This window comes from Cupressus sempervirens, chromosome 1, assembly GCF_028749045.1.
Source record: "Cupressus sempervirens isolate cs-2001-9-10 chromosome 1, ASM2874904v1, whole genome shotgun sequence".
NCBI lineage: Eukaryota > Viridiplantae > Streptophyta > Pinopsida > Cupressales > Cupressaceae > Cupressus > Cupressus sempervirens.
Window position 1 is genome coordinate 209,281,337 of NC_143118.1, and position 72,089 is coordinate 209,353,425.

General features: G+C 34.7%; 1 protein-coding gene and 1 pseudogene across 1 annotated transcript; both read left to right on the forward strand.

Moving 5' to 3' along the window:
• Positions 1 to 6,564: 6,564 nt before the first annotated feature.
• On the forward strand, positions 6,565 to 12,070 carry LOC149576883 (subtilisin-like protease SBT1.7 pseudogene; annotated as a pseudogene).
• Positions 12,071 to 65,118: 53,048 nt separating this feature from the next.
• LOC149576884 (putative anthocyanidin reductase) lies at positions 65,119 to 67,464 on the forward strand. The gene is made up of 6 exons (XM_089823457.1): positions 65,119 to 65,428; positions 65,521 to 65,687; positions 65,792 to 66,007; positions 66,511 to 66,670; positions 66,758 to 66,974; positions 67,098 to 67,464. The coding sequence occupies exons 1-6, from the start codon at positions 65,317 to 65,319 to the stop codon at positions 67,249 to 67,251; spliced, it is 1,026 nt and encodes a 341-aa protein (XP_089679583.1). The 5' UTR covers positions 65,119 to 65,316; the 3' UTR covers positions 67,252 to 67,464.
• The last annotated feature ends 4,625 nt before the right edge of the window (positions 67,465 to 72,089 follow it).

Here is a 72,089-nt window from a genome sequence, read left to right on the forward strand (position 1 = left end):
TTGAGACCGTTAAAGGCAATATGAGGGAGGGATGGGCTATTTAAAGTATTATTGATGATATCAAGTACCTATTAGCCACCCTCAATAGGTTTGATTAGAATCACATTTTTTGGGAGGGAAATAGCATGGTTGATGCTATGGTGATGATTGGCTTAAAGCTAGAAGGGCTAAGAGGTTGGAGGAACTTGAGTGCTTTGAAAAATTTGGTGAGGGAGTTAGTGAATAAAGAATAAATAATGATGAATCCTAGCTGGTTACTATGTATAATGTTGTTGAGATGGCGGGGATGAAATGTACTTGATGCTTATGTGGTAAGGAGAAAAGGCTTGGGTACAAGCAATAATTATAACTCATCGCCCAAAAATTGGAAGTTTGAAATGGGGGATTTTTTTATTCATTTCCCTTTATGGAGTATCTTACACCATGCAGAAAAAAGATTTTCTTTTATAGATTTGTGGTGTATTAGGAATGATGGAAATGATTGGGAAAAATATCATGGTGGCTGACTCATGATATTTCTCACCAATTTGGTAGGTCCCATTATTACTATTAATTGTAATTATCATCCCCGTTTAAGGGTTTATCTTTCTAAGAGTGAAGTATTTTTTAGGGACTGGGATTTGAATAAAGAGACAGGAGAGAAAAAATTATAGAGATGGGAGGTGCCTTGATGCATATTAAACCAGCTATGATAGATGATAGTGTGAGAAAGCCCTTGGTCTAGTACATTCTGAGGGAGGGTAGTTTTGTCCCCTTCATGGAGACTCCCAATGGTCACGACAAGAATTTTTCTATGCAGTTTGTTAACTCATGGGAGTATCGCAAAGTGACAATTGATGGTATCTTGTTTCACATTTTGGAGGAGGTCATTGCTGTGGCGACGAACATGGTGATGACGGGAAGAAAATGGTAGAAGGCAACACAGATGACTGATGAAACAAGTCTGCAATGTTTCTTTGTGGAAGGAGATTAATAGGTTCGACACAAAGGGGGTTTCATGAGGGAAAAATTTCCTAACCCATGGAATGAGGTTTGTTAATTCTGATGAAATATCTTACCTTGGAAGGAAGGTATGGAGTTTTCTACTACTACCATTTTTCTCTTCTTAATCATTTCTGACACCATGATTTTCTTTCACTTCCCTTCTTCCTGCTACATTATCTTGAGGATACTATTGTTGATATGAAAGATAAAATGAGAAGGGGGGTTAATTTTACTAGTCTACACCAAGGTTTAATTTTTAGGTTGTACCAATTTCACCTTGCCCTGGTCCTCCTAGGATTGTGGAAGTTGATATTCCTATTCACCCAAACCCCAGGCCCTAAATGGCCCCACTTAAGATTATGGGTCCTAGAGCCCCTACCCCTCAACCCTTTCCTAGTGGGTCCCTAGTGAATCCCTCCCCTAGGGGAATGAAAATGAAAATCTAAGGAAAAAATGTACACAGAATCAGAGGATGAGGGGTGAGGGGGAGGGAGGAGGTCAAGGAGGTTTTTAAAGTCTTAGGCTAAGAGAAAGTTAAGGGAGGGAGCCTCATAGGAGGAGGAATCAGATTCTAAGGATTCGGGCTGCCACAAAAGAAGAATGAAGGAGAAAACTAAAAACTTTGGAGTTGGAGGTATGGAGGAGGTTGAAGAGGAGATTTCTGATTCCTCTAGGTTGATCTCAAGTAATGGCAAGGAGAATAAGGAGGTGTTGCATGTCTCAGCGAAGGTTGTGCTTGAGTGTGTGGACCTTAAAAAAGATCAATTCTTTGAAATGGTGGATAGGATTCCTTCCCCTGTTACGATCTATTAAGGCAAGTTCTAAAAAGGCCACTAACCCCATTGATGTGCAGGACACTCAGGCTGATAGAGACAGACATATGGGCAATTTGGATAAGGCTAGTAATGGGTTATAGGAGAGAATCCAAACACTGGAGGAAAGAATGGGACTATTAACCAAGTTTATGGTTAAAGTCACTCATGTGAGGACTACCACTCTATGCCTATTGAAGGATGCCGAAAGGGACCTGCCCAAGGAGGACTCCAAGTTTCTTTTTGACTTCCTGGTGGGAGACTAGGAAAATGTCCTTCTGGGGAGGAAGGAGGTCCAGAAATCTTAAGGGTTCTCCCCTTCATTTATTTTTGCATGTTGTTAATCAGCTAGTTTACAAACTTTTTCGGTTTTAAGGGTATCATGCCTTTGCTTTTGTTAAGTGACTTCAATTTATTAACGTGCATTTTGTTTAAAGCTTGTAGTTACTTTTATAATTATAGTATAAACTTTTGTTTCTTGTTAATGAGAATTTTGTTTAAAGCCTTTAGTTACTATAATAATTATAGTATAAACTTATGTTTTTGTTTGAAAAAATATTAGGGGTTAGTTATGTTCTGATGGTTATCTATTGGTAGTCATCTAGTTTGTTTGTAATGGGAAAGCCCCCTCGTTTTGACTACTTTTATTTAAAATAAAAAAACAAAAACAAGTGCTAAACATATGACGCAATAGAATTTGAAGTGGGTTATTAGCCAGTATAGGAGCAAAGGCATACGGAATCCCTGATATGACTAGTGATTGGCATGTGATAGGAGGATGTTGTGGGAGCATGAATGCGAACATCTATCCATGGCAACAAGCACTAGCTAGCCAGTGCAATTGAAATGTTAAGTTCTACCACAAATGTTATCTCATATTAAAAATAATAGTGAGGAGGAATGATCTCTATTTTTGTTAGAGTTAGACTGCATAGTACACACTCTCTTGACATTGTCTTTATTAGGATACTTTTGATAGATTCTATTGGTCTAATTTTTCACAAGTGTAGAGAAATTCTAAAATTTTGGTGAAAAATGATTTAAGTCATTGTATCATGCAGATTAGGGTTTTGTTCCTTATAATTTTTTCAAATTTTTAGGTTACCCTAGTCATGCCCTGGTTCATGTGTTGTTTGAATTCTTTTAAATTCTCAAGGTTTGTCTCTAAGATAGTCATTGAAATGCCATAAGTGTGTAAAAACCCTAGGTCTTTTTCAAAATTTTAAAAGGGTTTGTAAAGCACTTAAATTCTTCCCTTTACAATCTTATAGTGTAGGGTTTCCTGTAAGAATGAAGTACCTTCTTGTTCATGCTTCTATGGTCACGTTTCACCGAGCAGCGTAAAGGCGTAAAAGAGTTCATGTTTTATGGGGATACACTTATGCTTTCTGTAGTAGAAAAATAGTTCATCTTGAGGTTCCCTGATCATATGCTTGATCCTTGGGCAAAGAGACATAAAGGGTTTCAATGATTGGGAAATGGTCTTATAGCTCTACGGTGATAAGTTGAGTAGGTGAACGAAAGGGGTTTGATAAGGTGTTTCCACTCATACATTATTCTATTGAGCAGGGGAGCATAAAAGGTTTAAGAGGAGCTATGTTAGACGGCTTTACAGGCATACGACTAAAGTGTTGAGCGAAGTGGCAGAAAGGTATTGTGGTTCAAGATCTATGCACCTATGTTCTATTGAATGGTGTGAAGGCGTAATATCCTAGTATGGGGTAAAGGATGATTTATAAGAAGGCATAAAGTGTCTTATAGTTTTACGTGTAAAAGGAACTTGTAAGAATGAAAGTGAAGTTCAATCTCGTTTACGTGCCTTCATTTCTTGAACCTGGGAACAACCATAAAGCCATATTATAACAGTGATCGTGTTAAGTGGGACATGTTGAGGTGTCAGATGGGCCCTGATGAGAACAAATCAAATGGTGACATGTCATGCATGTCAGATCGAACCAACTCATGTGGTAGATGATTTAAATTCTTCATTTTGCATGTGCCTAAAATCAATAGTGATGTTCTTTTCTAATTTTTTGAGACTCAATCCAAGTCATTAATAAGTGGAAAGAGAAATTCCTGATTATGCCTTTATGATTGCATGGTTAGCATAGGAGCGAAGAGTTGTTTCATCTTTGTCTCTTTGGTTATGAGCTAAGTCTAAGTGTATAAGTGTAAAAGAATAAACAAAGGAATGAAAAGAAGGCTTTGCGGTACTACGAGAAAGGAGAAACATAAGAGAGAGATGTCATTTGTAAAGGTTTTTCGATGTTATGAGGTTAAGGTAACTCATGCAGGCATAAAGGAGAAATAAAGAAAAGATAGACATATTATGACACCATGGGTAAAGCCTTAAATGTATGATCAGAGGATGGATATGTAAAGTGTTATGATGTCCTGAGTAATGAAGTGAGAGTAGTAGCGTAAAGAAGTTTTTTGAAGGTTTCAGTGATACGTGTCTATATCAACATAAAGGGTAAAGTGAAGATAGCAGTAAAGGCTTTATGCTCATATGAGAAAGGTTTGAAGTGTAAGAACATAGGTACCTATTGAGGAGGCTTGAGATTCTATGGTGTAAGGGGTTGCGTAAGAGTGTAAAAGATTTTTCAATATAGTGCTAAAAAAACCCTAACACTTCTATGCTTGGAGTATTCTAAAGTGTTACTAGATAGACATAAAGGATCACTAAAAGTGTTTCTGGGGTTACAAAGATTGAAAGGCTTTGACTCAGTGTATAAACGAAAGATCAAAATTTGAAAAGGGAGTGACTGAGGTGTTATGCTAGATAAAAAAATGGACAAATTCACCATAGCCAAGTAAAATAAAACACTAAAAAGTACATCAGGATCAATTTTCATGGTTGATATTGTATTAAAAACTCATGCATGTAGAATTTATTAAAAACTTGGTAGATTGTATGATTAAAACATAAATATTTGATTGAACATTCAAAATATTTCCATTTCGAAGAATTTGTGTTCTTGTTCTAAAAATTTCTCCAAGTATCCATAGCCTCATGATTTCTGTGTTACTATTGCAAGAGTTTAGAGTATAATTTGTAGAGAAAATGGCTGACAAGGAAGTCAAGGAGGTGCCTGTAGAAGAGGTAGAGGTCAAAGATGAGGGTGATGATGTTGTTAAAGTTACAACAAAAGGAAAAAGGAAGAAGGGCACTGTTAAAATACAAAAAAAGTCAAGTTAGGAAGCCAAACAAGCATGCTGAAGATTGGCTTAAAATTCTTCTAAGGTCATCGAACGCCATTTTGGAAAATGACAATATCTTCAAAGACCCTTACTTCCTAGTTAGGGATGCAAAATTCCCTAGGATTGATGGTCTTAATCAATTTTCATACTTCTACTAAAGCAAATCTAAAAATATACCAATCTACAACCCATGCATCAAGAACATGGCAAAGCTGATATTCCTAGAGGTATCTATTGATGTGGACCTATTAAAGGCATTGATAAATTCATACAATCTAGTCACCAAGACATTCCAAAGGGATAACAGGAGCTTTTTATGTACACTAGATAAAACTTCTTTCATAGAAGCTTTTGGATTAGAAGGGAAAATGGATGTGCCTATTGACATTGAAGACTTGCAAAGGAAACTTGGGAGCAATAAGACGTATTTTGTGAACGTGATGTTGCCCCACACTCCTTATAATGTAAAAAAGGTAGGGCTGATTCCAAAGAAGGTGGGGATCATTTTCCCTTGAGTAGATTCAAGAATTATTTCAAGAATACAGTATATGGGCTACACAAAGTTCTGGGAAGTGATGGTGTAGAGGATTGTGTCTATGGTTCCTTATTCTTGATGGCATGTGACATACATGACCCCTTCCACCACAAAGAATATGACTACGTGGCATTCATCATGGATAGCATGCACAATCAAATTGGCAATGCAAAGAAGGGGGAAATGAAGGATTTTAAGTTCCATCATTATTCACCATTGATGCATCTAATCTTATATTACAACATTGGTTACATCAACCAGGACTTCATTGATCAGACTTCTGATGAATTTGGTGAGTTACCTATGTAACTATGGACTCACATTTGGTATAAGAATTTCCATTATTCAAATGCACTTGTGTTCTTTAATTTGTTCAGTTCTATTATTATGAGGCAATTAGACCATACCTTCTTTAGGGCACCAAATGTTTTGAAAACTTTGCTGAGATCTTCATTTTTGGATGAGAAAACCAAATTAGATCACAACTCGGGGGATACATTTTTGTTTAAGGAGTGCACATTGATGAGAATATATGCATGCCCTCAGCCTTCTCACATTCTGCCCAAGTATTTACCCCCTAGATTGGCCATTATTGAATTCTTTTGGCAATTCCTACTGATGAACAAAGAAATGATCCCTCTTTCTCTGCACAAACCCACATTTGTTTGTAGAACTTTTAAGGTAGGCAATTTTGAAATAGGAAAAAATGCATATGAGGAGTTGAGTGAGTACCTAGGCTAGTACAAATTTGCTACTGGACCTTATAGGATGTATGACCTTGAGAACTACATTGCAAATGAGGTTAAAGTCATTAGGGGATACATCTTACCTCCAAGCAAGCCAATCCCTATGGAGGATTTGATTGCTAACATAGTAGCAATAGGGGAGGCTGATACGCTATTAGGAAAATATGCTGAAATAAGGAAGGTGGAGGAGGCCTTGAAAAGAACAAACTTTGATTTTAAAGGTTTCTATATAGAGATTCCCTACCCTGGTAACTTGAGGAAGATGGTAGAAAATTTTGAATACATCATGTCTCAGATGCCACATGAGCTAGACAAAGAAGAAGCAACTGTAAACAGAGAATCGCTTGAGCCAGATGTACAATTGGAGGTTGATGTGGAGGAGGAGCAACCATCATCTTCAACATGGGTGCCAAAGGGCAATAAGAGGTAGAAAATAATGCACATCCTAGAGAGGGTGGTAAGTAGGGCCTTGCAAGTGATGGCAAGGAATGATGAATTTTTTTTTACATTAGGCAAAATTATTTGCATCAAAGGGCTATAGATGTAGGGAAAGCCTCTAGTGATCTTCAAATTGTAGCATCAAGATTGGATGACAAGCTCATCCAATCTGAAAAATTTATGGAAGATGATGATTTCATTAAATCATCAAAATTTAAAAGTTTTCTTTATAAAATTAAATAGAATGAGCTCACATTGAGCCTCATGCTAGGAGAGGGTCCTAAGAAGAACAAATAATTAGTTGAAAAATTATTGTCCTATGACCTGTATAGTGAGGCAATGACCCTTGCAGAGGTCAGGGAGTTGGTACATAGGAGTGGTATGATTTTGATACCAAATTGGGATATTGAGAGAGATTTTGTTCTTGATCAAATGAGGAGACAAGAAAAAGCCATCAGCTATGAGACTAGTAGCAGTGAGGGATTGAAGAGGGGGTTAGGATTTAACATAGACAAAAAGACCTTAGCAGTATGGAGTGTTTCCCTAGAAACCAAAAAGCCTAAAATGATGGACATACAAGAAACTACACAAGGCAAGATGATTGTTTGGACATTAGATAATACTACTGGGAAAGAGATCACTAGCCTGGTCAAACACTTTGCACTCATGAATGAAGCAAAGGTAGATCAAATTGAGGATAGGTTAGCTGCTATATACAATGAATGTCTAAATCTCAGGAAGTTGTATGAGGAAGATCTCAAAATGAGCTTTGTGCAAAAATAGAGGATAGAGGAGTTGGAAGGGATAATTCAAAGCCTAGAAGCAGAGGTGGTATCCCTAAAAGAACAACTCAAGGCTGCAACAGAGATAGAACATACACCTAGACAAGTGGAAAAGGAAAAGCACACTGTAGAAGCAAAAGCCCAAACAAAAGAGATACTTATATGGGTAACAGTGCCAATGCCTATGGTCAATGTGGAAATAGAAGCTCCCCCATCTGATAGTGCAACAAGGAAGAATGTCATGATGAATGTACTAAGTCATAGAATATGTATCTTGAAGAGAATATCTCAAGATGCCTATTATGCATTCATCAATTTACAAGCTGTAGAACAGGTATGCAAAGAATCAATAGGGTGGCTTGATCCAATCTTCCAACAATGGGGATCATACATGAAATTCTTTGACAGGTTGATACCATTGCTAGCCAAAAAGCCAGACCTCCCTGAAAAAGTTATTGTTGTAAAAGAGGGCATGGACAAGGTGAAAGATCTACTACAATTCTTCCTAGGGAAACTAACAGCAATTCAAAATAAAATGAAAATATTGACAAATGGTTTTCATTCTTTAATTCTTTTTGTCCTTAATTCTGATAATAAAGTAAAGGACTTAAATGAATGGTTTAATTCTTTTGACCATATTTTAGACTTGCCATAGGTGGCATCTATTTTCCAAGGTGATATTGATGAATGTGTTTTTAATGAACTTATTGATACCCAATTCAAGATTGAAACTGAAATAAATAGGTTTACCATAGAAGGGAAAGTGATCATTGATGCCAGGTGGTAGAAATCTATTGGTGAATAGCAACAACCAAGACATGCGAGTGGCCTACCAAGAGAGAAGTCATTGTATGGGAAGCAATCGCAGAAATAAAGGCTTTACCAATAGGGGGCAGTTAGAGAAAAAGACAAAGTTAAAGATTTGATGCTCCAACTGTCATCTGCAACTATTTGTTGTTGTCTCTTTTTGAATTAAGGTGTCCATGATATTTTTAAAAGGGTTGTTGGACTTATTTTTGTAAAAGGACACCTACCAATCACAATTGTCCTTTGCTTGTTGCAACTCATGTCTATATAAATGAGTTTTCAAAGCATTGTGATGGTCCAAATTTTGTATGTTTTTCAATTTTCAAGAAAGTATAGTTGGTCTAATCATGTGTAGTTATTTTTTAGTTTACTTCCAATTATGTACTTTCTAATGACAGAATCAATATGAATTCTGGGTTTCTCACTATCTTTCTATTGGTTATTGTATTAGTCAGCAAAAAGGATAATGCAAAAGGGTATTTACACTAGATCTGTGTCACCATTTTCTGTCTCCATTTCATGAATTTGTTAATTTTGAGATCATTTGAATAACGTTCAATTGATTTAATGCAGTTTGGATGGGTTGTATATTGGTTATATTGTTGCGTTTAATCCAAGGGACTATGTAAATGCTTCAGTAAATCAGTAGGATTCATGAGTTTATGAAAAGGATATTTCATAAGAATAGAAATAGGTGATTACAGTTGATAAATTTAATTACAAGTTAATTGAACAAGATCACCTGCCAATAGTTGACTCTTTGCTCCCATGGATAAGGCACTGGTCATATAAGTCAGAAATGGTTGAGAGTAAATTCTGCTTCTACATGTTAAAACAATTATAATTTCAAAATCATTTTCATTCTATTTTGTTCAAGGTTATAATGTTGGTCACCACTCATTTACATTTAGTTTTTGAGTCTTATGTAGCTATAATTTCCAAAAATACTTGTAAACCCTAGGAGAATTATGCCCAGATCTGCCTATGAGGGATGCATATAAACTTGAAAGCATTAAATTTTTTGGTAAACTCTATATGTGCCTAAGGATAAAAGATGAGAATCGGAATGAAACTAAGATGAGACCTGCATGTGGCCTGTACATTTCTTATCACAGATTCCAGCTGTAATCTTAATAAGACATCATCTGATGCAGTTGGTCTTCTCGAAATTACAGTCCTAGTACTTAGATTATGACTTATCATTATTGTGGTCGTCCTACATGAAAGTCGTTTAGTAGTAAATTAGGGGAAAGGACCTAATAGTTGATCGTGAACCAATTGTTGTGACTGTTGTTATGATCTTTTGATCCAATTATTGTAATAATAAAACCTATTAGTTGAACAAAATTTTTATTGACTTTTATGTACTTATTTATAAATATTTAAGAGACATTAAATCATTACAAATTTATAAAGCATATATCATTGATTCACTAAATCTCATACAAGTTCTCCACAAGATGTATTCTTTATATACTTCACATCAAACAATATAAAATGTTAGTTTTCAAAATTAAAATTACTCTTTACACAATATAAAGAGACAAGTCCAAAATATTATATTTAAATGTGATCACTTTTACAAAACAAATGCTCAACTATTAGTCTTTCACAAGTAAACTTGGAGTACCTTCATTACAAATATGGAGTGGTGTGAGCTCATCAATCCACTTAAATCAAACAATTAATGCAACACATTTTAAAAGTTTCTCAGTCACATCAAACAATTAATGCAACAAATTCATATTTAACTCATTAAAACTACTACATCAATTGACAACCAATCAAAATGCATTCTGAGAATGCCATGGATCAACCAAATTTAACACATTGAAACCAATCAAAATATAGACTAAGAATGCCACAAATCAACCAATTTCCAAAATCCAAATCAAAATACAGATTTTTATAAAAACACTTCGCAAAATTCAAATTCTTGGAGGGTAAAAAAAACCTATTAATATTGCAGCTGATAAGGTATGTTAGGTCGGTGGGTGTTTTAGTACTGATGTCTTGATATCTTGAAGGCCATTGATAAGGTTGTTGCAGATGGCATTAATGTCCTCTCAATGTCTCTCGGCGGTGGGATTGCACCGTATTACAGAGACGGTATTTCTCTGGGTGCATTTGGAGCAATGCAGAGGGGAATTTTTGTGTCTTGCTCGGCTGGTAACTGTGGCCCGGATGCGGTCAGTTTGTCCAATGTTGCGCCATGGATTGCAACTGTAGGAGCTTCCACCATGGATCAAAACTTTCCTGCAGAGGTTGTGCTCGGATATGGAGTAACCTTTAGTGGAGTTTCCCTCTACCATGGCTGCCAAGTGCTTGGGAAAGTGGTTCCCCTAGTTTACCAAAGCTCAAACACGAATTCCACAAGAGGAAGCCCGATGAATCTGTGCCTCATCGGGACTCTGGATCCCAAAACTGTGGTGGGTAAGATTGGTGTCTGTGACAGAGGGATTAGGGCCCGGGTAGTGAAAGGATCAGTGGTGAAATCTGCTAGTGGAGCGGGAATGATCCTGGTGAACACAGAGGCAAACGATGAAGAACTCGTAGTAGATTGTCACATGTTGCCTGCATCTGCTGTCAGGCCGAAAGAGGGGGAATTGATCAAAAAGTACATAAAATCGACCCCAAATCCCATAGCAACGATACTCTTCAAGGGCACAGTATTGAGCGTCAAGACATCCCCTGTTGTTGCAGCTTTTTCATCCCGGGGACCCAATATTGTCAATTCGGATATCCTGAAGCCCGATTTCATAGCCTCGGGAGTAAACATTCTTGCAACATAGACTGAATCTGAGGCTTCCACTGGTCTAAGCAACGATCCTCGCCGTGTGAAGTTCAATAATAACCTCTGGAACTTCAATGTCCCGCCCTCATGTGAGCAACATAGTAGCAATCATCAAAGGTGCACATCCAGATTGGAGCCCGACGGCCATTAAATCTGCTCTTATGACCACAGCCTATGTTGTCAACAACACAAGCCAAATCCTCCAAGATGCGGCTACAGCCAATGCTTCAAACTCTTTCAACCATGGATCCAGGCATGTCGACACGAAGAAAGCCATGAATCCAGGGCTCGTCTATGACATCACAGCCGACAACAATGTCGAATTCTTGTGCTCACTAAAATACACACCGTCTCAAATCTACCTGATTTCCAAATCAAATGCAACCTGGAAGAACACATTGCATAGTCTGGGTGATCTGAATTACCCCTCTTTTTCCCCTGTTTTCTCTGTTCCAAGCAATTCGACCTTGGATATTGTTGTCAACTACACAAGGATTCTTACTAATGTCGGTCCCATCGGATCAAAGTATAATGTCACTGCTGTTCATCAATTGACTGAAGTTACAACCGTTGTTGAGCCCAAAACGCTGCATTTTGGTAAGACTGGTGATAAGCAGACATACAGTGTGACTTTAACTGGTAAACCTTTTCCAGTGGTGTCTGAGCTTTTGTTTGCAACCTTCGGGTTGATTACTTGGAGTGATGGTGTTCATGATGTTTGTAGCCCCGTTGCCTTCAGCTGGCAATTTGCAGATTCCAATTAAGTGAGCGTAAAATTTGTAAATGGGTATGTCTGATAAGTATAGGATTGTATCCTACAGTTTGTTGCTTTTATGTCTGAATTACTATTTTCAATTTTCGAAGTCTTCTGAGGCCTTACAAAAACAATGCCCCTCTTCACTGTAATAGTTTTTAATTGTGTTGGCTTTGTGTTCCTGTAAATCTACATAACATTTGGCAGGTTCAAGCAACGATTTTGTGATGATTTTTGTTTTAGCTCTGGCTTGATTTGTGAAAAAAGACTCGCAGTTGAATGAGTGATGAGATTTTTTCATGACATCCATAAGACTAGATTTAAGAGTACAAAAATAGTTAATCTGTGTCTGACAGATTAAAGGATACAACAGCGATTCATAGATCAAGGATTACAATTACGCATTTTCAAGATTTGTCTTTTGAAGCCTTGCTCCGCTGCTCTTTAATCTTTCAAATCACGTTTGCTTTCTCTTAATGTAATTTTTTTTTGTAACAGTGGGATTTTCAATCAAAGATTGAACGAGGCAATGTTGTGTTTCGAATTCTTTTGTGGTGAATCTTGTCTAGTTCTGTCTGGTCCAAAGGATCAAGGATCACAATATTAATGCATTTTCAAGCTTATCACAGATGTTGGCGGTAGTGGCATCCATTGTGGCGTGGATTTAGGAATTTTTGCGTCCATAGCAGCGGCGTCCACTGCGGCATCCATTTTGCTCCTAGACTAGTGGGCATGTGGCGGCGACAAGCGATGCAACGAAGCATCCTTAAGAAGCAAGGAAAGACAAATGCTTGTCTATTAGGTTTAGGTTTAGGGTTAAGGAAAAATGTGTTCGATGGTTTGGTTTTTATGATTTCTTATTAGATTTTTTTACATTGACGATAGAATACAATTTGTCTAATAAATAGGTACTTAGCAATTTAACATCTAGACACTTGCAATTCAATATAAATTATTTTCAATTAAATATCAATCTTATTTTGTGTAATTAATCACATACATTAAATTTTTATCATGATATAATGTTCAATTATTGGGACATGATAAACTAAATATGGGGGGTGGTAATTGACTATGATAGGTAGGACATTCGAAAAATGAGAATTTGAATAGTTTTTACTATGACGTATAGAATTGATATTAATTTTGATAATGACGAGTCCAAACCTTAGTTATAAGTAGTTAACAAGGCGAAGAACACATTAAAAGAAAAAAAATTAAAAATTATCATCATTATGATAGGTTTTGAGTGGTCCAAAGTTAGGGTGCACGACTACTAGGTCCTCTCCCCTATATGCTTCCATCTTTTATCTTCTCTCTTCAGTGGTTACTTAATCTAAACATGGATGGCACCTACTGTGCAACTTATATACATTGGTTTGGAATGAAAATATAAGGGCTTGTTTGTTTGTTGGAATAGGAATAGGAAAATTGAAATAGGAAATGTATTTCTATTTGCTATCTCAAATTGAAATAGGGAATAGGCAAACATATTCCAATTTCACTTCTAAAATAAGCATATGTCCATTATAAAAAATAGTTGTTATTGGAATGGGCCATTCCTATTTCCAATCTGTTTTTATTAAATTGTTAATTTTAAAAAAATATTATTATTTTTTTTTTTTTCAAGTTTTTTTTTCTTATTTTATGTTTTTTTTTTTTGAAATTTTTTGAAATTTTTTTTTACATTTGTTTAAATATTTTTAAAAATACAAAACTTAAGCTTATTCCTATTCTATTTTTGTACAATCAAGCAAGGGAGTAATGCATTCCCAATCAAATCCCAGTTAACCAAACAAGAATGAGATTAATGCAATCAAATTTTCACAATCCATAGTAGTTATTACTTAGTTTTTGGATTAGATTGTGTAACGATTTTTGCCATCAATGTTTTGAATCACACTACGTGATCCATCATCAAGATGAAAGAGCAAGAGATGTAAAATAGTGTGAGATTACTCTTTTTCCATTCCTATTCCACATTTCCATTCCTATTCTAATTTTCAATTCTAATTTTCTATTCCTATGCTGACAAACAAATGGGCCCTAAAGGAAAAATAAGAAACTTAGAATGGGTTTCGGCACCATTTGAGGTGTAATTCATATGGAATTGCTTGAAATGAAAATATAAAAGAAATATAAGAAACTTAGCCTCCATGTGTTGAACTTGATATCTATCAAGATTATTCGGGTTGTAATGCCCCACGCAAAGATCCTTGTTACAAGGATAAAATACAAGCCACTATATATATATAAAACAAGTATGAGTGTAGATGACAACATCATACACATATCACATAGATCGCAACGGAAGACTTAACCACCATCTTGGCAACCAACAAACCTCCTGATGCTACTACCCAAATTAACACAACACTACAAGAATAGAAACTCAAAAATGACAATAATATGAAGAATCCTAAATCTTCCCAATCAAGGAGAATTAAGGCAACCCAATGGGTACTATAAAACACTGAAAATTGATCCCTGAAAATTGATGGAGATACCTCCTATTTTCCATGTGAGGACCTACCTCAGGCAGATTTTTGTGTGAAGAAGTGCAACATGTCGTGCAAAGAAATACCTTTTTGCACGAAGATGTGCACAATAGCGTGAGGAAGTGTTTGGTCGTACAACCAAAACACCCAAACCTAGTGTAGGGTTTTGCTCAAGAAAGTGCCAAGCTCCGTGAAGAAATCCAATACACCATGTGAGAACTTGCAATCTTACGTGAAAATGTGCAATTTCGTGCGAGATCCCAACTCAGAATGCCAAAAAACAAAAACATAAAATAGAGAAGAAAGCTAAGAAAATGAAGTAACAAAGTTTCTCCACATTGGGGAGTACTAGATCCACATTTCGAGGAAAGGACAATTGAAGAATAATTGAGAGATGAAAAACACAATCTAACCATCTAACAATCAGTGAAGGGAAAGTACAGAAGGAAACATCACAGTGTACTGAAAGCAACATCCATTAAATAAAAATAACATTACAGTGAACCATACAAACAAACTAAGTACGTGGTTCCTCCCAACCATAATGGCATCATAAGACCATCATGGGCCCTAGCCATCCCCGGCATGTAACATCTCAAGCTACCGATCGGATTGTTGGTACTATCAAAAAGTGATGTCATTACTAAAACATACTACATCATAAGCATAAGGAAATATAACATGCTAGAAGTAAAGCATAAGATAATCCTGAAAAGTAGATAACATCATCTATTATATGCTAATCAGCATAATAAGGAAATATGACAGTACGTAACATCATCTAAACATGATATACAAGCATTCCAATGAAAACATAAATCACAAGAAAGTATACTCTGAAACCTGAAGTACCAAGTGAAAACATCAAGCAACAGTTGCACTAGGACAAAATAGTGTCTATGTACACCGGTCCCTAGTAGTGGTATAGGTACCTATGCCTCTCAACCACGTGGAGCCTGTAGGCCCACTCTCATCATGCTAGTGGAGATAATGATTCAACCAAAAATACACATAAAACACAATGTCCATTGCTAATGCTCACACCAGACAGTATGATGGCTAAAACCAAGACATAGATAATGCATAAACTATAGGTCTTGGTCAGGCACTCAATGGGCTATTAAGTAGGGACTGACATCATGGAGAGCCACTTGGCATTGACAAGCCCAACCTCGGATCGTGCAAATTCAACTCCCTCAATGGAAGGCTCAAGCACATAATATTTTTCATTGTCTTTACTTTTATTAACACCTAGTATTTTCTTTAGTTATCACTTAATTAAAGCTTCCTTTTCCAACCTATGGCACCATGATCGCCAGGCTACAAGATAGAAGCCTATTCCATATGCTACCCTACCCTACCCATGCTCATCCAACAATGAGTGCTCGTAGGAATACAAATTCTCAGGCCAACCCCAATGATCATAACTTCTAGAAGTACCATGGAAGATCGGGCCCCACAAGTCACCTGAAAAACATACACGCACGTACTCATGTGTGTCACACCATCGTCATGAAGATCAAACACAAGGACTGGATGAGAACACAAAGAAAAAAGTCACTCAACTGAAAATAGACCTAGGAGGATGGACGCAACATGCATCTCAATGCAACATAAAAGTACAACAATGGTCTAACTGACATCCAAACAGATCATCCAAGTCCGCAAAACTCATGCTAAGAAAACATGAGAAAATAGGGTGACACAAAAAATGAGGTAAAAACCCAAAAAAATGGAAAATTTTTGAAATTAAAACCCATTTGGCCTTTGGGTAAAAAATTCTCAAAACCAAAAATAGTTGAGTTCAGACACCATATGCTAAAATAGCAAGCATAACAGTACAAAACCCCAAACCCCATCTCAAAAATAGGGAAATTGTTCATGCCCAACCAACTGGGCAAAGCCAACAAATAGAAATGGAGGGGAACACTAGTTCTCAGCCTCCTAACAAACAACTACCAAAAATAGAAGTTGAAACATACTAGAAACAATAAAATGGGAAGGCCCTACCTGACAACAAAAGGGATAGAAACTAAAACCCACATAGTAAAATAAATAACCCACCAAAATTGTTGAAAGTGACGTCAAAGCAAGGTCTCGCTGAGCTAGATCCAATAAAACTAATCTCGCGAAAATATCACACTCAAACCTCCTAGAACAAACAAAAATCAAATCCTTCAGAAGAGGATTTTGAAAAAGCTCTCCAAATTTCTAAATTCCAAATTAGAAAAAGTGAGAAATTAAATTCCATTTTACATACTTATTCACTTTTTCAAATGAATAATCGATTAGGGCACATAGCCAGTTAGACTAGCCAGACTCTGAATTGACCCAAACAAAAACAAGTTATTCTCTACAATGAAAATTCACCCAATACAAAGCTCCCAAAAAGATTTAAAGCCCAAAAACCCAAAATCATAGAAAATCACTTAACACTTTCATGATAATGCAAACTTCAAAATGCACAGACACACTTACTGGTTTAATCACATAATGCAGATGAGTTTGGATTTATTAAATATTGAAAATTTTTAATTTAAACAATTAAAATAAGGATATATCAACCATATAGGGATGACATTAGTAAAATATAAATAACTGAATCAATAACTCCATGTGCCAGTGCTAGGGATATAAATCCTACACACTAAATCACATGATCAAGTGTAATTGCATAATAATATCATAGTCAAAGAAATTAATGCGTAATACCTAATTAATCCATTTACATCACTCACATTCACATATAGCATAAATAGACAAGAATGAAGTGAATAACCATAGCATAAAATCCATCACATAACATAATCAGAAAATGTGTTCAAGTACTAGATAATTAGATATCATCATAGATCTACTGTCATCTCAAAATGACATCAACATGCAAATATGATAAACTTAACAACATAGCAATAAAGCATCTATGGTATTGAGTCAAAGTATAACATTCAACCCTCAGGTCATCTTAAAGTACAAATAATAAGAGTATCAAGTATCTGTTGAATCAAAATAGACAAGATACAGACTACAAACACGAAAGGCACTACATGGATGGTCCTCTGATTATAACATGGGATTATTTACATAGTCCCACAGGTAAATATATGCAAACTATTATAGCTTCTCTTACAGTGTCACTCAATTCAAAGAGAGTAATTTCAATTGTCTTAATTCAAAAGGAAAAAATTGGGACAATTGATTTAATGTCATTTTGAGTGTTCAAAACTAAATTATATTTTAGTGATTTATACTTTTAATTGAATAAATAATTTTTTTTTGTATACTAATTTATATTCACGGTGAATGAGTAGTGGATAATATAATGAACAACTAATGATTCATATGTAAATTTCATACAAAGCAAGTTGCATAGAATAGGAAAATATTTGTAAAAAAATGAATCTTTATACTTAGCACTTAATACATGTGGCCTCAATTTAAAAATAAACTCAAATTACATCTATATGTTTATAATTACTGGTGGTGCCTGACATGATATAGAAGAAACAAGTATCAACTTTACAAACTATCAACTACATTTTTTCCCAAACTTGTACTTATGCATTGATTCCATTTGTTCTTAGTACTTGCATTTGCAAGAAATGTTGCAAGGCTCTCCCATAAAAAAACCAAAAGATATATAGTAAAATACTATTAAATGAGACCATAGTAGAAATCAAACAAATGCTACTATAGATGATGACTTATTTCCTACAAATGATCAAATTTAAAAATCAATTATTAGAAACAAATGCGTTCACTTGGCATATTCAAATGCATTTATAAGAGGCAATAGGACCATTTTGATACAAAATCATTTTTTTCCCTCTAAATATCCTTTGCAAATTTTAGAGGTCAACATAGTATTTTCTGTGAATTCCCAATTAAAGAGAGCTTGTTCAAATTGGTATATCAATAATAACTAGTTTCATTTGTTCATAAATGAATATGCGACTTTTAGTCAACACATTAAGTTAAAGTGACTCTTTAGTGTTTGGACCCTTTTTGTATCACTTTTGAGTCAACTATTTAATGGTAGAAAATTATTTGCTATTGTAACAATTCGCAAGGGAACTCGAAAGGAAGACTAAACATTAGTACATATTGTTAATATATATTTTGAATATATTCTTCTTTCTAAGTTTACTTAATTATAGATATAATAGTCCTAACAAGTTCCCTAGCATCATTCTTAAACAACTTTACTTATTTTCAAATTCAATAATTAGGTTTTTTCATCCAACCAAGTTAATAAGAGTCTCTTAATTATTGTTCGCTTATTTTAAAATAAAAAATCTAACAATTAATGTTTATTTATCCATTGCAATATTCATTTCTTTGTTATTTTAATTTTAATTTTAAATTATTTATTTTTATTCTTAGATCTTAAAGTTGGACCTAAGCACTTTTAATAAAGTTAATCCACATATGACCTTCTAGAAGTTGGGGTATGATAATAAAAACTTAGATAGTCTTTCCTAACCATTCATTTATTATTTCAAGTAATATTTATACAACTTGTATTGATAATATCATTTCCAAATTAGAAGCTAATGTCTTAAGATTTTATAAACCAATGCATCTACTTAACTTACATTCAATAGACTTAAACCATTAACTATACATATTTATCAAATCATGTTCTTATTCACTAATTACTTTGATGATTCATTTAATAACATTATGAAGAGTACATGATTTTTTTAATTTATCATACATGTTAACTTTATCATCATCTAAATATAAGGGAATATATAATGTCATGACATCATCATTACTTCATTGATTTTTTGAAATAATATAATTTGTTCATATATCCCTTCCTTTCTACTAGAGATTCCCTTTACCCTTTTACATAAATTTTCAATTCATGATACATATACATATGTACTTTACATTATAACATTACATAGATTATTCCAAAGGAAATGTAGCATAATGACTTCAACAAGTATTCTTTAACCACTACTCTGCAAGGATTCATCTAAAGTCATCCATGAAAACTTGAATAGCTCCTTAAAATTGTTTTACCCCCAACCACCTGGAGCCATAAATGGTCCACTCCCCCAAGCTAGGAAAAAAGATCATTACCCACGTAAGTTCTATAGAAATCTAATGATTTTACCCCAAATTCACAAGTAAAAGATAACATTTAAAGCTACATGAAATCATAATGCCAAAATAAAGTCATAAAGAAAATGGACAACCAAAGGAAAAATCATCTATGAAAGGTTTAACCACATCTTTGTAAGTGTCATTATACATTCATAAATGTTGGGATCAACCACTTTATCTAAGGACCATCTTCTCGCATACAATCCCCTTACACCAAGCCCTCCAACGAGGACATGTATGACGCACCATAGTAGATTTTTGTAATGTTGGGATCAACCTCCACATCCAGATACCATCCTTTTGCACATAATGTCTTCACCCCGTATACTATGACATACATGACATCTAATTATCTTGATTTATGTGAGTTATCAAATCCCCAGAACCCATAAATTTTATTAATTTTTCCACTATTGATAACAACTATTCAATTTTATATTGTCATTATTCTTAGCAAATGTTATACTCTTATCGAGCATTGTGAGTTGGAACCAAGTTTAGAAGAATATAAGTTCATGGATTCCTATGTAAATTGATTTAGGTTGGTTACCAAAGGAGCTCAAAGTAAACTGAGTCAGGTCGGTTACCAAGGAACTCAGTGGTAACTGAGTGACCCAGTTTTAGCTGACCTTTAATAGAATAGTTTTATCCATTTGTTGGTTTATGCAACCTAACTTAGTGGATGTTATTTGTTTGTTTGAAAGTGTGTTCAAGTTGATCTTGCATTGGGTTTCATATATATAAAAGGTCAAGATGTTGATTGAAATATGAGAAAGTGGTGAAGAAGATAAGATGCAAAAAGAGAAGGATATTTGATCAAGAGTATAGTATCAAAGGAGCTACAAAGAATATTCTGATGAAGGAGGATCTAGAGGATTAGCCAGAACAATGATTTGAATCTACAATCTAGTTTCTTTATAAACCAAGTCAATCATTGTTATTCTATAACAATTGTAGTAATGAAGAAATATTTTAACAGAGTTGACTTAACAGTCTTTTTGTAAATCCTCAAACTGGGCAAAAATTCTAGATTGAAGTGCTTTAAGACCTCTAACAAGACCACTCCTAATAGGGTGATTTAAATCCTTTAATAGGGTCACACCTAACAGTATGTTTTGTAACCTTTAACAAGGTTGGCTCCTAATGAGGCTCAATTCAAAAGAGTTAAAAGTTGTAACTATTTGCATTGGTAGAATTTTCTCAAATTGGGTTTCCACATTAAATCTTGGTGTCTCATGTGTTCATGTTATTTGCTTACTACTTTATCTTTCTACAAATAAGTTACTAAAGGATGATACACATTAATATATCAGATTACCTTGTTAACCAAGTTATAGTGAATATCTAGTTCTGACCAAGTTATGAGTTTAAAGGAAGTTTACATATTGACATGTAAGAGATTTAGAATTATTTTAGTGATAATTGATTCACCCCACTCCTCTTAGTTAGTCCTCTTATATTTTCAACAATTGGTGTTAGAGTTGTTGGTGCTTGCGAAAAAGGTTTCAAGGACCTAAGATAAAGATCAAGATGTCTTACAAAAGAGAGATTCCCAAGTTGAATAGAGAAAACTTCAAAGTGTGGGAGGAACACATGAGGCTACATTTGGGAACCATTTGAGACACAGGCCTAAAGTTCCTAGACAACTTTCATGTATCGCCTCCTAATCCTTTGACTATGGATTAGATAGTAGATAAAAAGAATCATAACGCAATGATGATTGACATTTTGATGCAAGAGCATCCTAGGTGTAAGATAAATCTTGCATCACCCAAAAATATTTTTGTTTTTAGGCTTCTCTATTTAAAAAGGACTAGCAGATACGGGGGTTGTTATTTCTGGGAACTTGCTATTTTTTGTAAGTTTTTCATACAAGTTTGGAATAATCTAATTTTATACACGAAGGTTCATTTTAGTATTATAAGTCTGCCATAAAAATGTCATTGCTCCAACTTAAGTATTAGAGAAGTTATTATGGATTTTTGGTGGAAACCCCAAATGAGGTTTGCAAATTCAACAGAAGGGCACTAACATAGTTTCAAGTCTATAGATCAAGAGTTGGTGTTTCCAAAAATTGGTTATAATATCCTATTGGAGCAATGGCTTGAGAGTTATGGCCTTCCAAAGTTGGGCTACCAAAAATTTCCAAAATAAATGTCAAAGATGTATTTGGCCGACTCTATATGTATTGTTAGAGTTTTTTGGCCCTAGGTATTAAGATTGAATGTCTAGAACATTCCTAGATAACATAAAATTGTCTATTAAAGAAACACCCGAACATTGTCTACAACAACTCTATGTGGTAGTTTGTAGCTTAGTCTTGTAGATTACTATAATGAAGGCACTGATGTGGGTTAGCATACTATAATTATAAATTCTATAATTCCTCATTTGTGGCAATAATAAAAATTCCATATTTTGTTCTTGCATTTTTTGTGGTTTGTTTGTTTCTGTTAAGTGTTTATATGGTATTAAGGGGAGCACCCTTCATCAAGTGGTATTAGAGATAGAGTTCTTGAGTGTGTGGATAGATTGTCGATTGTGAGGTAGTTCTCACCAGGACCATGGTTTGAGCTGAGCATGTAGATAGATCATCAATTGTGTGGTACTTTGCAATAAGGTTTCAACAAAACCATGACAAAATGCCTCCATGAAGAGAGCATGGTTGAAGAGTTGTAGGTGTTGCACCTAAGGGTTTTAGAGCCCTCCAAAAAAATGCAAGCATTGGAAGAAAAAATGCACAGAGGAATAAATCTTCCCATAAGAGATGTAAGTGAGAATGAGGATGAAGAAGAAGAATATGTCAAAGTACAGGCAGTTCTAAACCTAGAGGAGGAGAGGCTTTTTAAGGCCATCTACAAGATTGGGAAAAGACCTAAGTTTGAGGTCACCACATTTTTGGGAAATCTTAACCCAGAGGAGATGATCGATTAGATCAATGAATAGGATGAATACTTTAAGTATGAAGATATTAATGATCCTGATAGGGTAAAGTTTGCAAAGGAAAATTTGAAGGGACATACAAAGATCTGGTGGTAGGAGGTTTAGTTGCAGTGAAATAGAAAGGGAAAGGACAAAATCACTAGATGGGATTGGATGATAGATAAACTGAAATTCATTCCTTTGGATTATGAGTTTGATCTATTGAAGGAAATGCAAGGGTTAAAGAAAGTGGAAAAATCTATTCAAGAGTATGTCGAAGAGTTCTACCGTGTTCTCATTAGAACCGGCCATGTAGAAGCCAATAAGGGGAAAGTGGCCCATTATCTTAATGGGTTAAGGCTGAGCATTCATAATGAGCTAAGTCCAGTTCAAATAAATAGTATTGAGAAGGCTTACTAGCTTTCTGTAAGAGTTGAGGAGAAACTGAGCAAAAAGTTTGATAACAAGAATAGTAGAAGAGGTCATGGTGGACAATCTTATGAAGGCTATAATGATGATCAAAAGAACAAGGATGATCAAAAGGGCATAGAGAATTTGAATGTTCCCAGCACCAAGGAAGGATAGATCAAAGAACAAAAGGCTAGGCTAGAGTTGCACATGTTGACGAAGATGCCAGATCATCATATTCTAAAGATGCTTAAAGAGGAAAAGTCCTAGTTAATAGAAGAGTCTTGCTGAGTGGTGAGAATGAACCTGATCAAAGAAGGAGCTTATTTTGCACCAAGTTCAAATGTGAAGATAGTATTGTGATGTGATCATTGATGCTAGAAGTAATAAAAATCTATTGTCAAAAATGATAGTCACAAAGCTGAAGCTGAAGAGGTAGAAACACTGACATCCATATTGTATTGCCTAGGTGCAAAATGACCACAAGGCCATGGTCAATGAGCAGTACTTAGTGAAGTTCAAGATTGGATGCTACCAGGTTGAGGTGCTTTATGATATGATACCTATGGAAATATGTCATATGTTTCTAAGTAGGTTGTTGCAATTTTATAGGCATCTTGTACATGATGGGTGAGCAAATACCTACAATTTGACTAAGGATGAAGTGAAACATAAGTTGAATTCTTTGAAGGATAAAGAAGAAAAAGTATGTCCAAAATATGTTTTGTTGATGGAAAAGAATTTCTCAAAGGTATGAAGCATGAACATATGTGTTTTGTTATAACTCCAGGAGATGGTAAAGAAGAAGTAGAAGAGGTACCTACAGAAGTTAGAGATATTTTGGGAGAGTTTTTTGATATTGTATTAGATAATGTACCTAATGGATTATCCCTAGTGAGGAAGATCAGTCACCAGATGGATTTGGTTCTAGCAGCTAGTTTTCCAAATAAGGCAATGCACAGAATGACACCAGCTAAATATGAATAATTGAATAGATAAGATCATGAGTTGTTGTAGAGGGGATTGATTTAAGAGAGTCTAAGTCCAAGTGTTGTACCTGTCATATTAGAACCAAAGAAAAAAGGAGAATGGAGGATGTGCATAGATTCTTGCTCTGTGAACAAGATCACAAACAAGTACTAATTTCCATTACCAAGGATGGATGATATTATGGACAATTTGAGTGGGGCTAAGTATTTCACAAAGATAGATTTGAAGAGTGGATACCATATGATTCATATTAGAGAAGGTGATGAGCGGATGGTTTCTTTCAAAATAAGGGAAGGACTATATGAGTGGTTAGCCATGTCTTTTGTGCTAACCAATGCAGCAAGCAATTTCATTAGGCTCATGAATGAGGTACTGAAGGAGTTTCTGAGTAAGTTTATCATTTTTTACCTAGATGACATTTTGATCTTTAATAAGAAATTAGAGAAGCACTTGATTCATATTCAAAAGGTGTTTGATAAGTTGACAGAAGAAAAGTTGTTGGTAAACTTGAAGAAGTGCAGTTTTGTAAAGAAGTTGGTGTACTTGGGATTTGTAGTCTCACTAGAAGGTTTGAAAATGGACCCAAAGAAAGTGAAGGCTATCATTGAATGGCCTACTCCAAGGAGTGTGACAGAGGTAAGATCTTTCCATGGACTAGCTAGGTTTTAAAGAAAGTTCATAAGAGGTATTAGCAGTATTTGTGGACACTTGACTTAAACAATGAGAGGGGATATGAAAGAATTTAAGTAGATTGTAGGAGAAGATAAGAGTTTAATATGTTGAAATAGGAAATTACTAAACATCCTATTTTAGCACTTAACTGATTTTAACAAGGTGTTTCAAGTAGACTATGATGCTAGTGGTTCTGTAATAGGAGTTGTTTTGAGCCAAGAAGGTAGACCTCTTGCTTATTTTAGTGAGAAGTTGAATGATGTAAAAATAAAATATTCTATTTATGATTAGGAATTTTATGCTATAGTTCAAGCATTGAAGAAGTGGAGACATTTTATTCTTCCTAAGGAGTTTTTTTTGTATACTAATCATCAAGCTTTGCAATATTTTAATATTCAAGGTATATTAAACCAAAGGCATTTGAAGTAGGTTGAGCTTTTGTAAAGTTATACATTTTTTTTAAAACACAAGAGTGGGAAGTCTAACTAAGTTGAGGATTCTCTTAGTAGAAGATAAATTTTGCTAACTGAAATGAAGATAGAGGTGGTTGGGTTCAAGGAACTTAGTACTTTGTATCCAGATGATCGTGATTTTGGTGAAGCATGGATGGCTTGTACAAAACCTATTACACTTGACAAGACAAAATGGTTGGATTTCATGATCTAGGATAGTATGTTGATCAAAGGAAGCCAGTTGTGCATTCCCAGAAGTTCAGTGAGAGAGAATCTCATCAAGGAGAAGCATAGTGTAGCATTGGCTGGACATTTTGGCAAAGATAAAACCATAGCTTTGGTTGATGAGAATTATTATTGGCCATAGTTGCAGCAAGATGTGAAGAAGTTTGTATACAGTTGTAGAGTATGTTAGATGACATAAGGAGTGAAGCAGAATGCAAGGTTGCATTAGCCATTACCTATACTAGAGAAGTTGTGGGAGGATGTCAGCATGGATTTTGTTCTTGGATTAGTGAGGACATAGTGTGGGCATGATTCTATTTTTGTAGTGGTTGCTAGGTTTTCAAAGATGACACATTTCATTCCTTGCAATATGACTAGTGATGTTGTTCATGTGACAAAGTTGTTTTTCAGAGAAGTGGTGAGACTAAATGGCCTACCAAAGTGTATGGTTTTAGAGCAAGATACCAAATTTGTAGGGTATTTTTGACATACATTGTGGAAGAAGTTGAAGATAGATTTAAAGTTCAAAGTTCAACTCATCACATAATCCACAGACTGATGGACAAATAGAAGTGGTGAATAGGAGTTTAGAAAATTTACTGAGATGTTTGGTTGGAGACAAGCCAAAAGGATGGGATCTAATTTTCCCAGAAGCAAAATTTGCATATAATTATTCTATCAACTAGATTACTAATAAATCACCATTCCAGATTGCATACAGGAGTAGTCCTAGAAGTGCATTTGAATTGAGGTAGTTGGATAAGCAGAGATAAGTAGTGCTGAAGTAGAAGAAGTTGTTAAACATTTGAAGAATATCCATGAGGAGGTGAGGAAGCACATCATAAAGATGAATACATAGTACAAGGCTAAGGTAGATGTGAAAAGGAGGTATAGGGAATTTTAGATTGGAGATGAAGTCATGGTTCATTTGAGAAAGTGTTGAGATAATGGGTGTTGCACACATTGCATAATATTGTTATTTTATTATTTTATTATGTAATGTTGTACCTAGATGGGCGTGCAACATGTAAAGATTCCCATGAAATATTTTTGATGAGTTGTATTGTAACATTGTGATAATATTTCATGTAATTATTTAATATTGGGGAAAAGAATTAAATGCCCAATATTAAATGTGGGGTCAGTGGGTTAGGTAGCACATGGTTTTAGCACATGGTTTATGTAATACCACTTGGTGGTTTTGTGGGACTTGCTACTATATAAGCAACCACAAGGGTAGTTGTTGTAGAGAGAGAAAGAGTGACAAGGAGAAGAAAAAAGGCAAGAGTCGAGCGGGACAAGGCTTGACAGGTTAGCCAAGGGAGCATTTGTGAAGGTTGAAAGCATGGCATGGGATGTGTGGATTTATGCTTGTTCACATAGTTTGCTCGGTTGTGGCTATGGCCATGAAGACTTCCATGGTTGTATGGCAATGGTATTTTTGCTAAATAATACATGATGATGGATGCTTTTGGAGGCTGGGTTTTTCCCTCAATGAGGGTTTCCCAGGGTATATCTTGTGTCACATTTTGTGGGTATGTTTTCTATTCTCTTGCATGTGGATTTTAATTTCATGTTTATTTCGGATCTATTATGGTTTATGTGGAAACAGTTATATTCTTTATTGCCAAGTTTCCTTACAAGTGGTATCAGAGCCTGGTTTTGGCCTGGTCATGGGTTCAAATCTCCCCGGTGCCTTCCCGATCCACGTAAGCACCTAGTATGTGCGTCGAGGGGGAGATTGTTGGGTGATGCGATGCGCTCCCCTACCCATAGGTGGTTAATTATGTGGTGTTCCATGTTCACTAATAGTCATGGCTTTTGGTGCAACGATAAATGGGCCCAACAGAAAGGAGTGTTTTCTAGTGGATACATATAATAAGCTAAAGATGAAGAAGTTTGGACCATGCAAGATACTGAAAAGGCATGATTCTGGAAATGCTTATAAAGCGGAGTTCCCTACTGAATTGAATATTCACCAGTATTTAGTATTTTATATTTGATAGAGTATTATGAAGGAGGTGATGGAGATAAAGTTGCAAAATCACAGTGGAGTATTCTAGCAGCTAGTTCGGCTACCAAGGAGATTGAGGAGATACTGGAGAGTCATCTTGGCAAAAGCACAAGGAACATAACTTATGAGGAATACCTAGTAAAATGGAAAGGGAGGCCAATAGAGGATTCATTATGAATAGCAAGGGAGGAGATTAATTGTCTTGGTTTTCCTCTAAACACTTGAGATGTGATAGAGTCACTTCTCAAATTACCTCAGGTGTTTGATGCAGGAGCATTGTGGGTATAAGAGTAATCTTGCATCACCCAAAAATATTTTTTTTCAGCCCTTTCTATTTTAATAAGGACTAGTAGATAGGGGGTTGCTATTTTAGGAAACATGTTATTTTTAGTAAGTTTTTCATATGAGCTCAGTAGATTATAATTGTGTACATTAAGGTTCATTTTAGTATTATAAGTCTACCATAGAAAGCTCATTACTCCAACTTAAGTATAAGAGAAGTTATTGCAGATTTTTGGTTGAAAATTTTGGAGAAAAATCTTTGAGCTCAATTTTGAAGGCCTTAGACACCCCAGATGAGGTCCAAAAACTCAATAAAAGGGCATTGGCACGATTTTGAGCTGGTAGATCATCAACTAGCACTTCTAAAAAGTGGTTATAATAGCCAATTAGAGTAATGACTTGAGAGTTATCGCCTTCAAAAGTTGGGCTACCCAAAATTTCCAAAATAAATGTCAAAGATGTATTTGGCCAACTTTGTATGTATTGTTAGGGTCTATCAATCCTAGGTATTAAGATTGAATATCTAGAACCTTCCTAGTTGGTATAAAATTGCTTATTTAAGAAAGGCCTAAACATTATCTAGGACAATTCTGGGTTGTAATTCGCAGCTTAGTCTCATAGATTACTGTAATGAAGGTGCCCATGTGGGTTAGCATATTGTAATTATGGATTCTGTAATTCCACATTCATAGCAATAATAAGAAGTCCATATTTTGGTCTCACATTTGTTATTATTTCTTTATTTATGTTAAGTGTTTATGGTATTAAGGGGACCACCCTTCATCACCTTCCATCTACTCCGAATTATGTTGAATTTGATGAATTCAAAGATTATCCAACTGCTCATAAGATGTGGAACAAGCTACAAAAGATTTGTGGAGGAGATAACAATGTGAGTAGACCAAAATTAGAGAGTTTAAGAGGCTAATTTGAGATGAAAAAATTACAAAATATAGTGAGAGAATCAAATCAAGCGTGAGTGCAATTAGATCCTTAGGAGGAAAAATAAAATATGAAAAAGTAATTACCAAGGTATTAAGAGTACTTCTTCCTATTTATGCAACTAGAGTTTTAGATATTCAAGAGATGAGATTTGGTCCCAAAAGTGATATAACTTTGGATACACTAGTGGGAAGGTTAATAGCTTTTTAGTTGGACAAATTTAATAAGTATCTTCCTAGATCTCGCAACATAGAATCAACATTCAAAGCAATACTAACCCTTGTTTGAAAAGGAGGAAACTCAAAAGGAAAACAATCTGATAGTGAAGAGGATGAAGAATCTGATGATGATCTTGAAATTGTTGAAGCCCTACTTGTAGGAAGGTTAACAAAAGAAAAAGGTAAATATAAAGGCAAAATTCCATTGATTTCATTTTCTTGTGAAGAAGTTGGTCACATTGCTGCAAGGTGTCCAAACAAAGAAAGTAAAGATGACAGAAAATCCAACAAGTTCAAAGCCAAGAAAGATTTCAAAAGCTACAAAGACTAAAAAGACAAAGGTAAGGAATCTTGTGATATTGCTAAAGATTTTGAAAATGATACTGAAGATGAAATGGTATGTACTTCTATTAAAGATGATGAGGATGATGAGGATGATGAATTGATGACACTTATTTCTCATGTTAGCAAGACTAACACATGGATAATAGTGATGGAAATAAATAGGAGTAACTAAGAGGGAAGGGGTGAATAAGTTACGACAAAAATAAATTCCAAATCCCTTAGATGTCAATACAAATTAAAAATGATCTCAATTGTCACTTGGTATATACAAGAAAAATGTTGTAACCCGATAAACACTGAAATAACTTGGCAAATTCTTATCATGAAAATATTTAAGATATTATCTTTAATTGATCTTACTTTAACTTAGTTGAAAACATATAAAAGAAATAACATGAACACAATTGACACAGGGATTTTAACGTGGAAACCTAATTTGGGAAAAACCACCAATTGCAACTAGTTATTGATTTTCACTCTTCTTAAATGAGTCCTGTTAGGAGCCAACCCTATTAAAAATTACTAACTCTAAAAATCTAACTCTATCATCATAGTATTTCACATGAAAAAACATCACAATATCACACAATATAAGAAACTTTATTTTCCATTGAACCATAAAATATATAAGCCTCTGATGGTCAAAGCAAGATTCATTTTGAAATAAAAATAAATAAATCAAGAGGGAAAAATTAGTCTACGAAACATTTCTAGGGTCTCATATCCCTAGATCACTGCACTAAACCCTAAATAATCACATAGGCAATGACTTGCAACAAACACTTGTTGATAAATAGTAAATTGAGTAGAACAACTCAAGAAAGTAAAATATTTATAGTTTAGTACAAAGTCATAAAATATACAAAGTTGTATTCAATTCATGGTTCTTGAAATCTAACTTAGTGTGAATCTTCTTCAAAACTTCCAAAACCTAAAATCTTTATTTTAACAACTATGAGTCTGAAACATATAAAAAAGGTGTAGAATGTATTAAAAAATGTAATTTAAATTGTGTGACTTATAATTAATTTTTCATTATATGTCTACCCTAATGCTAAAATCAAGATCTAGACATCAAATAAAAAAAGTTTCACTACTACTACACATTCATTCATTACTCATGTATATTTGTTTAGTAGACCTTCACATACATAAAATAATTTTAATATTTCATTTGCTATAGTTTCACATCCATGCAATATAGTTGCACTTTTATGCAATCCTATAAAACTATGGATCTGTTCAATATTATGTTGGAAATATTGCTAGATAGATGTATGAGTGTTGTTATTTATGATAACATATTTCATTATGTATTCAGAGTTAGAAAATTGTTGAAGTGTTAGATAGTTTGCATCAGCATAGAGACACATATGGTATGTACGGATGAAAAACTTTGAGTTAGCTTTTGTGTAGTTGAGGATCGATGGTTGACAATTTCATGATAACGGATGTTAGTGCACAAATATGTATGGACTGTACAATCAAAATTATAGATGCAGTACCAATATAGGCAATTAATGGAGCAGAACAAAGCATATCAATTATTGAATTGTATAGCTTAAGGAATTATTTTGGTAACAAAATAATTACTTATTCATGATGAGTTGACATCTTAAGTTATAATTAGTCAAGCGTGTAAAAATAGAAAGGGTGACTAAGCATAGTTTTGAGAATCTGGAAGATATAAGTAATGATCATATCTTGTGCAATAAATGTGAAGTATGCAAGTGATGCAAACTATTGTGAATAAAATAAAAGTGATATGTGAGCCTTATGTGATATGAAATCTGATGTATGATCTAAGCAAGTACGAGATACAATAGTGAGACAAGTATTGTATGTATATCTATTATTGTGAAGAAACTTATTTGTGTATTATATATTAGGGCAGTGGGCTTTTCTTGCATTCATTTTCCTCTACAAACTTCTAATAGGGTTGAATCAAGTCCTAGCAGGTTTGAGGCTTTTAATATGGCCTAGTCCTCTAACAAGGACTTGAGCCACTATATGTAATTCATAGACTCTTAACAGTGTCAATATCCTTGACATGATTCTTTTGTTTAGTGGATAATCTTGTGGGTATCATCCCCACTGGGGTTTTCCCTTGGCCATAGTTTCCATAGTTAACAAATTATGGTGTTATGAGTTCTCTATCTGTATGGTTATATTTACTATTCAATATTGTTGGATTACTTTCATATGCAAGTTATAATGTAAGTAATAGTATCCAATTGTGGGCAAAATTTTGTAGAATAGTGATTCACCCCCCTCTTAGTATTACCTATTTCTAATATATTATTGTGCTTATGTTCACTATTATTGTGAATTATTTCAATAGTTATGGTTTTGTGCAACGTTGATGCATTTTTTTACTCTAAAGTTGTGCTTTTTGTAAAAATACTAATAAATAGGTTAAAAATGATGGATGTGTAGAGCTGCACATATGTGCTACATTCTTGCACATATGTGTAGTCTTCTTGCATATCCATTCCAGAATACTAAAATGATATAAAAAAAAGGCTAAGAATTTGAATTTGCAAGTTGGTTTAGGTCAAGATAGGGATCCTTTCTCCACCGCAGGAATAGACTCCAAACAAGAAGCCCTACCATTTTGATCTCCAATGTGGATGTTCAATTCAGTCATATACATTTTCAAGCCAAATTATCCATAAGAAAAATGTATGAAAAGATAATTTTAGAGTAATAAAGTTTTTTCTTATTAATTAAATCATTATGATTTAATTATTAAGTCACTTATAATCTCTAGTTTACTTAAGCTAAACTTTGGGCATATAATAATTAATTCTTTTACTAATTATTATCATGCAACATAGGTTATATTCATGTGAGGGTTTTGATCTTTGTTATAAGGATGATCTCTCTTTGTAACATCTATTCATTTTTTATAATAGCAATCTCTTTGTTTTCTCATCAAGAATGTCTTGTCTATAGATCTGAGAATTCCAACCTCCATAGCTTTTTCTTCTATCTTTCTATGATAGGTATTTTCATGCAGGTGACTCTTGGAAGCTATGGAATTGATCATTCATCAACTTCCACATGGTTTTAGAGCTCCAAATCTTTATACTACAAAAGTAGAATTGGGCCCCTCACAACTAACCTGATTTCAATTTTTTAAAAAAAGTTTTTTAAATAATTTTTTTAAAAATTAAATAATCGAGAGAACAAAAAAGAGGTACAGTATCAAAAGAGGGGAGGAGGCAAGCCTCAACCAACCAGATCAAAGTCCAACAATTAGCTAGAAATAGCCAACTAACACATTAAGTAGCAGTTCTAGCGAGATTACAAAAAGAGGAGATAGAAAAGCTATTCCAAAACATCATCATGATCATCAAACCAAGTTGTCCATCCCAACTCTCCTTCCATCCACATGAATTTCTTCCACTCGAGACTATGAGCAAAGAAGTCATGTTCATCAAAAAAGGGGCCTCTGTTCTCATGTATTTCCTTGAGCAGCTCCTTAAGAGATTTTCCAAAAGCAGTTTGGTTATCAAGAATGCTGGCCAATTCCATCCCATGCTTCATCTCATAAATGAATATCATAGCGAGCCCATCATGGAGGAATCTTTTTAGCTTGTCCATCTCGAGCTTCATAATGCAACAAATCTGCGAGACAATCTTAAAATTCATGAGTTTCAAATGAAATAAAGTAAGGGATCTACCAATATCTTGAAATTTGTCCTCATTTCTACATTTCCAAATAAACCAAAGAATGTGAGAGGATAAATGTGAGAGGATAGAATGTTCCAAAAAAAATTAGCATCCTTTTTAAGACCAAATAAGTTGCCAAGAATGGTATCTAAAATAGGAATATGATCAGTTATAGAAATTCCAAAAAACTTCCATATAATCCTAGCAAATTGACAAGTAAAGAATATATGCCTTAAATTTTCAAGAACCCTGCAAATAGTACAAAGTTCAACATCACCAACATGATTTTTAACAGGAAGTCTATCGAGAAGGAGCTGCCATTTAAAATGTAAGATTTTAGGGGGAATATGTGATTTCCAAAATCTGTCAAGAATTTTTCGCCATTCAAGAGAGTTCAAGTTCATATACCAAGTGGTATTAAGGTGAGAATAACAAAGTTGTCTTTATTGAGAACCTTATATATATCTTTAGCTTTAATTTTATTTAGGAGAGATCCATCATCCCAACAAAAATTTAGAAATCTATGAGAGTCCACATCACACCTGCAGGGAAGATTAAGAGTGTGGCAAGCATTGGCAACCATATTATATGTACGTTTATGGGAGATAGGAAGATCAAACTTGATTCTAATATCCTTCCAACTAACAAGGTTATCATTCTCCAAAATGTCAATAAAGCTATGGATGCCAAGGTTGTTCCAACATTTCACAGAACAACCTTGAGTCATGGAAAGAGGCTTACCATTATGATGCAGATTCCACCATATAGAACGCTCATCATGAATAGAGTTATTACTGGAAAAGTTTGAATTATAGATGAAACCCCTCACAAGCTCCCAAGCTTTCCAAATAGACTTGAAAACCATGGAACTTTGGACAGAGACAGGGAATGACCCAGCAACCAGATCAGTAAAAGGAAGGTTTTTCCAATGTTTGGCCTACTTAGGATAACCAGACTGAATGTTGTTTCTAAGAAGAATCTTCCAAGGTTCCTGACCATCAAGAGCCTGAAAGATCCACTTAGCAGCAACAAAAATTCCTTAGATCCTAAGGTCAATTAGCCCTAAGCCACCAAAGTTCTTGGCAACATGACACCAACTCCATTTAACAACATGTTTCTTCCTGTGACCTTTGCCATTAGACCATAAGAATCTCCTAATGGCTTTTTGAATATCCAACACTTGGTAGTTACTAAACATCCAGATAGAGGAGTAGTATATACTATAGGATGACAAGATTTTCTGATACACCTGCACTCTACCAGCAAGTGACAACACCCTGTTATCCCACTTGTAGAGCTTCTTAACAATTTTATCCTTAATCCAAATCCACATGTCTTTGAGAGATGGGGATATAGAAAAGGGAACCCCCAAATATCTGACAAGCTTATTAGGTCCACCCCATGAGTATCCAAACTAGAGAAACCAATCAAGAGGCTCCTCTTTCCAACCAAGCATAATAGATTTGGATTTGGAAATTTGAGCTCCAGAAATGGTCTCAAACAGGTCAAGTTTAAGATTAAGATGCTGAATATTACTACAAGATAGTTCAAGGAAAAGAGAAGTATCATCCGCAAACTAGATATTAATAAGCTCAGACTTATCAGGGAGAGAAATCCCATTAACTTTGGGAGAAATAGTGTTATATCTAAGGATATAGTACAAGGCATTAGAAGTGATGACAAAAAGAGCAGAAGCAAGGGGACATCCTTGCTGAATGGATCAGGACAAAGGTATAGGATTAGAAAGAAAACCATTGATTTCAATTCAAGCAGATGAATCCTTAAGCAAGACTTGAATATACCGAAAAAATTCATTAGGGAATCCAAATGCCTAAAGAATAGAGAAGATAAATTCCCATTCAACACGGTCATAGGCTTTCTCAAAATCTAGAAGAAACATAGTAGAGTTTTGATGTGAAGTCTTAGCCCAATCCATTGACTCCCAACTGGTGACAAGGTTCTCTAAAATATATCAACCCTTAATAAATCTTGTCTGAGTGGGACATATGAACTTAGGAAGAACATTAACAAGCCGAGAAGCCAAGGCTTTGGCCATAATTTTATATGAAACATTAAGCAAAGTAATTGGCCACCAATTCTTGATAAGGGACTTATCTCCATCCTTAGGGATAAGTTTGATAATCCCCATATTGATAGAATGTCCAAGCATTCCATAATCATAGGCTTCTGAATATAGGTCAAATAAGTCCTTGGCAATCCAATCAATATTGGATTTGTAAATTCAGTAGGGAGACCATCAGGCCCAGGTGCTTTATCTTTTTGGAGAGCAAGTATAACATCAGAGATCTCTTGGACTGAGATCCTAGCCCTAAGGATGGAGGCAACATCCTTAGTAATTTTCTTGGGAATAAGTTTTTGACATCTACTTGTGAGCTCTTTGGCATTGTTGCTGTCCTCAAACTTGAATAAGGCTTTGTAGAACTTCTCAAATGTAGCAAGAATGTCATTAATATCACTGAGCTCCTGACTATCAACCATAATTCTATCAATTTTCTCCTTACTCTGCTTTTTTTTGAGGTAATTAAAGAAAAATTTAGTACCCTTATCCCCATATTTCAACCATTGCTGACGACTTCTAATAGAGGCTCCAATGGTTTTAATATGTTGATGTTTCCTTAGCGTATCTCTGGCAACCGAGACATGTTCAGCATGAGGAATGGAAGCGAGGTTAGCTTGCACATCAATTTCAGCAAGATGAAGGCATTCATTTAATACACGTTCCACTCTTCTATAGTTTTTTTCCTTCCTTTGGCCAAGGGTTTGGAAAATTTCCTCCACGAGGAGACATTTCTATTCCACCTATCAACTTGGGAGGAGAAATTATTAGCAAAATTAAACAACCTAACCATCTTAATAGCAACACAAGTATCCTGGTCATTAAGCAATGAAGTATTAAAGATAAATTTTTCATTATGATGAATGCAAGGAGCAAGAGCATTTCTAATGTTAATGAGAACACTTATAGGGAGATGATCTGAAAGAGTAGAGGAAGAGGCAAAAACAGGAGAATGTTGTTGGTTAGGAGAAAAACAAAAAAAGTCAGAGTTCACATAGAATCTATCAAGCCTGGAGTAAATCCTCTTAGACCCTTGTTGAAAATTACACCATGTGTACCAAAGGCCAGAGGTATCCCTTTTACGCCCTTCCATAGGATCAAACAAATTAAATTTATGTTTACAGCGATCCCAATGTGACTTCTCTTGATGTTTCCAGGCAAAAGGAAGACCACCAAACTTATCATCTTGATCCTCGACCATGTTAAAGTCTCTAGCAAGGATCCAAGGAATGTCAGGAAGATTATACAACCAATTCCATAAAGTGATCATATCCTTAACCTCATTAGGAGCATAAATAGAACAGACACCAAAGGATGAACCTTTAAAGTCAATAACAACCCAAGCTGCTCGGTTACAAGGGGAGTAGCCAGTTGAGTTAATATATTTTTTCTAGTAGGGATTGATGAGTAAAGTAGCACCACCTTTCCCTTTAGGATGATTGGTGAAAATTTTAATAGCATCCCTCCAGATAAAGTCTAGAGAGGAGCTAAGAAGAAAGTTAACAGCTTTAAGCTGTTGCATCATAGAAAAATCTATGTTTTTATTCCCCAATAGAAATTGCTTAATGATAGATTTCCTATCAGGAGACTCAAGGCCTCTTATATTCCAAGATATGCACTTCATGATGAAGAATGCAAAGAAGGGCCAGTAAGAGGAGCCGATATCTCCCCATTCTTCTTTTTATTTTTAGAGCCTACAGGCCTGCCTTTTTTCTTAGATCCATTGGATCCTATGAGGGAATCATCCTCTTTCTCATCAATAAATGGCTGGGTAAAGTTGGGCTGGGGGCCAAACAAGTCGAAAGCCCCAATAGCATGAGATCCATCTAGGGTCTAGGTCATCATGCAATCAGAATGTCCAAGGTTCCCATTAAACTTAGCACAAACCTGATTCAGAGATTTAGTATTAATAGGATCTTTGTTAGCAAGTATAATTTCAATGAAGTAATCATCATCTAATTCATTAAGGGTAGATGTGGGAGGGCTGATGGTGTTATCATGAGAAGGGGGGACAACATTCAGAATAGAACAACTACCCAAGTCTGTGGTGACATCGCTCATGGTAGCATCATCAGAACTACCATGAATTAAGCTCTGGTCTTCTGAAGTATTCTTACTGGAGGTCATACTATCAATAGGAGCTCCATCTTTAATCAACAAAGAAGGAGAAGCCAAAGTGGCAAAGGGGTTAGTTTTAGGGGTAACACGGAACTAATCAAGGGCCAATTGTTGAGCATTCTTTTTCCTAGGTTTCTTGTTTTTAACAGCTTGAAAACCACATTATCCCTCAAAGTGTTTCTTTGGTCAGAGATGGCAGAGTATTGAATCTTACTGGGGTTGATTAACTATAAAGTTATTAGTGTTGGGTTTATCATCACCTTTTCTAGTGAGAAGACTAGAAAGTTTATCAACATTCCTATTAGGGTTCAAGGTAGAGGGAATAATAGCCAATTCTTAGTTATTAGGGATGCTACTCTCAATGTCCCCTTGAGTCAATTCAGTCTTCTTCTTATTAATAATTGGGTAGTTCTTCCGAATATGTCCTTCTTTTTTACATAAGTAACAGGCGTTAAGATCCCCGAGGATTTTTTAATAATTTTTATTTTCCTCTTCTATTTTAGGACCACTAGTGGTTTGAAGGGGCATACTTATTTGCTTTATTTTTTCAAATATATGCTAAATTTTCTATTGGCCATTGGATTTTTCTTCTATTGTCAAGGCTTTGATCCTACTTTTTTCTAGAGATTGATTTTTTTTCCAGTATGGATCATTTTTATGGCATTTTGTTTCCTTGATGACCATTTGATTGTCAAAATTATGCTCATCACTTTCTAATGTCAATATTGCTGTCATGCCAAAAATTTAACAGGGCAAAATACAACCAATTTTTAAATTTTTTTAAAAATTATTATTATTATTTTAAGTTCTCAAATCGAAATTGCAATGGTTAGGTACAATTTAGAAAAGTTGGGATCACAGGTTTCACCTTCTAACATGAAGGTGAGAACTCGCCTCTTCAGCAACACATTTAGGGGTTTTACTCCAAGTTAATAACTTAATGTACCTTGCTTAGGTATATTTAATCATCCATCATTTAATCAATTTTTTATTTTTTAATATCGATTTCATGAATTACATTGGATTTAACTTTGATACCATACATGAATTATAATATACTAGATCTATCTGTTGGAAGAACTAAATCTACTCTTGAAGTTGACTTACCAATTGTATAATACTTGGCTCCCAAAAATTAATAGGGTTTATTGAAATGTTAGTTGCTTACCATTGAATCTATTTCGACACAAAAATCATCTTCTACCATGCACTTTACTCACTTAACAAGTGATCTTGCAATCCCTTAATGTTAAAACCCTATTTACCACTTCCCAATTGAGGATAATTCTAATTAGGGTTAAACGTATAAATCCTAAAAATTTCATTACTTAATTTCCTTTTTCATTTCTACACCTTACTAGCTATTCAAATTAACTACTTATCGATCAAAACTTAAGTTCCTAATTACCTATCATTAAAACAAGCATGACATTTAATTTAATTTAATTTAATTTTTACTTTATTTATTTATTTTTCTCTTATTCCTAGACACATGATTTAGTTGGTAAACAATACTTACTAATCCAAATACTACCCTTTAATTATTTAACTTATGAAAAATCAAATATATTTAATCCTAACTATACCAACGTTAACCAATTCTATACTCAAGTTAAGTTTCTCTTTTATACTCCCTAAATTCTTTAATACATAGTTTAAAACATGAATATGACTCAACACCTAGAACTTAATTTAGTGACTTAATTTATGTATGTGTGTGTGTGTGTGTGTGTGTGTGTGTGTGTGTGTGTGTGTGTATACACACACACACACACACACACACACACACACACACACACATATATACACATATACATATACATATATATGTGTGTGTGTGTGTGTGTGTGTGTGTGTGTGTGTGTGTGTGTGTGTGTGTGTATTACATAAAATCTAATAAATATTTACAATAGAAATTATTGGCTAGCATCTAAACTCTTAACTCCTTAATTTATTAAATTACTATTGCAACGAATCTACTTGGTTAACATTAAGAACCACATAATTAAAAGCTATTAACTCACCTTACTATTATATAAATCTAGGACATTTCCCACTAAAAGTTTCTAATTTAATGACTTCCTTAGTACGAAATCTTTGCTAGCTTTCTTTTTATTCACACTCAATTGCATTAACCGACTTACAATTTAATTTTGAATTCGAGCATCTTCCTACTAGTTCATTGATTGAAGGGTAGCTTAAGAGTCGTAATAAGACTACATTTATACACTCTAATTGCATAGATTATGACACATTGTGAATAAAATCACAAAGATATATAGTGTGTATTATATTTAATTATATTCAAAACCATTTAGAAATCCTATTATTAACATATATTTACCAATATTATACTAACTTAACATACAAAGTAGAGGTTACAGTATAAATATATTTATATTTAATTTCTTACACAATAGTTTATATCTATATGGTCACTATATGCCACTACTTATATATTACGAAAGAATCTACTAAACATTGGAACTTAATTACTAACCTGTATTCAAAACAAATAATAATCTACTAAATTATATTCCTAACTACAAACCTACTAAACCCTTAGGGCCCGTTTGGTTCGTGGATATCAATAGGAATTAGAATTGTGAATTCTAAAAAAATCATAATCCACTGTTTGGGTTGATGAAATGAGAATTGGAATACAAAAAAATTAGAATTTTGTATCTTCATTTATCCCCCAATTTTAGGATTCGGTCTTCCTTCCAAATAGTTGGTATTGCTCAAATACCCATTTTAATTCCAATTTTGGGAAAAATGAGCATTGCAAATTAATACAAAATAAACCTTTTAAAAGTTCGGTAGACCTAATTTTTTTTGGCACTCAAACTTTTTCTCTGCCAGATTATATTCGTTTGCACTCCATTTTATCTCTGCAAACGTTTTTCTCTGGTTTCTCGCATTGTTGTTTGTAGATCCATTTTTTCTCTGCCAAAAGTTCTGCTCTCCATTTTCTCTAGTTTCTCAACGTCTTTGCAAAGGTATGGTTGCATTTTTCTCTCCATTTTGCTAGTGTTTAATAGATTTTTCTCTTGATATGAGGCCCTCCTTTTTTTGTTCATTACGGTGCCGCTATTTTTACTTGTGAGGAGCTGTGCAAAGGCATATGTGCTACTTACCCAACCCATTATTTCTTCTTTCGCTGACCAAACTCCTATAGAATGGTGGTACTTTTGTGTTGAATGCAGATTCACTAATTTTTTATGGCTTCTTTCTTGTGTTGACCCTGCCTTTGTGCATTTCGCCGAGGTTCTGGTCGCGAGTTTGAACCCTAGTTGTCACAATGGCCAATTGCTTCACTAGCAGGGCAATTTGTAGATTGTTTTCCTCTGATTTTTTCCTTTTCTTTTGGTTTAATTTGTTTGCCATTGTGAGTTTTGGTGTGGCCATGCCTCATATCCAATTCCAGAAATGTGCAACCAAACGGTGAAAATGTGTATTCTCATAATGAATTCTTGGTGAACAAAACGGTCCCAAATCAAATCCTCAAAACAGTAATCTAGATTTCAAGTTTCAGAATCCCAAATCAAGGTTTCCGAATGCCAATTCTCGATTCATATTCCAGCAACCAAACGGACCCTTAATTCTTACTCAACACTCCTATTTCCAAATCTTCACACTATCAAATGCAATCTCCACTTTCAGCTATAACCCATTTTATTATAATATAATATCCTCACTAATTAAGTCCCTAACCCCTTAATCACTAGCCACCACACATCCCACTAATACATGACTAACATGTGACTAGGCAGCTCCAACAGTGCGAAATGATAAGAACATATCCTAACCCAAAATTCAGGCGCCATTTCGCCAAAATAAGGGACTCCTTTTTCTTCCTAGCGCCTATCCTTAGGAAGCGGCTTTATGACCAGACCTATTACCAAAGGTGGGCGCCATTCTCTTTTCCCAAGGGTAGATGGCGACTAGGGAGAGGTCCTTGACTTAGGATAGCTCAAGATCATCTTTTAATGTGCCATAAGGTGGGTACAAAAAGCGAAATGCACCTCATAAGCACTAAAAAGGACAAAACAGAGCATGATTCACTTGGAAAGGCTCCTCATGTGTCTTAGTGGCCTAGGGTGGGGCCACCACCTTGCTAGCATAAATATATTTTGTTAAAACGGTGATGATATCCCAAGTATGGGATGACCCCTCCTAACTTTATTTAAATTCCTCAAACCTTGGTCTCACCCTCATTTCTAGCGCCCAGGCAACTTGGGAAGTGGTTTCCTGCCCCCTATGCGAGGATAAATCATGTGCTGCCAGTGCCCAAAAGAAAATGGGCGCTTGGTTTCTTTGGTTCATATGTTTAAAAATTATACATTTATATGTTCCTAGTACTAAGCAAAAAGGTTTTTAGGTGCTTAAGTAGAATTGTTATATATATATATTTAAAAAAATAAATAAATAAATTACATATGTATTAGTTTGAGGAGGATGTGACAAGGTCACGTGACTTATATGAGTCACTGACCTTTATTAGTTAATAGGCCTAAAGTATATTATTGGAGTGAAGCTCTATCCTAATGTCTCTCTTTATTATTATTATTAGATGTATATGATTTTGAAGATTATATTCTTTTTGAATAGTTTATTCTTCTGTATTATGGGAAGAGATTTAAGTTCTCTTTCCATACATTTTCCGGAAGAGATTTAACTTCTCTCCCTATACATTTTCAGAGAGAAACATACACCTACAACATGTTTTCTTATAGACTTGGATTATGTATTTTTCCTTTAGGTTATACTTCTCTCTTCGTTTCTTTTTAAGCTTTTAGTATTATTTGAATTATTTTCTTTATGCAACCAAGTTATTCTACATTTTGGCTTGCCTATAGTACGATGTTGTATTGATACTTCCATGTGCATTCAAATGAAATGGATCTATTAGAAAGCACTTGAATATTTACTTAGCACATGAATTTTCGTTTACAATAAGGTCAAATATGGATAAATAGATTAATCTATTCTATCAATCAATGGAACATGAAATGTTATTTCCTATTGAACTAAGACCCAAGAGATTTCTTCATATGAACAATATTTTGGAAATGTATTGTTTCATGATCCCATAATGAATAAGATACAAGCAATGCAGGTTTAGTACCTGAGCAACTAACAATAAGATATTCTATAAAATGAGTTTCTTTTACATTCCATTCATGAATGCTATGTAATTCTTTCCTTGCTACAATACAAAAGGATGGAGAGAGATTCTCCATAACATGCACAATGCACAAAGATAAGTTTTCTGTTATATACAAGATGATCATCCCAAACATTCTTTCCATTGCTCCCTTGAGCACCAATCCTGCAAAACAACACAACAAGGAAACAACACAAGGAATATGGGTGCTCTCCACCCAACCATAGGCCTCCAAAGAGACCACCCCCGCACTAGGGAATCAAGGCTCAAACTGGGTTACACATACAATCATTCAAATGCATAAACATTACATTTCAAAACTTGAACAATTCCCTCCCAAGGCTATTTCACAATGGTCCACAAATGGAACCATAAACATAGGGTGAAGGTGTGCTTTAAAATGGAGACTTTCCATATCAAACTATATTTGAAATAACAACTTTCATGCCCTTTTGGGGCTTTCACATATCCTTCTCCAAACACACTACCATTAGCTGTAGCCTCCTTGGAAGCCCATACTCCATAAAACTTCCTCTCTGCACCATACTTCCCTTATCACTCCCAACAAGATATGATTGATTATGGCATACAATGGATCCCATACTCCAAGGTTCTCAAATACATTTGTCAAGCCCAACTATGCCCTTCATCCTGGGCTTCTCTTCACTTCCCAAAAGAGTGAGTGAAGCCCTCACACCCATAGCAACACTCATGCACAAATCATGGAAACTCAAACAAAAATAGAAATAAGAGAACAATGAAAACCAAACTCCATACTCATCACAACACAATACTACACAACAAGCTACAAAATGATATCACATATTCTACATACTCATGAATGCAATACTAAAGTTAAATCTCAAAATGAAATCAACTAACTACTTGGTAAGAACACCATTCAACCTTTACATGGATACTATATCAAAATACAATGCCATGAAATCTACTCACAATATGAATTCACACCCCTACATGCTCATGAATGTAATACCATTATACAAGTTTGAAGAGAAATAATACATGGGTAAGAAGAAACCAACCTTGAATCCTTTTTGCAAAATGATAACGAATGGTTGTAGAAGAGCCCCCTCCCAAGCTTACAACCCTAAGAGTCTCTAAAGTTAGAGAGTGGGTAGAAAACCCCCTAATTTCCTCCCAAGCCCTCTAAAAGGCCTCCAACTTCTCACTCTACTAAAAATGGCCCAAACAAGAAGCCTCCCTTTTCTTACACCCTTGCCCCTTTCTAAAATTGCACCTTGACCAAGTGGAAAGAAACATGTGAACTCTTCAATTTCGAAATTCTAAGAAAGTGACATGTTTGGGGGGTCCCCAAGGTCACCCAGGCCTCCTAAAGGTTAGATTTAGTCCCCCAACTCATACTACTATCATGTGGGTACTTATTTTTCACCATGGTAACCCCCTAGGACCACTTTTGATCCCCCAAAAGCTAATGGAAGGTTGGAATTCGAATTTCAATGGATAGGGACTTATCCTAACACTTATTTATAATGTGGGGTTAACTTGGATACTATGTTGGGGTTATGTTTAGGTTAGGTTACTTTCCCAAACCCTAAATGCCAAGTCATTACCATGTGGACAAAACAAGTGTCAAGTCACACAAACACAACATAATACATTTAAAATGACTTGTCTTCAATAATACATGAATTCAACTATCACCCACATACCATTCACATTACGAAATAAAACACATTACAAGGGGGTACGAATCCTTCCACGGATGCAACCTCGACCATGTCATGTTTCACGTGGGTTTTAGCCTTGGTTCCTCATTAAATCCCATGGTCAAATCCCTGCACACTAAACTTGAGCATTAGTAGTCCAAGAAAAATAAATAAGCAATATATAAGCAAGTACAAAAAATCAATTTCATATTCAATATTAGGCTTGCATATTTCATCATTTCCAATTAACTTTCCCTTTTCTAATCTCTTTCTTATAAAACAATTAAAACATTAAAATACGAATTCCTACATATCAACATTGATTCTTATGCAACATGATCAGGCTAACATTCTGAACAACCTCATAATCTATTTCCTATCATAATGATGAAATGTTGAATTCATGACCATTAAGTTACAAGGCATGTGGGTTGAGTTTCATTTGCATATCTCAATCTATCCTTTGGCACTAATGTTCATTTGAACATTACAATTTGACATTCAAGTATTTCTACAATCCAATTTTTGTTAAAGCAATTGAAATAGTTTAGAACATGAAATGAAATCATTAAATATATCAATTAGGTCCTAATATGCAAACATAAATGCGAATCATCAGAATGCAGATATTAAAATGACATAATCCCTATAGTCTCGAAAGTATATCAAAACATCAAGTTTAGAAGTATCATAATGCAATTATATCATCTATACTATGACAGATCGGGTGAGGCCTCACAATTACATTAGCATTCCTATTTTTCCCTTCTAGCATTTTTTGGATATACCTTCATGTTTCTGCTCATATCTTAGGCATATGGACTCTATTATCTAAAAAGGAGATATCACTAGAATGCTGGTTCCAAGTCCATCAGAATGGTACAAGTATATTTTAGTTTTGATGTTTTTGTATATCTTTTTCTACTATCAAAGTTAGTAGTTCATTTTTTTGACTCCTAGAGACATATATTAGGAATTTGATCTCTCATTTGCTCAAATTTTTTATATCATTGGAAAGGTCTGAGAGCTTTCTAATGATAATAGTTGTTTTCCAAATTCTTATCTAGGCACATCTTATTCATTTTTTTTGCATTTTTGTATTCTAGTTGATATCTTTGTTGTTCTAGGTTTAGTGATCAATTTTGTTTCCTTAGAAGATTTGTCATGACTAGTACTATCTATTTTATTAGTCTTATGTCTCTTCTGGTCTTGTTAGACATCATTTATATATGCATTCTTGCAAATGCACTGAGATAAAATGTCATATTGCATATGCATTTTTGATTCAATAGTTTTACCTTATTTTTCCTTCTAATTCAAGTAGTGTCATCTAAGAACACTCATATAGATTATTATTTTCTTCGAATTCACCATATGTTGTGCTGTATCGTACATGCACTACTCTAGTTAAAGTGCCATATGTGGTTGATATTTTTATCTATGTTTGTCATCTTCCTTTGTCTAGTGAGTTTTCCTTCTATGATATTATCCTCATAACATGTTTAAGATTGATCACTCTAGTACATATGTTAGGAACCTGTGTGTTCCTTCTGTTTATTTTGTTAGAGTAGTGTTGTTGGACGCATATGCTTTGTAAGTCGTCCCGTGAGTATATTTTATTATCCCACATGCATAGGTAGTATTACTTTTCTAGATCATACCCAGTATATAAGAATAGGTTGAGGCCCTTGATGGGCATGGACGAATTTATTGTATTGAGCTTGCTCAAAGGAGGTTACCCCCTCGAAGTGGCCTGCGATCAGTAGATTCATTCTGAGTTCTGCTATCACTTTGTATTCTGTTATTTCGAGCATTCTCACGATATTGCTTTAAGGAGGTTCTTCACATCTGGTATCAGAGCACTCTCTTGGGCTCGCTGGGTGGAAATTACATCAAATTTTTTTTTCTATCGTGGCCTTCAGGTTCCTCTCACTTCTAATATCTCTTGTTATTGCAATAACTCTTTTCAGTTGTTCTGTCTGTGAGTGAATTTTTTCTAAGTCGACTGTTCAAAAAAACAAAAAAAAAAAAAAAAGAGTAAAAATTTTTCTGTTTTTTAGTCGTAGCTTCCTTGTTTGCTTTCTGTTTCTGCTCATACTTCCGCAGAACGTCTGCAATATCATTTCGCATACTTCCTTCCTTGGCGACCCAACCCCAAATTTTACATATCAAAGCCCTAAATCCCTCATTTATCTAATTTTAGGGTTTGCCCTATCTTTTTCACCTCTCATCCAATCGCCACCAAATTGAGCCACAAGATTCAATTCCTCATTTTGCTCCCTTATCCATCTTGGACTGTTCGCCTCATTTCGCCTCCCTACCCTTGAAACCCTCATTTTTCTTTTTCCCTTGTCCCTAGATAGTCTCCCACCACCCGTCGAACACCCATTTCCTATATGAGTTTTACCCAAATCCAAGTTTGCCGTAACTAAAAAAGTTTTTGTTTCTCATCTTCTACCCATTCCACCAAAAAAAAAAAAAAAAAAAAAAAAAAAAAAACCTTGTTTTATGGTTTTTACGCGTACAGGAGCAAAAATCATGGAAGAGGAAATTGCCTCCCTCAAAACCAAACTTCAAGATCTAGATGACAAAATTCTGGGTCTTAACTTTCAGCAGTCAGCCATGAGCCGAAACCATTCAGGAGATACTGGGTCCTCTTCTGGCAATTTCTGTGGACCAAAGCTTGATTTTCCACGCTTCGATGGTTCTGATCCGACTGGATGGATCTATAGGGCAGAGCAGTATTTCAGCTTGCATAATACTTTGGATAACCACAAAGTCCCCCTTGCATCTTTTCATTTGGAACATGAAGCTCTTCAATGGTTCCGTTGGTACATCAAGGCTAATGTAGGCCCAATGTGGAGAGAATTGTGCACCCTCATTTTGGAGCGCTTTGGCCCTAGTTCCTTTGATGATTTCACAGGAGCACTCACTAAACTGCGACAAACAGGCACTGTAAGAGAATACCAGACAGAGTTTGAAAAATTAGCTAATCACACAGAGGGCTTGTCTGATGAATTCTTCCGTAGTTGTTTTGTCAGTGGTATGAAGGATGCACTTCGCTCAGAAGTCAAAATGTTTCGACCTACTACAATGATGGAAGCCCTTGGGTTGGCTAAGTTAGCGGAAGACAAGATTAGTGCTCTACAATGCTCCAGATCTAATTTTGTTCCATTCAGAAATACAGGTTCTCACAACCCTCCAGTCATACCAGCTCCCAGAACTACTCCGATCAAGCACTTGTCTGAAACAGAGATGCGAGTTAGGCGAGACAAAGGGCTTTGTTATAATTGTGATGAGAAATGGTCTCGGGGCCATAGATGTGTTCAGCAAAAGCTCTATCTCTTGGATGTGGATTCTCCAACGGAACTAGAAGAATATGTAGATGCTCAAGAAACAGTGGATGATGAGGTTGAGCCTCACCAGCCTGAACCTCCTTCACCAGAAGCTCCACCAGAGATATCTGTCCATGCTTTGGCAGGAGTCACTACTCCACAAACCATGCGGGTCCAGGGTTTCTTCAAGAAGATCCCTCTTACTATACTCATTGATTCTGGTAGCACTCATAACTTCATTGATCCACGAATAGCCAAACAGGCTGATTGCTTTATCCATCCCTGCTCTAGCTTTGAAGTCATGATTGCCAATGGGGGCACTTTACCTTGTAAAGGGAAATGTCGCAATGTGCGTCTCTCTATTGGAGATTATAACATGCGCTCTGACATGTTTGCCTTACCCTTAGGTGGCTGTGATGTGGTTTTGGGTGCCCAATGGTTACGCACTCTTGGCCCCATTCTCTGGGATTTTGCTGAACTTTGGATGCAGTTTTCAGCCGAGGGGCACCAACACACTTTGAAAGGCTTACAACCAGGGTCTCTCAGCATCATCAGTTCACACCGTATGGAAAAACTTCTTAAGAAGAATTCACATGGTGTCATCGCTCAGCTCCATTCCATTCAGATGCAGCCATTAGCAGTCTCTAGCACTCCTGCCGATCTCCAACACATTTTGGACAAGTATTCTGGTATATTTGCTGAACCTGTGGGATTACCTCCTTCTCGTCCAGAGGACCACCATATTCAGCTCCTTCCTGGCAGTGTTCCGCCCAACATCAGGCCCTACCGCTACCCATTTCATCAGAAGACCGAAATCGAGATACTTGTCCGTGACTTACTGAAGCAAGGTATTATTCGCCCTAGTACCAGTTCCTTTTCTACTCCAGTTCTGCTTGTTCGCAAAAAAGATGGGTCATGGTGACTCTGCATTGATTTCCAAGCACTTAATCATCTCACTATAAAGGACAAGTTTCCCATTCCAGTTGTTGATGAACTTCTTGATGAACTTCATGGGGCTCATTTTTTCTCCAAGTTAGATCTTCGTTCTGGGTATCATCAAATTCGGGTTAATGAGGAGGATATACCTAAAACTGCCTTCCGCACACATGATGGTCACTATGAATTTTTAGTCATGCCCTTTGGCCTCACGAATGCTCCTTCAACATTTCAGGCAGTGATGAATAACATATTTCGACCATACCTCCGGAAATTCATTCTGGTCTTCTTTGATGATATCCTCATATATAGCAAAACTTGGGCTGAGCATCTCCATCATCTGGAGCTTGTCTTGCAACTTCTCTCTGATCATCAACTCTGTGCAAAACTATCTAAATGTGTGTTTGGCCAGGAGGAAGTGGAGTATCTCGGGCATATTGTTGCACACCATGGAGTGCGGGTGGATCCTACAAAAATAGATGCCATGAAAACTTGGCCGCATCCTAAAACTCTCAAGAGCCTTCGAGGTTTTTTGGGGTTGACTGGCTACTACCGCAAGTTTGTCAAAGATTACGGGAAAATTGCAGCACCATTGACAGCTCTGTTAAAAAAGGATGCCTTCTCCTGGACCCCTGTTGCTGAGACTGCATTTGAACAACTGAAACAGGCTATGTGCAGTACACCTGTTCTCGCGATGCCAGATTTTTCCAAACCCTTCACTATTGAGAGTGATGCTTGCGGCAATGGATTGGGTGCTGTTCTCCTGCAAAATGACCATCCTATTGCGTTCACTAGCAAAGCCCTCTCTGGTAAGAATCTAGCCCTCTCTACTTATGAAAAAGAAATGATGGCTATTTTGCATGCTGTACAGAAGTGGCGGCCATACCTCTTAGGGAGTCATTTTTGCATCAGAACCGATCACCAAAGTCTGAAATACTTCCTGGAACAACGGGTATCCTCTCCTACACAACAGAAATGGGTCAGCAAACTCATGGGGTATGATTATGAGATCACCTACAAGAAGGGTAAGGAGAATATTGTGGCAGATGCTCTTTCTCGCACATTTGATAATCAAGCTTCCCTTTTCGCTATTTCTATGCCCATTCCCAATTGGTTAGCGTCTGTTCAGCAGGGCTATGACAGTGACTCTTCTTTATCTCAAATCATTCACCAGCTAGCCAATAATCCTTCTGCTATACCACATTACTCTTGGGATGGTGCTTCTCTTCGATACAAGGGTCGGCTAGTGCTTCCTCAGAACCCAGCTCTACATCAGGCTATTTTTTATGAACTCCATGCTTCTCCTTCAGCAGGGCACTCAGGCTTCCTCAAAACTTATGAGCGAGCAAGGAGAAACTTCTTTTGGAAAGGGATGAAACAGACGATTCAATAGATGGTGGCTAAATGTGATACTTGCCAACGCCACAAGGGTGAAACGACCCTCCTTCCTGGCTTGCTCGAACCATTGCCCATCCCTACACGGATTTGGACTGATATTTCTATGGATTTCATTGAAGGGCTTCCTAAATCCGGTGGCAAGACAGTGATCTTGGTTGTGGTTGACCGTCTCTCGAAATATAGTCATTTTTGTGCCCTCAGCCACCCCTATACTGCCTCCTCTGTTGCACAAATCTTCATGGACCAGATATTTCGTCTTCATGGACTCCCTTCTTCCATTGTCTCTGATCGTGATGCAACTTTTACCAGTCATTTTTGGACTGAACTGTTTCAGAAAACTGGCACCAAACTGAAGATGAGTTCGGGCTATCACCCACAAACTGATGGTCAAACTGAAATTGTCAATAAATGCTTGGAAACTTATCTTCGTTGCTTCACTTCCGAACAGCAACATCAGTGGGCCAAGTGGCTCCCTTTAGCTGAATGGTGGTACAATACCTCTTACCACACTGCCTCTAAAATGACTCCATATGAAGCAGTCTATGGTCAGGCACCTCCAGTGCTCCTTCCCTACACTCCCAACAGCTCACCAGTCCAGGCAGTTGACATAGTTCTCCGCAGCAGGGATCAGATTCTTCGTACCTTACAGGATAATCTTCACATGGCCCGTAATCGGATGAAACAGCAAGCAGATCAACACCGTTCTGAGCGCTCATTTCAAGTTGGGGATATGGTTTTTCTTCGTCTACAGCCATACAAACAATCCTCCCTAAAGCTGAAAGGGCGTCATAAGCTGGCCCCAAAATTTTATGGGCCTTATAAGGTTCTGCAGAAGATTGGTTCAGTTGCTTATAAACTGGAACTTCCTCCTTCTTCCCGCATTCATCCAGTCTTTCATGTTTCTTGTCTAAAGAAAGTTCTGGGTACCACTGTCAGAGCACAAACTACTCTCCCTGAAATGGATACGGAAGGATCCATTATCCTGGAGCCGGTGGCAATCATTGACCAGCGCACTCGCCAGCTTCGCTCTCGCTCCATCTCTGAGGTCTTGATTCAGTGGCATGGCATGCAACCAGAGGATGCTACCTGGGAACCCCTTCTTCAGATTCAACAACAATTTCCACACCTTAAGCTTTGAGGAAAAAGATTTTTTCTAAGGGAGAGGGGATGTTAGGAACCTGTGTGTTCCTTCTGTTTATTTTGTTAGAGTAGTGTTGTTGGACGCATATGCTTTGTAAGTCGTCCCGTGAGTATATTTTATTATCCCACATGCATAGGTAGTATTACTTTTCTAGATCGTACCCAGTATATAAGAATAGGTTGAGGCCCTTGATGGGCACGGACGAATTTATTGTATTGAGCTTGCTCAAAGGAGGTTACCCCCTCGAAGTGGCCTGCGATCAGTAGATTCATTCTGAGTTCTGCTATCACTTTGTATTCTGTTATTTCGAGCATTCTCACGATATTGCTATAAGGAGGTTCTTCACAACATATATATGTATTCTTTTGTGAATCTTGATTGTGGTTCCTTGACATGTAGTTCTATTGGCCCATCTTTTCCAATTACCTCACCCTTGTCTGCATTAGGGGGGCTATTCTATTTTTTCTCATGTTTCCTTGGTTCAATGGAGTGAGTTGTGTATTCAATAATTTTCCTATGTTCTAGGTGGATGTAGTAGCTAGTTATCTATGCATTTAGGTGAGATGGATCATTTCCCATATAGACAATCTTCTTTTCATTCCTACTTTGGTTGTAGCCTTGCATGTTTGATTGATCAGATCTTCAGGCTTTGGTGTTTCATGTCATCTATATCTTCAAGTTAAGCTAGTTTCCTTTGTGTGCCTCCTGATTCAATATAGATTATAGTCTTCTCTACAATGGAGATTTGTGAAATTAGAGTGGGTTTGAATGATGTATCTCAAGTTTGATTTATTTTTCTCTCTGTCTCCTTGCTCTCACTTTTGTGGAATCTTTACAAGACTTGAGGTATGGTTTGAAATTATTGATTTCATTATTTATGTGAGAAAAATATAGATCTATTTATATATATGTTTGCATGATATATTATATCTATACATTCAACTCCTATAGTTATTCCTTTTGTGAAAATAGCTATGTATTTTCCTATGGTATTTAGGCACTAGTTTTTGGAGATATGTTATTTTTTATTAGAGAGTTGTTGGTAACTAGACGAATGGAATATTTCATAATGATATCTTCCATTTTTTCTTATCTATGCCTTCTTGTACATTACATATGCTTGATTTAGTGGTTTTAACTAGTTTGACCTCTTACTTGGGTTTTCATGCTCCCAATTGTTGATTAAGACACCAAATTATTATGTGATGTATTAAATTTATGCTTAGCATTGAAAATGATTATAAATACATATTTTTATAGTCTTTGTGCCTTATTATTGTTTATTTATTGTGATGTATATATGATGAGTTAGTGTGTTGTTTAAACTAGGGGTATGGGGCCCTATGAATGTTGTTCCTTAAACTCTTCTATGCATATGGTTTAGATTTCTGAGTAGGGTAGAGGCCCTAGGTGAGTGGCTCACCATAGGTGTTGGGGCCTAGAAATGGATGTTGGAGGATCCTATGTGTTAGAGACTAGGGTTGTGTATAGGCTAGCTCTACATGTTAATTTTTTTTAATCAAGTGGAGACATCAATAAAATTAATGGGTTATGGGGTTTTGGGAAGGATGCATTATTGGAGTACTTAGAGAGAATACACTCTATGGAGTAGGAAAATATTTGACTGAGGGAAATGATTTCAACACTAAATGACTATACATATCTTGATGGAGTACTCGGGGAAAAAATGTTCTATATGGCTGAATGGTACTTGGTTCAAGGGAAGGATCTTAACACAAAAGGAATGTACGATGATACTCACCTAGATGTAGTTGAGCTCCTAAATTTTCTTTTTCCTCTACCTGTGTTGGAATTATTTAAGAATAACTTGGGGGGGGGGGGTTGTGAATTAGTTATTCAAGGTCTAGATGTACAAATAAAACTTTTCACAATTCAGTGAACCCATAAAACTTTTTCAACCATGCATGCATTCATTGTGTGTTAACCAAAACTAATATGTTACTATCAAACCAACATGTAGAAAAGTAAAGCATAAATACAACATATCCATCATCACATTTGACACAATGATTTAACGTGGAAACCCAATTTGGGAAAAACCACCAATAACATGCTACTCCTTTTTCACTTGTTTCAAGTGATGCCCTATTAAAGGCCAACCTTCTTAAAGGTTACAACACACACTATTAAATGTGATCAGGTTAAGAGGTTTCAATCACCCTATTAAAAGTAATCCTTGTTAGAGGACTATAGGCCATTCACTAGAAATGCCACCCTATTAAAGGGTTTACCAATGACTGTTAAGTCAACCTTTCTCCAAAGGATTTACCCTAATCTAATACAATTGTTAGAAAGTAATAGTAGAGCTTTGATCTAATACAACTTACAACCTTACTTGTAGATTACAGATCACTATTCAATCCTCAACTCTGCTTGGCTTCCAATCTTTGTAGCTTTGACAGCTTGTTCACCCTTCAAGCAGTCATTCTCTTCTAGCCTTCTTGCTTGCTATGCCATTGAGAACTTCTTCTCTTGGGTCACTTAATGAAGCAAAACCCTTTTCTTTCTCCTTGTGAAATTTTCGTGTCAAAACTCTTCAAACTCTAACCTCTTTGCTTCATGACTAGACATCCCTACATATAGGAAATTAGAATGCTTTCCCCACTCATTATCCATCACCAAAATTAGGGTTTTTGATGGAGTAGGTAGGATGCAATGTATCTACCCCATATTTTGTCTTTTCTAGAAACTTCTCCTAAAATCCATTTGAATTTTCCTCTAAAATAGTTTACATAAGATTCTATGCCACTAGCTCATCAATCTTATCTTCCTCCTAATTTAAAAGTTCCAAGAAAATAAAATTATTAGCTTTTATGTGGAAAATCTTCGATCTTTTTCATAATGCAGTAGCTCGGTATTATCAATTTACTGATGCTCAACACATACTGTGTTACTCGACATCTATTATAGAATCACTCGGTATCAACTAGATTTTACTAGTGCTTGGCATCAACTACATTTTACTCGGCATCTACTAACTTGCTTGACACCTACTAGTTTACTCAACATCCACTTAGAAATTGCTTTCACTCGGCACCTTCTATCAACTTGGTCAAGCTTGGCAAATGAACTTTGTTCAACTTTATTCTTTTAATCTTTCTAAGTGTATCTAGTCATTTTGTAACCTCAAGTAGATCATCAATACATTATGTTATCGCTATCTTGACTGATTCTTGCACTTCAATACATAATCATAACTCAACCTTTCCTCTAGGTACTTTTGTTACATCTTGTTAATTAAATCCTCCTCATCAATCAACTAAGTGATAGTACTTGAAACATATAAGCAATTATCTTACTAGCACGTGGTAGGTTTGACATAAGTGAAAAAACAATGATTGAAACACACAATCTTCTTCAACAATGTTTCACTCAAATGATCTTTTCAAGCATACATCAACAAGTTGTCCATTTGCTTTGTAATTTCATTTTGGGCATTATGTTTTTGTATGGCCTTATGTTACCTTTGTACTTTGATTTGGGGTATAAGCCTTATATTAACTTGGAACCTATGTGGATTAAGGTCTTATCTCTTGGCTTAGGGGAGTGGACCATTAATGGATCCACGTGGGTGGTGTTAGCCTCAAATGATAATGTTGATTATTGTATGTAAAAGAGTCATGTTCATTGTTATTTTGTCATTGATGCAAGACCAAAAATCTTTGTGTTATGGTTAGGTGAATTATGTTATGTTTTACTATTATTTACTTTTCTATTTAGAATTATAATATATTGGTAAAACTAATGGAACAAACACTATGAGTTGATGACAATTTCAGTTACATGTTTTATGGTTAAAAATTTTTGATTGCAGAAGTTTGTTAATATTGATTTACCCCCCAATACCTAACCTTTCTAATCAAAAAATAGTATGGGATAATACTTTGGAAATGAGAGACTATTTTACCTTGGTTCATGCCTATCTTGGGCAATACAAGTCAATGATGTGCAACACGTACAAAGGAGTTTTTTTCTCATGGTATTGTAAAACCACATTTACTTTCCATGCTATGAGTTTCCTATAAAAGGAAAACTTGGTGAGGAGTTTGAGCTTTGAGTTTCATTTGCAATATGAGGTGCCAGAAGGAGGCCTATGAAGTTCCTCTAGGCTTGAGTTGAGGTAATACTCTTGTAAGAACTTGCATTGCAAGTGTGTTGCAATCTCCCATTGATTAGCCAAAACATTATGAAGGTATTCCAAGGTATCCCCATGATACTAACTATGTTATATGTTTATTGTTTTTTAATTTATGCTCTTATTTGTCTCTTGATATATTCATAATATTTAAGTTTAAATTTCATAATCACCCTCTTAAGATTAGTCTAAGAAGGGAGTCTTCATACTTTTAAGCTAATTATTATAGATAATTACACTTATTATAGTAGTGTTTAGAAAAGGTGGATCATTCCTAATATGCTCACTAATAAAAAAGTCTTAGTACTAATAGGCTTACTGTCCCACAAAATTCAGTGTCAAAGATATGATATGAGAATATTGTATCTACCTATGTAGAGGTTTAGTCATAGTAATGCATATATCTAAAAATGTCTACCTACAATAGATCTAATTAGTAATATATATAACTATTTCTCAATATGCTTGTACTAACTAACAAATTATCTATATTACTATCACTATACATTCACACACATATGCATATAGGCCTGCATCCACACATACACACTTATAGTATGTGTATATATGTGTGTGTGTGTGTGTGTACATACATACATACATATATATATATCTGTACACACACACACACACACAACAAAAATGATAATTTGAAATATTTCTATATAGAACATTCCACTAGAGAGAAGAAATAAAAACTAGATTGCACATTACAAAAATGATGCATTCACTAGAGCCCAAAAAGATGACACAATTTATAGTCATGCCTCTAAACGAAATTAACATGTCCCCAAACTAAATAACAAATGATAAAGTAATGACTAGTCTAAATAAAACTACCGACAATACTATATAGAATAATAGATAATTATGAACCTTTCTTAGATGTGAATATTATTAACAATATCATTAGTACACTTATTCTAGAGGAAAAACCATCAACTAGATCAACAATAGAGATCATTTCAAATTTACACACTTTTAGACCACTTTTCATAATTCTTCATTTATGTCAAGGTCACAAATTCACTATTTACTTGGAAGTAAAAAGTATACTTTCTCTAAATTATGTAATCAACATTATCATCATCATCCCTACACTTAAAAATCTAAAACTTACAAAACATACCAAAAACCAACCACCAATAGGATCAATTTCCCACACAAAAATAGTATACTTGTAATTTTACAATTCAAATGTTTGTTATTTAGCTTCAACTATCTTGACAACACTTCTCATTTACATCAATCACTAAAATTGACACCAACTAGACATTGTATGTGTTATGATCTAACCAAATCACCAAAGTTGAGATTAATGACAACCAAATAAATTGTATAAGTTCAAAACCATGTACCCCACACCTAATAGGCTAGGGTCACTTCTGGTTCCCTCATTGAATCCCACATCTACTCTCACATTGTGGGATGGATGAACCCATGCAAGCCCAATAATATGTGTATGATAATAAAAAATTAATATCGATATTAACTTATAAAATTATTTATCAAGTTACTATTTAAATTTCATGATAATCTATAATTATAGGTTTGATTCAAATATAGTTCAAGTTCTTTAACGAAAGATTACAATTTTTTATTGTATTTTATATAGCCCGCCAAACTCTTGCTTGATAAAGTTCATATATTGAGAAGACTAGTCTTTGATGTGCTACGATACATTTGGGTGTACATATGATCTTTCCATCCTTGTAATGTAAAATATTATATAATTTAAATACGAGGCTATCACAAATTCAATTTTATAACATAGAAACAAGAAATACATTATGAATTATTGATAGAACATTTCTATTAATCATATGATCTTTAAGCCCCATAAATAAAGTAATAAAAACTTGGAGATTTTAAAATAACAAATAAAACTTTTGTATGGTCAAAATCCATAAGAAGAGCTTACATCCTATATAAAAGTGTATCTCAAATTTCTTAAAGTTTACATACATTTTTCTAGCAATCTTAGCCTTATGAAGAAACTTGTAAGTAAAATAGAATAGCCTAAAAATAATATGATTCTTTAAGTTGGTCCCAAATAAGATTTTTTGAATGTAAAATCACTCTAGTTCATTTGGTTGCAGGCATATGAATTAAAAATTAGAATTGAAAATAGGAATGAGAATGGAAATGGGGAATGGGAATGAAATGGAAATCCTAGTATAGTCTGGTTGACCTGAAATTCAATTGGGACCAATACATAGTAATTTCTATTCATCATAAATAGCTCTGATGGGATTGCTCATTTGGGAAGGTTTGTTTGGGGCAAGGTTCAATGACATGTGTAAAAGTTGTGAAGAATGATGTTCCTGCTCATAAATTATTGGTATTCAGTTTGAAGGAAGGATGGGCTCCTCTCTATGATTTCTTAGGCATTCCTTTGCCTCCCGCGAACATGTCATTTTCTCACTGCAATGAAATGGAATGGTTTTGCAAAATCCATAACGTCCCCTTTTAGGACATTAGGTTTTAAAACAATATATATTTCTACTTTTCATTATGATATCCATTCAAATGCGTTGATATATATATATGAGTGTATTCATAGAGTTGCGTTCTTCCATATTTATTATATTAATAAGGTAATTCAATATATATTATATTAATTATATATAATATTAATCATATGAATCATTTTAATTATTTATAACAAGGATGTAATTATCATATACTATAGTAATTAGAATAGTTGATATATATTAATTATTTATAGTATGGTATTTAAATATCTGATTATATAGATATATAATAATATATATGTATAGTTATATAATAATAGTTATAATATTATTATTATGATGTGGTGTAATTATAATATTTTATATACATTATCGATTATTTTAATATTATAAACTTTATATATAATACTTATTTATTATTTAATTTGTATGCCAAAATGGGCATATCACAGTCCCCCAAAAGTAGTCACATGAATGAATGAAAGCATGAAGCATACATGATGTAAACAAATGAAAAAATGAAGCAAACATGATGTAGACAAATAAAAACACGAAGCAAACACAATGTAGAGAGATGAAAAAACACGTTATGCAATTCCTTGATTGTGAACCTGCAACCACAAAAAATCATTAGTACATAGTTATATATAAAATTACCTTTTTAGGATTTCCTTATTTCAATCCCTTACCAAGGTATTCATCATCTCAATTTAGTGACTTGACAAAACTATATTTCATTTATTAACTCATCATTTCCTAAGTACAAGAGGAGAAACTATAATAGGATGCCCTGTTACCCAATCATGGGCCTCACCGTTCTCCCTCATTATTGTTATCTCTCTCCAATCATCATCTCCAAGATAGTGTCTTTGTATGATGTACCCCACCCTTGGATGATGTAGCCCAATGCTCATCTCACCGTAGGCCTTACCTAGTACCTTCGAATGGTGTCACCCAACCCATTCCACCACAGGGCTTATTTTATCTTGGAAGACAATGATCTTATTAATTTTACTTAATAATATTATTTGAGATAATGATTGAAAATTAATCTCACTTAGAATTCAATATTAGAATTTTGAAACCTTAATTATATTCAAGGTAAATATCTAATTCGATAATTATTTGATTATTATCTATTAACTTAGAAATTAATTTCATTTCATTGTAACTATTTGATTAAAATAATTGATAGTAGATATTGACTATTCAATATTCATCACAATAATAAAAAAGACACTAATAATTACCTTCTAATAAAACATACGAAGAAGCTATAAACTTACCTCATTACCATTAAGTGTTTGAAGTGGTGATTTAGGAGTATGATGTAATCCTTATATTTACTTTCCACATTAAAATCCCGTATCTGGTGTTGAACAGTATGGCGCATGGACCAACTGAGCTGGGAGTGACATTGGTCTTTTAAAATGTCATTTCTTAATTGATTTTCCTCCCCCCAAAAAATATATATTTTAGGGTTAGTAACTGGATTAATAAACCACTCGTCCATCTCATGTCGTGGATTTGTTGGTGACTAGTTAATGAAATTACTTGGTACGTTGAATATTTGACTGCTTCCATCATTTTATGGTGGTCGATATATTTGTTATTACCTTCAATCGATAATTATTGAGAAGCAACCTCCTGTTACCGAGTCATGCAATAGTGGAACGCCTTAGTTAATCAATAGCTTATTTGTTCTGTCCAAACATTATCATTTGAATTGGATCTTTGCAGACACCTTCAACATTTATTTTCCTTATATCATCACTTATATATGAATGTGAAGGAGTACAGGATATGAATGAAGTATGATATTCCTTTTCATTTTAAAACTTTGTTTGCCGCCTGCATGTAGACTTCAACTTCTCCTAGTCCCTCTCTTTTGCGTGTTTACTGATTGGATTGTAATTAGGTTTCAAACCGGTGGAATGAATTTTGATTTATTTTCCAATCTCTCCCAGTGTTCCTATGTCAGGGATAGGGTGCTTTCGATACGGCCCAACCTTATTATTTTTCTATATCCATTTCGTGGATCTACGGTGAAGTAGATGTCACTTCCAATATGAATGTAGTGCACGTGGAAGTGTATGTTTTATATCAAGCGCTGGTGATGCCAATGGCCATGTCTATATTAAATCTCTTTAACATTTAACTTAGATAGTTGTGGATCCCTTATCAGCGAGGCATATGAGTTGCTAGGTAGGAATTTCCTCATTTAAAACTAGCTTTAAATTATAAAACTCCTTACATTTCATTCGATAAGAATTTCCCATATAACACATGCCCTTCACTTCATCTCTTCCTTTTTGGTGGTTATGCTCGATCCTTAGTCCACATTGCTCCCTCATGGCATGCAATACCATTTAAAGAGGGGTCGTCCATTTATCATATAACTCTTCTCTTTTCCCAATTGATGGATATTCTTTTAATTATATAGTTCATTCAATCATCTAAGATTTCTTTTTTATTCACTTCCAATTTGTAATGACTGCCCTTGCAAAATCAATGCCACATCAGCCATCTCCATAAATTGCGAGAAAAATCAACAAGAGTCAAAGTCTTTTGAATATTGACTCGTCAACATGAGTTAATTAACTATCATTAACTTTAATTAAAATGATACATACACATAAATACTCAAATTAAAAGAAAATTGTAAATTCGTTACCAGATTTATCAATACCAAATACCAGATACTAGGTGGTCTAACCATGACGACCAAGTTGTAAGAGGCTCCAAAACTTGTATAAGAAACAAGGGCGAGAATATTGCAGGAGTGCTTTTACCACCCTACCACGAAGCTGTTAAGCTTCCCTGGAATCCTTCTTGACATGAAAGATACCTAGCTCGACAATGAGAGAGTCTAAACAAATAAAACTTAGAAGAGTAATGGAATTGTGCTACACAAATAATGTAGGAACATTCATCAGTCAACAAGATAACAAAGCAACATTTTCTTAGTTATCACTTTAGCATTTCAGTCCCATCTCCATCATTTATAAAGAAAATAAAACATAAAATGGTTTATTCAACCTTGAATTCCATATACTCATCAACATACAAGGATTACCAACAATTCTCTATTGACATATGTTATAAATATGCTTAGATTAAGTCATTCACATAGCTAACAATGGACTCTTTTTTTGTCATTAATATGCCTAGCATGTTATCCCCCCCAAAAAATGGACAAGATTGGATTGCTGATATCCACAATTATATCAAGTAAATCACATTTGCATTATGGTGTTGTAACTAGCATTTAGGAATCTTCGTTAAGCAAGAACAGGTCCACAAATCCAACAAGAAATTCTATATAAATTTGAGGCTATCTACCACTAATTTAAAATCAACATCAAGAAGAAGGGGAAAGCTATCCAGTGCTGAGGCTCATAGATCCATAGAGAAATTTTATATAGAACTTGCGCTCATCTACACTGTGAAAAATATTATTATCAATGCACAAAGTGCCACAAAGATTAACTTGGGCAGGCAGACCTCAGCATTGGATTTAAAGTAACAAAGCCTAATGAGTAAATTCATGCAACATGTGGATGATTAACAATGTGCTTTACAAAAGGACCAAAGAAAATGTTCAACTAACCTTTGCCAGCAGTCGGTAGCAATGAAAGACTAAAAGTCTTCACCTACTGAAGCATCTCATCTTTGAGAAACTCATAATACACAATTTCACAATACATAATTCAGAGAGACAAAATGAGACTGTTGAGGTTGAAAGATACGCTTAAGCCAAAGTTCCATTTCCTCTTAATAACGAAGAAGATGAAAGCATACTTAAAACTCCTAAATCATTATGAGCTTTCATCCATAAAATAGCATTATTCCAAGGTAAAAACAACTATAAACACACCACACAAGAAGAAAACTAAAGAACAAAGCTTAGTTTGCAATCTCTATAGTCATAAAGGTGTAGACTATCCCATACAATGTTTCTGACGAAATTGGCACAGCTTAAGGAAAGTTACACCTATTGGGACTTGATCTAAGGAAACCAATTTAATGGTCCAACTCAAAACAAAACTTAGACAAAATGTCTGCAAAGCAGTACAATAAAAGACTTATCACTAAAGTTCTACAAACTTACAAAAAAGAAAGGTGCAGAATCAGTAGAGAGAGCTTCTTCAGATCAAGTTATGTTGACTTGTAAATGTACTTTCCTTTTTATTGTTCCAATTGACAATATTTACATCACAATCCTTATAGTATTATAGAAAAAGATATTCTCCGAGTTGTAGTGGTAATGTATGGATTCAGACAATGCATGTGAGTAAATGAAAGACACCAATGTTATATGTATTTCAACTCAATGCTCATGCAACTCACAATAAATTTCCAAAAGAATAGCGAGAGATCACACATTAAAGAACTTGGGATCTACAAGTATGGTTCATGTAGTTGGTATATAACCCTGATTTGGATGCTTCCCTAAAGAGTCAACAATTTACAAGTATAGCCTCCCTCATAAGAATTTGGGCACTCCAAAAGTATGCAAAGGTGTAATTAGACAAGTTTTTATTTTTTTTATTTTTATCTTAATACAAATCCTAACCATGGAACTACTATGATATGTTTTCAACCATTGTACAATACCTTATGCCAAGGGTTCCTAATGATGGTTAAAATAAATATTCTATAGAGCAATTTATACGGATGAAACAATGCTTGACAAGCAGTCCATTTCAAATTCAATAATGCTTATGCCAATAATCAAAGACCATATCTAGTAATATAATTTTTTTCATTTAATTGCACTTAAAGAATTCGAATTAGTGAATAGTGTGAATACATGAAAACCTGGTAAATAACGCTATTCCTTTCTTGAATGTCGTTTTCTCCTCTAGCTCCTTCCTGTGCCTCAAGTTCCCTTCAACACTAAGTGAGCAAAGTTCAAAATCAATGTAAACTTCTCCAGCTGCAAGAATGGTGATTGTCTCAAAGGCCTCTTGAGATAAATCCATTGCACTACCATGACATCCATCGCCGCGATGATCAACAATCTTGATGACAATCATTGCATTTTGTAGTAAATGGGAGTGGAACCTTGTATTCCACTAGTCATCATTCCCGTGCATCTCACCAAAAAAAAATTTCTTCCCCAAGTGCCTTCATTATCCCTAATTAAATTGCTGCTGTCGAAATCCGATTTCCCTCTCAGAAGTCTTCATGTTCTTCTCCATCTGTTGGAGCGGTTGTAAGATTCTTTTCTCAGTAATGTAACTGATTCTTTTTATAGCAACCGACTCATTATCTCCAATACATAATTAAATTAATTAACATAATTTCATAGTTCAAGAAAATGAATCCACGTAGGACAGAATTTCTGATTTATTTGGAATTCAGATGGAGTGGGTTGTGACACAATTTTATCTTTTTCTCCCTGTATTTCTTTTAATATACTTTCCTAACATTTGGCATTATAAACCCACTGAGTAGAATGTATACATCTGAATTGACACAATATTTTTTCTAGTGAGTGGAAATTGTGGGATCACTGTAGAAGAGGCCCCTCCCATTCGTTAAGTCACTGTAATACTGGTTGTTGAAACACAGTTTTAATGTCCTTGGCGATGAAGGTCAAGTTTTGTGACCAATACACTGATTGAGCGGTTGATTCTAAGAAAGATGGTGTATGACACCCCCAGATTAGCAATGCTCTATGGGTGCAATGCCCACTATAATTGTATGTGCCCAAATTTTGAAATCCATAGCTTGGAACTTTCTTGATTGGAACTTCCTTGTTTGATCACTGGTCTAATTGAATCTTTTCCTTATCATAAAATTGATATCGTTTCCCAATGGAATGTCTCAAATATTGCTAATTGGATACTGCTACTGCGTGTATATGTTCTTCCAAAAATCAATGTGATGTGTATGAAGTACATATTCCATTCAATTCACAACTGTAAGAGTGTTATTGTCTCATAATAATCGATGATTGTGTCAATGGCTATTCGTTCTCTGTTCAAAATTTAAAAACGTACAAGACATAGCAATTGATTAACGTCTATGCTCGGTTTGATGAATCTTCATTCTATCATCACTCAACGATGTTGTCCAAATAATTTTTGCAGCCCATAATAAACGAAGTCTTTCTCATGTTTTCTCAAATGATTATTCATGACATCAATTGCTTTGATATATTTTCTCCCTTAAAATATTTGATATTTATGGCAATAACAATATTGATTTCTAGAATTATAATGTATGTGTCCGGTGTTTTAAATTTATAAGTCGTGAGTGTTTCACATTTCCTAACAAATTTTTGTAACTTTGATAGTGATATTAAAGGATGGCAGAATTGATGCTTTGATAACACTTGTAATGTCCCCTTTTAGGACATTAGATTTTAAAACAGTATTGTGCATATATTTTCTGTTTTTCGTTCTGATATCCTTTTCAATGCATTGATATATATATATATATGTGTGTGTGTGTGTGTGCGTGTGTGTGCACGCGTGCGTGTATTCATTGAATCGTGTCCTTTCATATTTTTTATATTAATAAGATAATTAAATATATATCATATTAATTATATATAATTATATAATATTAATTATATGAATTGTTTTAAGTATTTATAACAATATTATTAATATATAGCAAGGATTTAATTGTCATATACTATAGTACTTAGAATACTTGATATATATTAATTATTTATAATATATTATTATATAGATCTATAATAATATATATGTATATAGTTATATAATGATAATTATGATAATATTATTATGATATAATGTAATTATAATATTTTATATAGATTATCGATTATTTTAATATCATAAATCTTATATATAATATTTATTTATTATTTAATTTATATGCCAAAACAGAGATATCACAAAGTCATTTTCAAAAACTAATAACAGAAAATGTGAAGTTCCAAATTTTAAACAAACGTGTAAGCAAGAATTGTTATTCGGTGAGCTTCAAAATAATGTTGACAAGTAATTCTATCAGATTTGTGGAACATATTTTGCTGCAATTTGGCAAATGCATTTTTCTTTTCAACGACCGTATCATGTGCTCTCCGTTTAGATTTGTTCTTGATTGCAATCTGGGGCAATGAATATCGATATTTTCATGAACCCCTATAAATCATGAACCCCTATAAATCATTTTCTGTGTATTGCAACAACTTTTAATCTTGCACATTCCTATTCATCATGCTAGATATTTTTGGGAATGGAGGAAAGTTTATTTTGGGGTTAAAATGAGAATACATATCTCTATTCTGCATTCTAATTCTACTCATCAAATAAAGAATAAAAATCAATTTCAATGACTATTCTGATTGTATTCATTCCAACAACCAAAGGAGCCCTAAATGTGGAAATTGACACTCAAGTCAACTAAAAAGTGGTTTGTTGTAGGTAGCTATTATTAGACTTTTCATTTCAACAATCAAAGGTTAATTTTTGACTAAACAAATAAAACTAATATTTATCATTACATAAATATGTATTATTTTTACAATTAGACCTTATATTATTTAAGTAAAATAAATTCATATTGAATTAGAGGGAAACTCATTCTAAATCATTATGACTATTGATTTTTATGATACTTAAATACTATAATTCTAGGTTCATGTTCATTTGAATGGATATTTAATTATAATAATTCTAAATTCAATTAGATGAGAAAGGTTGGAATATAGATAATCTATCATTTCAACAACATATTGCTAAATTGATTTAAATAAAGATTAATTAAAATTATCTTAATTTTTAAATTATTTAATATTTAAATATATTCATTGTAATTCATTTTGATAGAGATTATATGATATTTAAGTATTATTGAATATAATTTCATTTATATAAGATTGGATGAAAATTAAGAGGTAATTTATTTTTCTTACTATAGAAATTAGGTATCTATATAGAATAATTTATAATTTATTTTTTATACTCAAATATTTATAAATTGGTTTAGCAAGAGATTAATTGTAAATTATCATGACTCTTGAATCAACGGTATTTTAAGTACTGTAGTTTCTAGATTCGTTCAGCTAAAGATTAGTTGAATCAATGCTATTTTAATAGATTCATTTAGCTGAAGATTAGTTACTCATTTGCTTCATTAAAATAGTTGTTCAGAGTGGCTCCTTAAATAAAGGAAATGATATACAGAGGTTTGCACACAATTGAAATATAGGCCATACTGCAGGAGATCAACAATGCAAGGAAAGTTTTGCGTAGTGGGTGGAGATGGTTTCTATGGCTCATCGCTCGTTAACTTTCTTCTCAGCAGAGGCTTTTCTGTCCATGCAACTATTCTTCCAGCATCTGGTAATCCCCATTATCGCCATTCTTTAAAAGTTTATGTTCATGCATAGAATACAAGGTATAATTCAAACATCAAACGTTCGGAGTTTGTACAGGGAATGATGATATAAACTATCTACATCAACTTCCTGGTGCCCATGAAAGGCTTAAGCTCTTCAACGCAGATCTGCGAGTGGAAGGCAACTTTGATTCACCCATTTCGGGCTGCCAAGGTGTTTTCTTGGTTGCATCTCCAATGGAGTTTGGCTCCAAAGATCCTGAGGTAAACACTCAAACACAGTTCATTTTTGCATTTCAATCCTGAGCTCTATATGTAGAATAATATCATTTGGGTTTTTTCATTTGTTGCAATATGTTCATGATCAGAGTGAGGTTGTGGAAGTTGCTGTTGAGGGAATTATCAATGTGCTGAAGTCCTGTGTAAAAGCAAAAACTGTGAAGCGATCAGTTTTGACTTCCTCTTGCTGCGCCATGTCACCACTGAATGAGCAGGGAGAGATGAGCAACCATTCGTCTCCTGTGGAATCCCTTTGGACTTCAGTCAATTACATACGTTCCAACAAACAACAATTTCCAATTTGGGTATTGCCTAAATTGTTTAATTGGGCATCGTTAGTTTTAATCTATTTACAATAATTCTTAATCTTTATGCTTCCTAAAATGTTTGATTGGGTCTCATCTGCTAGACTTTGTGGATTCTTATATAGTGTTAAAATGATCTTGGCGCTAACGTTTAAATAAGATTTCCAGATCTGTCAGGATGGAATGTAACTTAACTAGAGAGTACAGAGATTTATTTATCTTGTTTTCTTATGTTATGTTTATCCCAATGATGGTTCAAAACACAATCAAATATGAAAAGTCTTACACATAATTATCATAGATTGTAGAATTATCATTTTTAATTAGATTGCATTAAATCTATTTTATTTCTCAGTATTTCCTATTTGATTATTAAAGTGGTTTACTAATGTGAGATACCAATTTCCAGCCGTTTAATTCCATTTTATGAGATCTAATTTACTTAGAAATATCAAAGTTCGAAGAGATATTCTAAGATCAAAACCACGCATTGAACACAACAGCCCTACTTTGTGTCAAAGACACTGGCTGAGCAGGCAGCTTGGAGCTTCGCGTCAGAGAACAATTTAGATCTCGTAACAATTGGAACTTCAGTTACAGGAGGACCATTTATCACTCCTTACATCCCCATTAGCAATCAGACACTCTTATGGTTTCTAAAAGGTCTTTCTCGCTCATAAAACCCTAATACTTAAAATGGCAATGTTTATTTCTCTAACATGATTGTATGTTTTCTTAATAACTTCTTAGGCAATAATGGAGTTGTTAGCAGTGGTATAAGATCTATCATTTCCTTGTTTGGGACATTTCCAGTAGTCCATATAAGCGACGTTTGCAATGCACACATATTTCTGATGGAGCAGCCTGCAGCTCACGGGAGATTCTTGTGCTTGGTTGATATGCTCTCTGTCGAGGAGCTGCACCAGTTTCTAAACAAGCGTTATCCACAGCTCAAGATAACAGATATGTAGGAACCTTAGCCAGCTCTAACATTTATATATTCATATCAACATAACTTATGTTTATATCAATTTCTATTGCAAACAAAATGTTTACATATGAGAATAGTTTTGTTCCTGGTTTGATTCAGGTTGCAGGATTTGGATTCCAGCTTTCCTAAGAATACGCAATATAAGTCCACAAAGCTCACAGATTTAGGCTTCATATTTAATCATGGGATTGAAGAAATTTATGATGACTGCATCGAGTCTTACAAAAACCTGGGCTTGTTGACTGGAAATTGATCATTGTCAAGTTTAATGGCTTAGTCAGAGCCATTTTAGACATGGAATTCTCCTGATAAATAATGACCTTATTTACTATTCTCTCTAATCGATAATCAAGATAGGGAGGTAGACAAGGAGAAAGAACTCTCAGCAGACTGTTAGCTTGAACAACATTGAAATTTTTGTAGTTGTTGTTTTCTGTTGATCAATGCTATTGTCCACATCTATTAATATCTGCTCAAACAAATTTAGTATCGTTACATCTAATGTTACAGTGTCCTATTACTCTTCATAAAAAAATTTGGTATAAAAAATATAAGAATAATTAAATTTGTTTATGTTCGTCTTACTACATATATAAATATTGTAGATTTAATTTTTCCCTATTTGAGTTAAATTATTATTATGTTATAATGAAATTACTATGATTTTTTAGCATATTTCAATTCACAATTTAAATATAAAACAATCAAGTTATAGAAGAGTTGGTTTGATGAATCATTTGGTTAGCTATAGTTAAATTTTCAATTATTGGTAAATTATATTTGTAATATAAAATACCCAATCATCTTATGAACTCTAGAAACAGGCTACTTGCTCATTAATCACTTGCAATTTTTTAAATTTTTTTTAAAAATCTCAAATTGTCTTAAACTAACCAAATAAAGATAAAAATTTAGCAAATGATTAGTCTAGATATAATACTCTTTGTAGATAAATAATTAGAATGACTGCATATTAATTTGAAGAGAATAAAGTGTATTATCTATTGGATCAATGATGATAATTGTCTAAATTTCTTGTTGAAATAATTTTTTTTGAGTGATTCTAGTACCATTAGTAAAAATATTTTTTATTATGATATTGTTCATAGAATTGACCTTGTTCACCATGTGAGTAGTGATAACTATGCCAATACTTGGATAGGTTGAAATCAAATCATCATCAACCTTAATCTATGTTTGAAAGGAAAACTCTCTCATGTGATAGAGTTATTTATGACTTTATGTATACTCAAAAAGATGTCGATAGCACACACTCCAATAATACACATAAAATTAACATATGAGATTCCCAAAGGATAAAAAAATTAATATATAAAGAAACAAGTGAGTTTATCACATTTAAACTTGCCAAATTTTGTTTCATTAATTACATATGTCCTTTGAATCATAAACTAATAGACCTAATAGATTCACAAAAAAATTTACTAACTTAACATACAAGAAATTAATAATGATAACTCAAAAACACATATAACATATAACCAAATGCATTCTTTATTGTATCTTTGAAAATATAAGAAAGTTCAAAGACTCATGTGTGCAACATATCAAGCTAAAAACCCTTTAAATATTTCTCTATATTTTCCCCTTTGAAAAAAAGTTATCCCCTCTTTACAATACCTGAATACCTTGTATATATAGGCCTCATTGCATAACTACCTTTGTGAGTTAATAACTAATGTTGTTTTATGTATTTAAAAAAAGGTGAATTAACCTCAAAAAATTTGTGTAAAAGAGTCAGACAATAACCCTTGATCAAAAGTGGATGAAGTAAACCAAGTCTAGGTCATGAGTTATCCTCGTGTTCCTAGGTTTAGACCTAATTGGAGTAGTGACATCAAAAGTGTTAGGAATAAGGTGTCTCAACCTTGTATAATTCCTATTCGTATTATTTGTTTTGTAAAATGTATTTCTTGCAAATAATGTTGATGTGTCAACATCTTGAATTGTGTGTAAGGAGATCATGAATAAAACGGTTATGACGGATTCCTATTACACATAAGAGCTATGTTAGGAAGATTCAATGATAGGTGAAGTGTCATGTCCCCTATTCAAATAATTAAAAAATAAATAAACTTTGCTAAGGCAAGCAGGCTCCAAAAAGGTGAAGTTTCAAAAAAAGTGGCTAATCTTTGGAAACCAATGGACTAATAAATAAAAATCATTATTAAATTATATTTTATTAACCCCTCTTGGATGTGAGTTAGGGTTATGCCCTCTTTTAAAGGGGTTTGGAGGCATTTTGGGCTCATTCCAGAACTTGATTTTTGCTAATTTTCTTGTTGTTCTTCAGAGGCTGCCAAACCTGTGGAGAAGGAGACCCAAGAATAGGAGTTTGCAGGTTTTCAAGAAGGCTAAGGATGGGAGTTTGAAGCCATTCCATGTGCATGCTCATACAGAGTTTGCCTTTGTGCTGAATAGTGCCGATTTGTGGATTTTCGGGGTTGTTTTTGGTTTGAGTTTGGTGTTTTTAGTTGAGTGTTTCATATCAGTTTGGGTTGCTGCTGTATTTTAGACTTTAAGATGTTAAAATAGATCTGAATATATGTATTGGTTCGTGATTAAACTTCTGAGATAGTTTATGAGTGTTTTTGTGGTGTTTCCGGGCATTGTGTGTTAATTTTGAGAGCCCGATTGAGCATAGTTTTGTCCTACATTTGTGAGCTGTTGTGTAAAGGCTATACAAATCTAGAAATCTCATTTTGTAGGCTGTTATGCTGCTGAAATTTTTGTTAAAATGTCCATTCTCAGATTTATTAATAATTTGTGAAGTTGTGAAGTTTTTTGGCACTAATTTGGACATACCCGATCTGGGTTTTATTGAAAAATTGGCAGATCTTTGTAATATTGGTTGTTTGATTTTAAAGATCTGATTTGAGGCTGGAAATACCATGCAAAATCAGTAAAGGGACATTTCAGTGGTATCAGAGCCATGTTCTTGCCAGCCTGAGGGTTTGTAGAAGTTGCATGTCAGTTTTAATAACTACCCAGATCTTGCATGTCAGTTTTGACAACTACCCAGATCTTGCATGTTGCTAATTAGTTGCATGTCAAAATTTATGATCGCATGCAACTAAGTGAAAGAGAAAAAAGATATTTGCAGCAAGAAAAGAATAAAGAAATTTTGATCAAACCCCCAGTTGAAAGCAAAAGTACAAAATCCAAGAAAGAAAAAAGTATGGCTGATCCAGATGAGATGGCAAAGAAATTCTTCCAAGACATCCAAAATACTCAGAAGCAAACAGTGGATGGTTTGGCAGAAACTAGAGAGGCTTTCCGAATATTGACAGAAAAATTACAAGGAGTTGCATCTATTAATGAGAAAGGGAGCACTTCAGAGGAGCCAAGAAATGGGAGATCCACAACATCTAAATCAACCGAAACTATTTTCTTGCCTGCAGATGAGCCACTAGTACCAAATCCAACCATTAATCCAGTGGAAGAGGTTACAGGTAACTTGATTACATTAAGAGCTACTTATAATGGCTTAGATGATGACTTTCGTAGTTCAATTCCTTTTAGAGAATATGTGGATATAATGAACACTTTGATGCCCAAGAAAGAGAATAGGAGGGAGCATGACACAAGTGGAAGAGAGCTCAAAAATAAAATAAGCAAGTTTATAGCACCTACTTTTGATGGAACAAATAAAATTTCAGCTAGAGCATGGCTACAAAAATTACAAACTTTCTTCACACCTAACCCCATGAAAGAGAGTGATGCTATTCAATTTGCAAGTCTACACTTGGAAGATGTAGCCTATGATTGGTGGTGTCATGGAATGACTACTCAAAGTCACGATCAGGTAACTACATTTGAAGATTTTAGTCAAAGAGTGATAGATAGATTTGACCTCAAGGATGATGAAGAGTACTTTAAAGAATTGTCAAAGTTGAAGCAAACCAAATCAGTTAATGAGTATATAGAAGAATTTCAAAAAGTGGCTGTTATGATACCTGATATGAGTGAAAAGAGGATCATTTATCTTTTTCTTGATGGTTTAGAAGATTCTGTTAAGGGTTTGGTTAAGGCTTTCTCACCCACAACCTTATAGGAAGCTATCAAAAGAAGCTTGCAACTTGAAACTTGCGTGCCTATGAAAGCAATCACTAATCAAAAACCCCCAAATCTTTGGCAACATAAGGGAAATTTTCAGAAAAAGTCTTTCCCAACACTACCACCAAAAGATGTGACAAATGTGGCAAAAAAAAAGGTAGATGAAGAGACTAGGAGTGAATTACGAAGGAAAAAGCTTTGTTTTACTTGTAGAGAACCATGGGTTCCAGGACATAGATGTTTGGGGAAAGGTCAACTGCACTATATTGAAGTTGCTTCAGAATCTAATTCAGATGAGCATGAGGAATTTCATGATACTAAGGAGGAGGTAGAAGAAGAGAAATTAAAAGAAATCAGCAAGGATGGCACTTTAGCAGCATTATCAGGAGTCCCAAGATACCATCCCTTTCGAATTCGAGGGGTACTAGCAGGGCAAAGGTTGACCGTTCTTCTTGATAGTGGGGCAACTCACAATTTTATTGATGAGGGATTTGTCATGAAAAGAGGGTTTAAAGCAGAAGATTTTGAGGGATTCAATGTTACTGTAGCTAATGGATTCACTATGCCTTGCACACGGGTGGTGAAACAACTCAAGATGACCTTAGGAGATTATGAGTTATGTGATGACTTCTATGTGGTTGGTATTGGGGAGACAGATCTTGTATTGGGTGTTCAATGGTTGCACTCTATCGGAGGCTATTACATGAACCATCAAACTATGGAGTTTAAATTTCATTCCAATGGGAAAGAATTCATATTGAGAGGGTTATCGAATGGAGCACCTAAGGCGGTCTCTGCAAAGAGGATGGAGAGGACTTTTCGAACAGGACAAGTAACATAGGCAGCAGGAGTCATAATCCAACCAACAAGCTCTCCAAAGAATCAAGGTAATTTCCATTTTGAAATTAAAAATATTCTTGATAAGCATAGTATAGTTTTCAATGATTTGCCTCGAGGATTACTACCAAATAGAGGTTTTGAGCATGTTATAGAGTTAGAACAGGGTGCCAAACT

Bases quoted from the DNA above. Each gene is read 5' to 3' on its own strand.
- LOC149576884 (XM_089823457.1), top strand. From the start codon at position 65,317: ATGCAAGGAAAGTTTTGCGTAGTGGGTGGAGATGGTTTCTATGGCTCA. The intron at 66,008-66,510 runs GTATTGCCTAAA...TGAACACAACAG, and splicing joins AACAACAATTTCCAATTTGG to CCCTACTTTGTGTCAAAGAC. The intron at 66,975-67,097 runs GTAGGAACCTTA...GGTTTGATTCAG, and splicing joins CAGCTCAAGATAACAGATAT to GTTGCAGGATTTGGATTCCA.